Here is a 70,298-nt window from a genome sequence, read left to right as displayed (position 1 = left end):
AGCTCAGGCTGCCCTGAAACTCTCAGCAGTTCTCACTTGGCTTCTGGAGGACTGAGATGACAGACCTGACTCAGTCGCTTACTTCACTGCCTGTTCCTGGGGTGACTTTCATTGTCATTTGGTTTTGGTGTTTTGCTTTTACATACTCCTGTCTGTGCACATGCATGTATGTGTGGATGCATGTGGAGGCCAGAGATCAATGTCAAGAATGCCCCTCCATCACTTCTCATCTTATTTTAGAGACAGTCTCTCACCGAATGTGGAGCACAGGCAGACTGGCTGGCCACGAATCCCCAGGGACCCTCCCTATGGAAATGTCACCCTCATTTTTTTTTTTATGTCAGTGTTGAGGACTAAACTCAGGACCTCATACTTGTGCAGCAACGATTCCCCCAGGGGAGGCATCTGCTCAAGACTCCCTTCAACATTAAGTTTGGAGTTAGATAGTTACTTCCTCTTCCCCTTTCATAAGCACCTGAGTGTAAGCAACATAGTTACTCATCTGCAAACCATGATAACAGAATATGTTTCCCAAGATCGATCTATTAAGTAAAATTTCATCCATGTGAAGTTAGTTTAGGCTGTAGTGCCATAAAGGGGGCATAGAGGAGAAAAGCAAGCAAGGCGGACAATATTCCAAGCATATTCTAGACCCTCTTAACAAAGATTACTACAGTGCATCGCATCCCAGATGATGTCATAGCAATCTTCAAGAAGGTTCTGCAGCCCTTGATTCTGTAATTAGTGATGGGGATATACATAGTATCTATAATTCTTTTCTTCCAACACTCACTTTATTTCTTTATCTGGCTCTCAGTTGATCAGGGATTTTAACTTGGGAGTGATTCTAGCCTTCATTCTTAAAGAGTCTGCATCCACAGTGGTCCTACATTTTTGCCGTGAATTTTCCATTAATTTTTTTATATTGACTCTTCATTTAATAACCTATCTTCTTCGTCTAGTTCTTTCTTGCCACAAATGAGTGGCAGCAACCCAGACTTCATCTTGAGATTCAGGATCAAGGACAAAAACCAGCAGAGTGACCCGCTTTTTATCCCTCTGAGTTCAGTGACAGGAAGAGACCAAAATAACAATGGCAGTACCAGCTCCTAAGCCGTCATTTGCCTCCTGGTGAAAGCGTTTTCTCCTTAAGAACCAAGACCGCTAAAGCAGCATAGCTCACAATTGTGGGGCATAGAACGACAGAGAGTCTGCATTCAATAGTTATGGAGCTGCTCTTACTCCCATTGTTTCAGAAGCCATGGTCTCAGCTGACACAGGCAGGTTACAGGTACAAACATGTTACAGATCCTGTAAAGAAACAGTCTTCAATGTTATTCCGAAACAATGGCACAATGGTCTCCAGGAGGCCGTTGGACTTCTTGGTTAGGCTAGCGGGTCTGGGGTAAGAACTCATAGGTGACAATTAATTGGTTCCATAGGTATGGACCGATCAAATCATTTATTATCAAAAGTTTATTTTAATATGAGATGAATTATCTGATCAGAACCAATGTGTGTGGAACAACATTGCAGAAGAGAGAACATTCTTCAAGCCTGGGAGAGGTGGGGTGGGCTCTGCGTGTCCATATTCAGAATTCTTTGTACAGGTAAGTCGGAGTTCTCATCCTATTATGGAAGGGATCGAAGGCAGGAACTTTACCGTGAGTTGTGTAGCAGTTCCACCCACGCCTAGAGGGTGGTGTCAAGTCAGGAGCTCATTCTTCACAGTGCTTTTGACAGGTTAGGTCTTCATTAGTAGAAGTCTCCAGTTTAACACTGGAATTGGGGAAACCTGCGCTGTGGAGCCTGGTATTCTACCATCGTCGCTGACCACGGGCTCCATTGTATGTGGTGCGTCAGGCGACACTGGTACAGCTGAGGAAAAAGGCTGTGTGACACGTAGAGAACATTTCACTTGTTCACCTAATTATTTAGAGGCTTCCCTGCTATGACTGCAAACACTTAACTTTAGAGTTGGGCCTGGTGGTGAAGGCGTATGACCCTAGTGGGCAGTGAATGTGAAATCTTAGTCTTCATTTGAAGCACAGTGATCTCCAACTGTCTCATTGGTTTGTGGGTGTGCCATTGAAACAATCATGTTTGACAACTGTTGGAATTCTCACCTTTGTATGTCAACCTGAACAATAAAATTTAGCTCAAATGACAAGAAGCAGAAGGTCTAAATAGGAGCTGCTAGATGCTCCCTTGTGTAATAGGATAAATAAGCCAGACTTATTCTAGCCCCACAGGGAAATCTTAAAGATAAATACCATTACAAGGGACTCGAAACTAGCCAGGATACTGGTACCCTCACAGCTTAGCTCACCCTTTTCTTCTGAGAAAGCAGACCAATCTTGGAGAGTAATAGAATAATTCAAGTGGTGAGCCCAATTGGCTCTGATATCCAAGATGTAGCATCTGTAAGGGGACAAATTAACACAGTGTGCAACTAAAAATACTTTTTAAAAATACTCCTCCCCGCAACAGGATGAAGTTTGCTTGGACCTAGTGTGATCAGCAGGAACTTTCCTATTATGGCCTCGGGACTGTGCCAGCTCTCCTTGCTCTGTCATAAAGTACACAGAAGAGAACTTAATCACAGTGACTTTCCACATGTTATGTCTCTCTCTTAGCTGGATGACATCATGCTGATTACTTCTCAAAACATGACGTAGAAAGCATTAGACGCCTTAGCAAAAGAGGCAAATCCTACAAAAATGAGAAAACCACTACCTCAGGGATGCTTCTTAGATCCAGCTGTCCAGAACATGCTAGGATCTCTCCTCTAACACTGAATTAAAATGCTGAACCTTGAACTAACTTTAACTTGAAAAATGCACAGCTCTTTATGGGCTTTGGGATTTTAATCAGTCCATATCTACTATATTTGAGTGTGATAGCCCAGCCTGTTTAATGATAACTCAAAATGTTGTTGGTGACTGGGGAGATGAGAACAATGGCAGGCATTGTAGCGAGCTCCCATGTGTAATACAGGCTGTTCCTTCATTTGATCCCTAGAAACCAGCAGACCCGGTGATGCTGGGAATATACCGAAGACCACCATCAGTATGTGTAGCTCTGGCATGGAGCAGCAGAGAGCTAAGAGTGGACCCGTGGGGTTTAGTGAAAATGCATGCCTTCTTCAGAAAATATCTACCTACCGATAAACTTGGGATATGCTTGTGAGTGAAACCTTCCCAGAGGCAGTAAACAGCAGCTCTTGTAATGAAACAGGTATTATCTGGCCACCAGGCTGTGAGGTCGGGTGCTCACTGGAGGGATGTGTTAAAATGGAAAAGTGGACACGAGATTTGAGAATATCCAAACGGCACAAGTACGTTAAATGAGCAATGGTCCAGACTTTTGATAGCACGTTGTCTCCTCTGCTTCAGTCTATGATTAGCCTTGTGGATAACTCCTCATGAATAATTCTGTTGAGGAGGAAATCGCGGTTTATGGGTATTCCCAGATAACACACTGCTGCCTCTGAACATAGATACCTCCACCACCTTGAAGGCCGAGCTGTGCTTTTCACAAATAACATCTCATCAGGGGAGCCCTAAAGCTGAATATTTTCTCCAGCCGAAAGCACAGAACAAATTAGAGAGATGCTGTGGAGCTGCTAGAGAGGTTCAAAGTGTAAAAATGGGAGTAGGTTGTCCATTCCTGGTCTGGCACTGGATGGACTCTGAGAGAGTGTGAGAAGGAAATGACTCCAACAGCATGCGGGGAGTTAAGAAGAATGATCTGGGCTCGAGAGGAGACCCTATTCCACTGACTTCACTTATGCAAACTATGTGATAAGTTTCCATGTTCAATTTTGGACAATGTCAGCTCTATGGCTACAGGAAATGAGTGGCATTTTGGAACATCTGTTCTGTCTTTTATGGATCTCCGATAATGACTTGGCTTGGGTGTTGTGATCTCAAGTTTGTCCCTTTCCTTCTGGGAGCACTGAGGAGCAGCGCCAGAAGACAGTCTCTTCCTCATCCGTTATAGTCACCACCACTGTCGAGGAGTCGAGAGCAGCAGCCAAATGGTCCCCTGAGTCATTAGATCAACATAATAACAGTGGGACGATTCTATGTCACTTCCTGTTACAAGTTTAGTACCAAGTTCAAGTTTAGCAGCTCTGTAAAAGCAGCCACCAAATCTCATTGCGGAATCTCTTTTTTTCTGGGACCTCCCCTGCTCCCTTGGTACCAACTTTTGTATGAGTGAGGATCCAGTAAGGAGGGGAAAAGTGCCAGTCCCTCCCCCTCACAGAGAATTTAATATAAGCTACTATTAACTAGCCATAGGTGGTATTATCTTAGTAATTAAAAAATGAGACAAAAGAATAGCTTATCACAGAAGTAGCAGTTATAGAAAGGAAGAGTCAGAGAAAACTAAAATAAATAAATTATGAAAAAGGGTGCTGAGAGCTGACTCGTTGTATGTCTCCTTGATGTTTTCTAATATCCTGAACTTCGAGGATGGCCTTAAAGGACTCAGAAGTCTAAGGATGAGTGCTAGGTGGCTTAAACAAAACGGTCACAGAAACAGTGATGTGGTTTACATAGCACCACTACTGGCCTCCCCAAGCTGAGTGTGGAGAGCGGGGGGGAGCAGCTTTATAAGACTATAACCTATGTACCAGCATCTGGTAACTTCTTTGGAAGTCCATGATCTATAAGTAACTATTTTTTAATCATAAGAATTTTTGTTTTATTCAGTCTACTACTATTGCTATTGCTGCTGCTACTACTGTTACTATTATTATTGTGTGTATGGCATGTGTGGGCATGCATGATATGATGAATACACACGTGTAAGTTAGTCAACTTTGTGGACTTGGTCCTCTCCTTTCACCTTTACATGGGTTCCAGAGATTGAACTCAGGATGGTGAGCAGAAAGTGTTTCCCCAACTGAGCCACCTTGCAGGCCCAGGCTTAGGAACTTTAGCAAACTGTCCGTTTAATTCTTTAGTCCCCTTTTCGTGGGTTTTGGAGTCATATAGAGGTGGACTCATATTTCAGCTTCTTTCTTATGAGCTATGCATCAGAAAGCAAGACACTTTGCCTCTCTTAAAATTACTTATCCATGTATAAGCAGGGTACACATATCTATTTCATAGGATTGATATGAGGGTTACACAAAATAAATCTGGCATAAGCATCAATGCTAAGTGTCAGCATTTGGACAGTACACAGTGCTAAACAGAGTTGGGTGGGTTTCCAGCTTTCCCTTTTCTAAGTATTCTCAGGACTCTCTCTGTTCTACCTTTTGTCCCTTCTTTGCTCTCACTGTGTCTTGGTCTGTTTTTCTTCTCTCTTTTGTTCTTTTTTTCATCTTGTAATTCTTTCCCCTTCATTTAATATTAATTTCTTTCCTATCCCTTCGTTTTTCATCAACCTTCCCACGTCAGTAATCCCCCCATTAAAGCAACACTATCAGTTCTGCTTTGGAATTTGAAATGTGTGGCCTTTTGCCGTTATTTGACTGTTTATGACCAGTAGATGTTGTATGTGGGAAGCTGACATTTTTGAGAGTTGATTGCAGCCTACTGTACCATGTCACAGGAATGTTCTAACTGCAGGCATTGGTACAGACTCATCGATGTCAGGACCAGGGCTCTGCCAGTTTCACAGGACTTGGTTCGAAGCATCGGGTGTGTGTTTCAAATAAGAACGGTTAGCTGAGGTGACAAGGAAGGGAGTTTACTATCTCCCATGCTCCGTTTATCTGAGAAGGAATGCTGTTTCAGAAGCCTAACCACCTGCTCTGTAGGTTTCACCAGATCGTCCTGTGATGCTCTATTTCTGTAACGTATTTTCTTTAAATCCTAAGCTTGTCTTCCAGTGTTAGACCCAGACATCTGCGCAGCAAGGATGTAGGATGGTCAGGTTGACTATTGACTCTTTCTGTGTCTTTGACAGAAGGATGACCTGTTGTTGAACTATTTAGCATGTAGCCTTTTCAGACTGGTTTATTTCACTTGTTTTATAGCAAGCCAAAGAGTATTTCACTGGATAAATGTCCCAGGGTTTGTTTATCCTATTACCTACCGAAAGATATCTTGGTCACTTATAATCAACATGAGTGCAGGTTTTCAAAGTAGATATAAGTTTTCATCTCATTTGGGTATCTATACAGGAGCACAATTTGTAGGTTCTATAGTAACAGTGTGTTCAGTTTTGTAATAAGGTCCCAGAGTACCGAAGGGCTGTATTCTGCATCCTGCATCCCCATCAACAACAAGTGAGCTTTGCCATTGCTGCACATCCCCATCGGCATTTGGTTGTGTTGTTGCTTTGGATTTCATTATTCTAATAGGTGTATAGGTTCCTCTTTCTCATCCTTTTCTTTTCACTGGGAAAGACCTCCATAGCTCCCTATAAGGACTCTCTCCTTTGTAAAGCCTCTCTTGCTGCTGACGCCATCACACAGACCTTATTGGTCCCATGGTGAAGCAATCGCTTACATTTTCAGATCCTGCTATATGTTCATTAGAATGATATTTCAGATCATTCTATGTGTTCTTTTCAGTTAACACACCCAAGGTATTATTTCCTGTGCACCACTGGTCATTTCTGTAATCTCTTGAGACATTGCTTCCTTTTGGTCCCTTTGCTCTGTCAGCCCCTTTGTGACTTCTGTCTTTTTCTAAACTGATGCACACAGGAAACCCAGCCACTTCAGTGCTTTTCACAGAAAGTCTCAAAGATGACGTGAATTTGTGTCTTGATGAGGAGGGATCACGTGACAAGATCCATGAGTTCCCAATGACGTAATTCTGCCCCCTCTTTCTTTTTTCTCTTTTTTGTTTCTAGACAAAAATTTTCTCTCAATTTTGTGTGGTGTTATTTCCTATTATTCAAGTAGGATTTTGGTACTTCCTGGCCTGTGGAGAAATACTTTATTGTAAGCAAGTCTTTCAAGACATATTGACCACAAACACTACCCACCAAGAGTGCGTCTGTAAACTGGGTGAAGATTATAATTTATCTCATCACATTGTAGCTATTTAACCATATGTCTTTTCTTTCTGGATAGCCAGGTTGTCACAGATTAGAGCTGATTTTTCATGTCTTCCAATTTCCTGCCTTAAAGTGGCCATTAATGCATTTTAATGGCGAGAATAATACATGAAGCATGAATGACTTTAGTTTCTCAGAAGAAACAAAAGAATTCATCTAAGTACATTTTCTAAAATTATAAGCAAGTGAAATACTAGATGAACAAGTAGAAACAAAAACCATGGTTTCTTTGCCCAGGAAACAATTTTTATTAAGAAACATCACAAGACACAGTACTATAGATATAATGAAAAGAGCCAATAGGCAAGCTAATTATGATCCAAAAAATAAGGAAGGGAATCAATGGCCAAATGAGGAATGGTCCAGTCTATTCTTTCCTTCCTTCCTTCCTTCCTTCCTTCCTTCCTTCCTTCCTTCCTTCCTTCCTTCCTTTTTTTTTCCTTCCTGAAACAGGATTTCTCTGTGTAGCTTTGAAGTCTGTCCTGTAACTCACTTTGTAGACCAGGCTGGCTTCGAACTCACAGAGATCTGCCTGCCCCTGCTTCCCAAGTGCTGGGATTAAAGGTGTGCACCACCACAGCCAGGCTGGTCTAGCCTATTACTTAGAGGCTGGGGGTGCAGTAAAGAACTTCCGTTTTCTCTGATGATACTTGAAGAATGTCTCTCTGCTGTAGTCTGGTGTCTTTGATGCTGAAAAGCTTTAAGTAAACAGAAATGAAAAATTGGTCATCAAGCAGGGTGGACACAGTTCTGGTCTGTTCTTAAGAAAAGATTTCTTGAGAGTTTGATAGTTTTCAAATCCATAAGAATTTTAGACCCAGTGTATCTAGAACAATTTAGTGATCAGCTTGCAGGTTTTTAGCATTCTGGATCCACTATAAAGGGTCAGGATATTGATTGTAGAACAGATCTAGACAGGACTAAGATGTACTGGTATTCTATAGCCCCATAATAGACAATGAAGTAAAGGTTGAAGATCTTGTTACTGGTCCAGGGTTGGTCAAGGAGATGTACAATTCAGGAGCATTGAAAATCTGCAACCTGGCTCTTAACAGGTGGGCTAGCAGCAGTAGCAGCAGCAGGCTGGGCGGCAGCAGGACTGTCCACAGTAGGATGGGCGGCAGCAGGAGGCCTGGGCATGGTGCAGCTGGCAGCAGGATGGAGGTATGCTGCTCACCACGCAGCAGGGGGGCAGGCTGGTGCCTTCCACGCGGCAGTCTGGGCGGCACCATCTCACACGGTAGCTCACGCCTCCATAGCCACCCTCCTGGCCATAGCCAATGCCACCCCCGATGCCATAGCCAATGCCACCCCCGATGCCATAGCCATAGCCACCTTCACAGCAGCTTGGTTGGAAGCAGCTGGAGCCACAGGTACCACCAGTGGAGCATGTGGGAAAGCCGCAGAAGCTAGTAGTACAGCAGGCCATGGTGTTAGGAGTTGGTTGAGTGTTGAGTAGCTGGGATGAGTTTCTGAGTTTGGGAGCTGACCTGAACACGGGCCCTTTATATAGTCAAGCGAGCTAGTGCTTACAAAATTCTTAACATATTTTTCTTGTTTTTGTTTAAATTTGTTCCTCAGTGGTACTCTGATTGGCTTCCATTGAAATTCTTGAGACATATGATGGGAATGACTTTGTTTTATAAGGTTGCTGTGACTCGTTCTATCGGCCATATACTCTTTAGGGGAGTGTTTGTGGTTTCCATGTTCAAAGAGCCTTCTCACTTTAGGTTAAGGCAACGCCCTTATTCTGAATAGTTGCCATTCCTCTTGGGCATCTATGCACAACTCCGAAGCAGAGGACAATTTGTTCTTTCCAAGAATCATTTTTTCCCCTTCTGAATACATAGACCAAGTTACATTTAATTTAGAACATTGGGGTATTCGATCACATGTAATAGAAGCATCTCCTCCACTGACTCTATTCAGCACCATCTCAAATGAGCTTTGTAATGCTTGCCATTTCAGCTGACTGGTAATGTGTGAACATTTTATTTCAGGCCAGAATTTTTTCGTTGTGAGCCAAGCAACATGGTTTTACAGAAAGTATCTAGCCTGATTTTGATAGAGTCTTATTAAATATTTATTGAATCTGATTCAGTGGGGAGTAACTGAGAGGGAGGAGCATCAGGCATGATTCATGGACGCCTGAGCCACTCAAGAATGAGTAAATAGCACTTTCAAGTTGTAGCGCCGCCCACAGAGGAGACTCATTTGCTGTGGGGATACTGGGGAATGTCGAGTTATTTTTGTCTTAATTTGGCGGTTGAACAAAAGCTTGGGGAAAATATCTAGGAGTCATGACACCTTGAAAAAAATGCACAGCCACTCAATTTTCTGGAATGTACCATCCTGTTTGTGATCTATCCTTGCTGCCAATTTAATGAGAGAGGTAAGTTCTGGGTACTTGTATATAACCTCGAAAGATATTTCTCATCTCTTCTTAGATTTTTGTATTTTATGTGTTGTAGTCAACATCTTACCCAAGAGTTAAAATTAGATGATAAAATCTGTCTCCTTTTCTTGAGCTAATTTCCCCCCCAAAAGGCATATTTTGATGGGCTTGTAAATTTTCAGTTGTGATATTTATGTTTGAGATTTCTAACACATCTGTATGACATGAGGCTGGAACTCAGCAGTTATATCCCAAAGCTGTCTGCTCTGCTCTCACCTGGCACAGAGGCACCCCTCATACCCTTGGCAAGTGCAGGTGAATACTGCAGCTGAGGCTTACACAGCTGGAAACCAAGGGGAAAGAGAAGGCCAAGTAGTAGGAACTAAATCCGCGTTGTCCCAGAAATAGTATTGGTAGATATTTTTTTAATCTATTTAGTAGATAATCTGGTTTCTTTGTTTTGTACATGGATGAAGAAAAACATCTACTTGACTGAAAGGTACAAGGTCAGAGCTGATAGAAAAAGTTCATCCAGGGTAACTCTATTTGTCTGGATCTATTTTAATAAAATATCCACATATTGAAATAGCCATGATGATTATTTAGCGCACAGAACATTTTTATTAGCAGATGACTCAAACATAAGGTAATTTTCACAGAACGATTTTGTTTCAGATTTAGATGTCTACGGCTGACGATTACTATGGTCTGTAGGTGGGCAGCTTAAAATTAGAAGATGGACAGAAATCTGTCCACATGTGCACAAAACACTTTATTTGAGAGCAACAGAGATTATTTAAGTAGAAAGCATGGCTGAAGATATATGGGGACCAAGAATTAGGGAAGGAAGTCCATATGTCACTGGAATGAAGTCGCACCCCATCCTGGTGCACTGCCTAAGCAAAGCAGAGTCCTTTGAACACACCAACTGAGGCGTGCTTGCAGTATGCTAATTCCAGCACATCTGTGGGGTCCTGATGAATCGTTCCACTACTGATGAGCAGGTTAGCAACATGAAGATACTTAGCATCCACTACACAGAGCATTTTCTTAGAGATCCATGCAATTCTGCAGGGCTTTCCATTTCATTCTGAGATACCCAGCACCCTGGCTCTTAGCAGCTTGGCTCAGAGCAGCTTGGGGGGCAGCAGTAGCAGCAGCAGGCTGGGCGGCAACAGGACTGTCCACAGTAGGATGGGCGGCAGCAGGAGGCCTGGGCATGGTGCAGCTGGCAGCAGGTTGGGGGTGTGCTGCTCACCACGCAGCAGGGGGGCAGGCAGGTGCCCTCCACGCGGCAGTCTGGGCGGCACCATCTGATGCGGCAGCTCACTCCTCCACTGCCACCCTCCTGGCCACTGCCGGTTCCACAGCAGCTTGATTGGCAGCAGCTGGGCTGGCAGCAGCTGGATTGGGAGCAGCAGGGCTGGCAGCAGCTGGACTGGGAGCAGCAGGGCTGGCAGCAGCTGGATTGGGAGCAGCTGGGTTGACAGCAGTTGGACTGGGAGCAGCTGGGCTGGCAGCAGCTGGACTGGGAGCAGCTGGGTTGACAGCAGCTGGTCTGACAGCAGCTGGGCTGGCAGCAGCTGGAGCCACAGGTGCCACCGGTGGAGCATGTGGGAAAGCCGCAGAAGCTAGTAGCGCAGCAGGCCATGGTGTCAAGGTCAGGAGTCAAGTTGGTTGTTCTGTGAAGAGAAGTTTCTGAGTTTGGACTGTACCTTCCTCACCTGGCCTTTTATATATTCCTTAGAGCTGCATATTCATCTCACATTTAGCATCTTTCCTTGATGTTAGTTGCAAAGTCAGTCTTTGATTGGTCAAAATCTGAGTAATTGAGAAAATTATAAACAGTGTTTACATCGTCTGCTGTAGTCAATGATCAATTAAGTGGCACTGAGCTTCCTCTTTTCCCTCTGGTCTAAGGGAGGGTGTATTGACAAACACAATAGCCCTCTATAAAAGTCACATGACAGACTGTGGGCCAAACAGGGCCTAGGCTTGCTTTGTCTCAGCTGTCCTTTGATAACCTTAGGCACAGTTCATCCAAAGGGAACATTTGTTTCCTAAGCAGCCACTCAATAACAATCATGATTTCATAAACAGTTTCCTTAGACTCTGTAAGACTAATATTGGTGTCATCAAGACACGAGCCATTTAATTGATTAGCATCTAAACAAAGTCTACCTCTCTGGGATCAGTCTATACAGCACAGAAGATCCTTAAGGCTCCATGCTTCTTCCTTTTGATCACCAATGCACACATTACAAACTGAAGCCTTTGATGACTTTGCCTTTATGTTGTTTCTGTCTTTGTCATAGTATCTATCTATCTATCTATCTATCTATCTATCTATCTATCTATCTATCTATCTATCACCTACCGTGCATACTATGTATAGTATTAATCGCATGATATCGATGGATACTAGTTAACAAGATAATCACCAATGTACACACCACAAACTGAAGCCTGTAATGATTTTGCTTTTGCATTATTTTGTCTTTGTTACTTTAAATGTATTTATTTAATGTAGTATATGTGTTATCAATACATACCATTTAACAAGTCAAACAATAATGGAGTCATATAAAGAAAAATTGATGTCCCTTTTGCTCAGTGTGCACAGACATGCGCACACACACATATGTACATATCCTTTCCTAAACTAGTACACCAGAGATGACCAATATCAGCAGTTTGGTATTTATTCTTGGACACCACCATTCATACTTCTAGAAGTAATGACAAGTGTGTGTGTGTGTATCTTCAATTTCAATAAAATGTGATTTTATATATGTTTAAATTCAAATTTTAATTGTGACAAATATTTATTGCATGAAATTTATGCCAACATTTAAAGTATTTACACCAGTCATCTTAACCTTTGGGTCTTATTATCCCTACTGAAAAGCTTTTGACTACGCATAAGGATTTGTTTCTGGGTATTCCACTCTGGTTGTCCATTTTTGTGTTAATGTCACACTATTTTGATCACTTTAGCTTTTAAATACATTTTGAAATTAGGAAGCTTACAAAACTAGTCTTTTTCTTTTAAACAAAAATATTTTATTTTTCATTCTGTGTATATGTGTTGGTATGTACCTTACATGGGGGTGCAGATGCCTGTGGAGGACAGAGGAGACGGATCCCCTTGGAGTTGGAGTTTCAGGCAGTTGTGAGCTGCTCAGTGTGTGTGCTGGGGGAAGCTTCTACAAAAGCAGCATTGAGATTTGGATAGGGATTGCACTAAATCTGTAGCTCTGTCAGTGCTATCATTATTTTCACAGTATAAGTTTTACAGTTCATGAACATGGGATATCTTTCCACTTATTTACATCTTTTAAAATTTGTCTCAGCAATCTTTTGCTATTTTTGCTGTCCAAATATTTTCCCTCAGTTAAATTGATCCCTTTAGAGTTTGTTTTTCTCCTGAGGCCACTGTAACTGTAATGCTTTCTGTAACTTCTTTTTCCTATGACTTACTTTTAGTATATAGAAATCCAAGTCTCTCTCTCTCTCTCTCTCTCTCTCTCTCTCTCTCTCTCTCTCTGTGTGTGTGTGTGTGTGTTGTTTGTGTGTTTGTATTGGTAGCTTTGCTAAATTCATTGGTTGGCCTTAACACTTCTTTTCTGTGTGGCTGTTTAGGTGTGTGTACAAGATTCTGCTGTCTTTGGGCAGAGATAATTTTACTTTTCCAATTTGGTTGACATTTATTTCTTTTCTTTACTCTACCTAGTACTTCTGGTAGTATGATGAGCAGCATACCAAAAGTTAACATTCTTGTCTTATTCCCAAGCTAATGGGAAAATCCATCAGGCTTTGGCTACTGAGTATGAGGTTAACTGTATTCTTTTAATTGACGACTTTTACTATATTGAGGTAGTTTCATTCTTTTCCTAGCTTATTGAGTTCTTTAAGTTAAAAGTTCCATTTGTGTATGTATCAGTGTATGCACTGGTGTGTGTGTGTGTGTGTGTGTGTGTGTGTGTGTGTGTGTGTGTGTATGTGGAGGGTCAAAGATTTCTTGCAGGGATCAGTTCTCTTCCATCATATGAGTTTCTGGGATCAAACTCAGGTTGTCTGCCTTGGAAGTAGCTTTTGCCCACTGAGCCATCTCCTTAGCCCTACTGAGAGCTTTTAAAATGTTTAAAGGGTTTTGAAGTTCATCAAAACTTTTTTTTGGGGGTGGGGTAGGGACCGTTGAGATAACCATGTATGTGTCCCCCTTTTTATCTGTTAAATAATGATTGCACTGATGTTTTTATATGCTGGACAATTCCTGCATTGTGAGATAAATTCTCACTTAATAATGCTTTTTGACCATTTTATTGTCCCATTGAATTGTTTGATAATATTTGACTTATTACTCTTGTATGAATATAGATCGGGAATATTATTCTGCGGTTTTCTTATTTGACTTTGCCATCAGACTGATGGGGGCTTCATAGACTGAGTTTGGAAGCATTTTCCCTCCTCTTCTATTTTTAACCCTAATTGCCAGGACAATAAACATTTTTTGGAGATATTTCTTGCGAATTTCCAGTAATTTTTCTATGTATTTGGTAGAATTTATCTGTGAACATATCTGGTCCTTGGGCTTCTTTGTTGAGAAGTTTTTGATTACAGATTTGGTGTCCTTTTTAGTTATAGTTGCGGTCAATTTTTCAAGTTTCTTATGACTGCGTGTTGATAAGTTGTATGTTTGTAGAATTTTTCTACAGATATGCTTGTATCTGGATATCATTTATCTACATTATTCAATTTCTTTATATGTGAGAAGGCCAGAGGTTGATACTAGATGTCGTCTCAATTGCTCTCCATTTCCTTGTTCTGAGACAGGGTGAGTAAGCTTGGAGCTTGCTGGTATTCATGGCCACGCTCAATTTTTTTTTCTTACATGGGTGCTGAGGGGCAAACTCAGGTTCTCATCCTTAAGTGACAAACATTTGACCAACTGATCCCAGGTTTTTAGTAGATCCTATATATAAAGCTCATTTTAAGAAGGAAATAATACTTCAGAGTGTGACAATAGCAGAGCTTATTTACTTATTTTTATAATTTGTCTTAATTTTTTGTTGTTTTTGTTTCTGTTTTTTCAAGACAGGGTTTCTCTGTGTAACAGCTCTGGCTGTCATGGAACTCACTCTGTAGACCAGGCTGGCCTCAAACACATAGAGGTTTGCCTACCTCTGCCTCCTGAGTCCTGGGATTGAAGGCATGCGCCACCACCACCAGACTAATTTTAATTTTTAAAACAAAAACATATTATACAATTTCCCCCTTCCATTTGTACTCCCTAGTCCTTCCCGTGTCACCCATCACTCTTTACTCCATCTCAAATTAGTGTCTTCTTTTTCTTTAATGATTATTGTTATGTGTAGATGGACATAAACCTATAGATACAGTCTTCTGAATCTGCTCAGTGCTGCATGTACGCACATGGTTTCAGAGCTGACCATTTGGTGTTGGATAACCAACTAAGAGCCTCATCCTTGAAGAAGTCTAATTCTCCTGCTCTCAGCATTCCTGGTTGTCTGTAGTTCTTTGTCCAGGGGTGGGGGAGGGTCCATGATTGTTCCTCTTTCCATGTTAGCTTGTCTATTGGTCTTGTCCCTGTTCTGGTCTGGTGTAGACAGCCATGCTATCGAGGTACCATGACCGATGCTCCCTTATCATTTCTAGGAGACAATCTCACAGCAGATTTCCTGGTCCCCTCTCCACATCCTCACCCACAGTTCCAGAACCTTAGATGCAGAAGTTCTGCTGTAGATGTAGCTATTGGGATAGGACACAACATGACCAGAGGTTCTTTGCATTTTGATTGGTTATAGTTTTCCGTAACGGTCTCCTTTTGTTGCAAAGAGAGGGACGTGAGCTACATTTATCTGTGGGTATAAGGGCAGATATTTATCATGCAGTTAGGAATTATGCGAGTTTAATAAAGTGACTGTAATTTCTTCTCTAAGATTTGTGACCTCAATAGGGATAAAACAAACAAACAAACAATAAAAGAATGACTGACAGTATGTGTTGGCCTGGGGTTGCAGTTCAGCTGGTAGGGGGCTTGCTGAGCATGGATGAAGCCTTGGGTCCAGTCCCCAGGGCTAAAGAACCAGATGTGGTGCACATACCTTTAATCTTAGCACTTGAGAGTGGAGGCAGGAGAATCAGAAGTTCAAGGTTACATAGTAAGATTGAGGCTAGCCAGGGTGTGTGAGACCCTGTTTTCAAACAAACAAACCCAAATGCAAAACAGTATGTGATAATGATGGAAGGTTGAATTTGCACCTTTGCACAAGTGTTTGTGTTTCATTTTCTTCTGTAAGCATTGAGCAGTTTATGTGATGAACCTGAAAGGAGTTGATAGTTAGAATTAAGGGGGCAGAAGGACAGACTGTGCCTCCATTTCTGCCTTGTCCGTAAAAGGCACCTTTGAATTAGAGTAGGTTGCTAACGAGTCTGTCAGGGAAGTGAACTCTTGGCTTAACCTTTACCCTTTGTTCACTCCTCCTATTTTTCTGAGTTTGTTACTCTTTGAATGCATAAATTTTGAAGGCAACTTGAGGGACTCTGTTCTTCTCCTTCCACCAGTGTTAACTCAGATGGTCAGTCTTGGCCACGAGCTCCTTACCACGGAGCCATGTTGATGGTTCAATGATTTTCTATCTATCTATCTATCTATCTATCTATCTATCTATCTATCTATCTATCTATCTATCATCTGTCTGTCTGTCTGTCTGTCTTTCTATCTATGTATCTCTCTACCTACCTACCTATACACCCACTTATCTATCATCTATCTATCTATCTATCTATCTATCTATCTATCTATCTATCTATCTATCTATCTTTCTATCTATCTATCTACTTACCTACCTACCTACCTACCTACCTAAACACCCATCTCTCTGTCTGTCTCTCTGTCTTGAGTAAATATTGAGCAAAATCTTGGTTATCTTCACTTTCTATTTAGAAATTATATAAAAAACAGTTTTAAAATTTCCTTTTTTCTTGTGAGGGTTTTCTTGGGAGAGATTGGCTACCCTTGTCCATCCCTTTCTGTCCTGCAAGACTCTAATTAAATGGAAATGAGTGGCTTGTTAGCACGTGTTACCACTGTTTTAAGATTGCCTGAAACAGCTTCCTTCTGGTGGATGGGGAAGTAAGTCACATTTAGGCTCTGCAATTGTGGCTTCTATGTCATTTAGTTGCAAAAGCATTGGGTAAGATTGAGAGATACTGGGTATCTTAGTTAGTGATAGTTGTCAACCTGACAATGATGTGGAATTTCCCTCTGTATGCTGTGAATATATTTTATTACCATTGGTTAATAAAGAAGTTGCTTTGGCCTATAGCAGGACAGAATATAGCCAGGTCAGAAGGGGTATATAGAGAAAGTAGGCAGAGTCAAGGAGGCACCATGTAGCTGCTGAAGGAGAGACCGGAACCTTGCCGGTAAGCCACAGCATCATGGTGATACACAAATTAATAAAATAGGTTAATTTAAGATATAAGAGCTAGTTAGAAATATGCATGGGCCATTGGACAAACAGTATTGTAATTAATATAGTTTCTGTGTGATTATTTGGGTCTGAGCAGCTGGAAATGAAAAACAGTCTCCTACTACACGACAAGGCCTACAATATCCTGAAAGGGATTCTCAACAAAGTGAGTATCTTTCAGATTTGTCCGCAAGAAGCTGTCTTGCTTATCATTTGATGGAGGATGGCTAAGTTCACTGTGAGCAGCACCATCCCTAGGCAATGGCCCTGGTTTTATAAGAAAGCTAGCTAAACCTGACTCTGCAAGTGAGCTAGAGAGCAAGTCACTAAGCAACATCCCTCCATGATTCCCGACTCCAGGTTCTTGCCCTGACTTCCCTCAGTAACCTGCACGTGTAAGCCAAACAGCCCTCTTCTTCTCCATGTTGTGTTTGGTCAGGGCATTTAATAACAGCAACAGAATGAAACAAGACCATGGAAGTGTTACAGATTTGTATGGGGTTTAATCACCATTGGAGTTCACCCCATTTCCTCACAAAGAATAAGAAGAACAGTAAGAAGACTATAAAATGGGCTGACGAGATAGCTCAATGGGTAGAGGCACTTCCACCAAGCCTGATGACCCAAGTCCAATCCTTAGAACCATCGGGAGGAAGGAGAGACTGTTTCTGATCCCTACTTTCTTGCCATGGCACGTGCATGCCTCATTCCCAAGCAAATAAAGAAAGGTATAAAATCAAACTCAGAATTTTTTTATGTCGCTCTATAGAGTCGCTATTATTTGCACACTAAGTAAAAAGAAGCTGTTTTTTTGATATGACAACAGACATAATTTATTATCTTTGGTACATTAGTCTTTTTTTCCCATAAGAGCAATATACAGAACAGTGAAAGAAAAATGGAAAATATCTTAGCATCGAAGATTCTTCCATGGTTTTGGTAGCCCCAACCTTTTTACCATGGGGACAATTCTAAGGAAAATTGATTTTCAAATTTTGGGGTCAAATTTGGATTTTGTTATTTTCATAAGGGATATCAAAATCTTTGCAGTATTAGAAAAAATTTCTGTGTGGCTATTTGGTGACTCCTCCCCATCAAATATAAGCCAAATCAAAGTTCAAGAATGAGTTAGTGGCCCCAGACTTGAGGTTGAATCTTTGGGTAACAGCAACCTGGGTCTTAACAGGTGGGTTGGCAGCAGCTGGGCTCAGAGCAGCTGGGGGGGCAGCAGTAGCAGCAGCAGGCTGGGCGGCAGCAGGACTGTCCACAGTAGGATGGGCGGCAGCAGGAGGCCTGGGCATGGTGCAGCTGGCAGCAGGTTGGGGGTGTGCTGCTCACCACGCAGCAGGGGGGCAGGCAGGTGCCCTCCACGCGGCAGTCTGGGCGGCACCATCTAACGCGGCAGCTCACGCCTCCACTGCCACCCTCCTGGCCACTGCCGGTTCCACAGCAGCTTGGTTGGCAGCAGCTGGGTTGACAGCAGCTGGACTGGGAGCAGCTGGGCTGGCAGCAACTGGGCTGACAACAGCTGGGCTGGCAGCAGCTGGAGCCACAGGTGCCACCGGTGGAGCATGTGGGAAAGCCGCAGAAGCTAGTAGCGCAGCAGGCCATGGTGTCAGACGTTGCTCTGTGCTGAAGGTTTCTTTGCTTGGAGAAATTTTTTGAGTCTGGATAGTGACTACCACTCCGGTCCTTTTATAATCCTTGCCTGGCTGCTGTTTCCCTAATTTCCAAAGCCTCTTCCTTGTTTATGTTTATGTAATTTTCCTCTAAATGATAATTGTTTGTTCCTGAGTTACTTGTTCAGTCTTCTGAAAGCCTGTAAATGGTTATTTTATTTGGTATTCAATTAGGGTTCTTAACTACAGCGAAGCAGTAATTAGTGTTCATTGGAAGCATAAGCATGGATCACCCATATTCGCTATAATTTCCCTATTGCCGAAGGATAATCGACTAATACTGCTCCTACTTTAAGGAGAGTCAAAATTACTCAGTGTTGACCCTTGTAATTGGGTCTTGAATCTCACTCACATGGGAGGTTAATTCCTTTGTTTCCTTTTACTGGGAAGCAAAGTGGGTTCAATTGAACAGAAGAGATTCCTCCTCTGCACCTGGAAAATGTGATTGGATGGTTACCAGTAATGTTTATTTTGAGCATTTATCATGTACCTAGAGAACAGACCAGAGCTAATATCAGTTTATTTTCTTTTTGTGGTGTTTCTAAAGCTGGGTCCTACTACTGCTCTCAATACTAGGAAGTTTTGTGTGACTCCTCACAGTGGGAGTGGCCATGTCTCCGACTGTTTTGCTTGCCCTTGGGACCCTTTTCCTCTTCTGGGTTGCTTCTTTCAACCCTGATATGAAGGTTTGTGCCCAGTCTTATTATACCATTGTTATTCCCTGCTGTTTTCTCAAGGGAAACAAAGGGGGAGTGGATCTGGGGGAGGGGGAAGGTGGAGGAGGGACTGGGAAGGGTAGAGGGAGAAGAAATGAGGGTCAGGATGCATTGTATGAGAAAAGAATAAATAAAAAAAGAGAGAAAGGAATGAAAGAAGAAGGATAAAAAGAAAGAAAGGGAGGAAGGAAGGAAGAAAGAAAGGAAGGCTCCCCAAGGTCATAAAAAAACCAAGTGGTGAATCTAAAGTCCGAGTGTCTACCATATGACTGAGGATAAAACTTAGTTTTCTTTTTCTATGTGAGTGTACACATTTATGCATGTGAGTGAGTGCATGTATGTGCCATGGAGCTCCTGTGGAGCTCAGAAGACAGCCTCAGGTGTGGATCCTTTCCCTCCACTTTGTTTGAAACAGGGTCTTTTGTTTTCCACTGCATGGGCCAGGCTGGCTGACCTGCAGGCTTCTGGGGATTTTCTTGTCTCCAGTTCCTATCTCTTTATAGATGGCCTGAGATTACAGATCCCTCTGGCTTTATGAAATCCGGGGAGCCAGACTGAAGCCCTCATACTCAGGTGGCAAGCACCTTACCCCCCAGTCTTCTTCCCGGCTCCTTTGGTTGGCTAGTTCTTCACCTCAGGTGCTTGCAATGTGCAGGTGTCGCGATAACAATCTCAGGAGCTATTTAATTTATGTTGAAATTCAAATTCAGCAGGATGCCTGGTGCTAAAGATACTGATCTCAGGTATTCGAGGCGTTGAGGTACATTGTTGATAAAAGGCTCAGGAGATAATGGCATTGCGCATGGCATTATTGTTTCTGCCTTTTCTCCCTTGGCACTGTTTTCAATAGCTCCTTCGGTACAAGATTTAAGTCAACTTTCATGATTATGGACTTAGGTAATTACTAACAATGAAACACAATGCTCAAGAGCCATCAAGCTGGCTCAGCAGATAAAAGAGCATGCCAGCAAGCCTGATGACCTGAGTTTGATCCCTGGGACTCTTGCAGTGGGAGGAGGAGCCAGCTCCTCCTACCGTACCTCTCTGTACATGTGGATGCACACACAGTAAATTGAATAAAGCAGTGGAAAATGTCACTTGGAGTTTGAGAATTATGCTTCTCCGCCATGAAGTGAAGATGAATCCAAACCCTCCCTTACCAACCTCAAATGAATCAAGAATGGGATATAACCGGACATTTTCCTCTACCACTTGAGTTTGTTTCTTTCTTTCATGGACATCAAAACAGATAAAACTATTCATAATGTTTCTCTTTGTAGAATTTTCTATCCTTTTTAAATACCAAGAGCTTGTGTCTGTGGCTCAGTGGAAATACAGGTGTCTGGTCATCAATGCTATAAAAAATTATTCTGTTTATTCTCTTAAGTTTTCACTTCTTCATTTTGGAGGGCCCAGATCACCCCTGTATGACAAGAGCAAGGAACTTTTAGACTGTTATTTGTGAATATTTGAATATTTGACCCTTTGTTTTAGGGCCTGCCCCTTTCAGAGTGAAGAGGGGGAGGAGAGGATGGGGAAGTGGGGAAGTGGGAAGCGGGGAGCAAGAGGAGAGGAGGGAGGGGAAACTGCCGTTGGTACATAAAACAAATGAAAGAAATGTTATTTAAATAAAGAAAGAGTGGTTTCTGCGTAAGACTACATGATCCTGGTTCCGGGGCTTCTCCAACTTTCTTCGTCTTCATTACACTGCTGTTCTAAGCCAGTCTGATCTAAATCGCTCTTATTTCTGAAGGAAAAAGTATGACCAATCGATGCCCCAACCAAATGAATGTACCATCCCTGCCTAGGGCACCCATGCTTCTGTGCTTCATGTTCTATCCCAGGGACCTCAACCAGGCAACAAGTAAACCTCAAGGACTTCCTCTCACCCCCGACTTTCATGCCTTAATCAAGTAATAAGGTCTTTCTTGAGTTTTTTTTAAATACCAATCTACATCCTTTTGATGCTTCTGAGTTCAAGTCCTTCTAAGAAAAAGATGTCTCAACTCTTAACCTTTTTATCCAGTCTATCTATTCGGATTTGGGATGTTGACCATGTTGTAAGCCTATTAAGCACAGATATATAGGTTATGCCTGAATGTGGAACTGTGTTCATATAGAAGAAGGAGCCTGCCATTCTTCATACGAATGCAGGATAGGTCTGATAAACTGTGTTCCCTGGGAATATGTTGGCTTCAAGGCGGTGTTTTCTAATTGTGTTGAAGTAGTATTAGAGGAAGCTTCACTCCTTTACTTTTTATAAATTGAGGTTAAACTCATATACCATGAAAGAACCGTCTTAAAGTGTATACTAAAGTGACATTTAGTGCATTTTGTGTATGTGTGTGTGTTGTGTGGTCCATGCACACAGGAGTGTATGGGTGCACACTAGTAGGTATGTGTATATGGAGAAGGCCAGAGGAGGATATGAGAGATCTTCCTCTATTGCTCTTATTATTGTTGTTGTTGTTGGTGTTGGTGGTGATGTGTGTGTGTGTGTGTGTGTGCGCGCGCGCGTGTGCACACACCATGCAGTGCATGCAGCAGTAGGAGAAGAATTTTGTGGAGTCTGTTCTTTTCTTCCTCCTTAGTGTGGGCTCTGGGGATAATGGGTGGCTAAGATTTTGTGACACCGAGCCATCTTGATAGTTCCTCAACTTTATTGTCTGAGACAAGATCTCTCAGTGAAACCAAAGCTCTGTATGTTGATTAGGTTGGATGACCAAAGTGCTCCTGGGATCTGTCTGTCTCAGCTCCCCACTGGGGTTCCCAGTATGCATGGCCATGCCTGGCTTTTCATGTGGGCGCTGGGGATTTGAACTGAGGTCCTCTCCCTTTCACAGCAAACACTCTTACCCACTGTGCCATCTTCTCAACCTCATGATACATTTCAGACCTCTGATATCAAAACCTCTTAATCTCCTCAGCAGAACAGCCTATAATGCCTATAACCTTTCAATAATCACTTGCTCGCCACTGCTAATCGTGACCTGTAGTTCAGCACGTCACTTCTATGACAGAAGATTGCATCCCATGGAATGGAAGTTCCATTGCACATCTTGTGTCTCATGCTTGCTTTGCCACAGATCACCTTTTGGAGACCAGAAGAAGAATGGTGAGAAGACGTGGCCAACACTATGCTCTGTGTTCTGCTTCACAGCAGTTGTATGGGAACAAAACTACACGTTGGTAGACTGTATATTCTCTTTCATCATTTTCCAAGGTACATGTGGAAGATCCCTAGTTAGAAGACATTACCAACAGAGATAACAACAACAAACATCCTGGCTTTCTCAGCTTGGGCATGATGAATAGAGACAGTCTTATTGCAGGATACCATGGCCTCGTTAATGTTCTAATGCAACTTATAAAATCTTCACAATGATGGCTATCCTGATTTGATTTGCTGCTGCCATGATAAGACTACTATATCTGTAGTAGGAGGCATGTCGGGCACCAATTTGTTGTGAGGAGTTCCTGGCCACCCAGAACTGAAATAATCACTCAGAAACTATACTATTTAAATCACTGCTTGGCCAATCACTTAAGCTTATTGTTAGTTAGCTCTTTTACATCTAGGATTAACCCATTTCCATTATCTTATATTTTACCATGAGGCTTAAGGTCTACCGGCAAGGTTCCAACTGGCAGCTTGTGTCTTTCCCCTCTGGTGCCTATATGGCGTCTCACAATTCTGCCTTCTTTCTCCCAGCATTCAGTTTAGTTTTCCCAGCCTAGCTCTAATCTACCCCATCACAGGCCAAAACAGTTTCTTTATTTATTAACCAATAAAAGCAACATATATACATGTATATCCCATACGACTCTGACCAAAAGCGACTGAAGGAAGGGAAGTGTTCATTTCTGTTTGTACTTCTGAGTCACAGTCTATCACTGAGGGGAGTCAGGGCAGAAACTGAGGCAGAAGCCACACAGGAACAACCCAAGTTGCTTACTGGCTTGCTCATTAGCTATGCTTAGTTAGTTTTATTTTATTTTGGTTCTGGGTTGTCTTTTTTTTATTTAATTCTTTTTAGTTTTTGAAAATTTCATATATGAATATTGTAATATTGTATTAACATCATTTCGACCCATCCTCCTCTCTCCTCCAACTCCTCCTCTACCCCAATTCATAACCTCTTCTTTTAAAAGATAATTTATCTCTTATTGCGTTGAGTCTCTAGTGCTGCTGATACGTGCTTGTGTTTAGGGCTGACTGTTTGGGATTGAGTGACTTATCAGGGAAATGTCCCCAAAGAAAATTGATTCTTTCTCTTTCAGGAGTCATTGGTTGCCTAGAGCTCTTCATTTAGGGGTAGAATATTGAGAACATACTCCTATCTAGGATTAACAACCAGAATATACAATGAACTAAAAAAAGCAAAGAACCAAGAAAACAAATAACCTAATTTAAAAAATGGACTATAGATATGAACAGACAGTTCTCAAAAGTGAGTTTAAATTGGCTAAGAAATATCTTTAAAAGCATTGACATCTGTCGCAGTTAGAGAAATGCAAATTAAAACTACTTTAATATTTCTTTTCTCTCCATTCAGAATAGCTAAGATCAAGAAAATAACTGACCCGTGCAGGTGAAGATGAAGGGAAAAGGGAGCCTTCTTACATTTTTTGTGGGATTGCAACCTGGTTCAGATTTCTCTCTTACACAGCCCAGGACCACCTGCCTAGGGCTGATACTGCCCACAGTGGACCATATCCTCCTACATCAATTAGTGATCAAGAGAATTCCTTACAGGCAGACCCACAGGACAATCTGATCAAGGCATATCTTCATTTGAGATTTCCTCTTTCCCGGTGATTCTAGAGTGTGTGAGGTTGACAACACAAATGATCATGACAATAATAAAGTATATAATGTTAATAGAGCATTGAGTCCTTTTCCTTTTCAGCTGTCTGAGGACAATGCTAGCATGTCACCTGTTTGTTAGATTACCTACACATCTCTCCCTGAAAGGCGCCTAACTCAGTTTTCAGATGAGAAATAGTTGCTCAGGCAAGCGAAGTGACTTACTCAAGGAGTCATGGATCATGGCTTGCAAGCTATGACTAGAAACATCTAGTGCTATTATTTTGCTGTCTTGAGTTGATGGTCTTTCATTTTGCATTACACCTTAGCAACCCTTTGATGTTTGAAAGAATCACATGGAGACTCATTTTTGAGTAACTGGAAGGGTTTGCGAACACCTCAGATTCCTACATGATACAAACTTCCTCTTGGTAAAATTGACCTTTTGTAACACTGAGACCACTTTGTTCAGGTGAGCGTTCTAATTATTGTCTTTTTCAATGTTGCATTTCGGTTGCAGAAATAATGGGCCATTTCATGGGAAACAAAGAAAAAGGATTATTAAAAGAACAAGCATAGTTTTAAAAAAAAGTTCCAATACCCAGCATTATTAGCGAATTCCAAAGGAAAGAAAGTATCGACAATAACTTTTTGCCATTGAAGAGATCAGATACTTTTTATTAGATACAAGTCCCAATAAGCTACTGAAATATTTCTCGTAATACTTATAGTAACATATTATATGCCCCTCTTCACATTACAGGGCTTCTGCCAATGTTCAATCCAACAAAGATGTTGGCTCTTTCACCATAAATGAATTTACCTCCTGGGAAATTATGTAGCTGTGATAATAGCTGAGTTATCAATACTGAAATTCAGAAGGTTTCTAGGGCTCTAGTCAGTTCATTTTGAAGTGGTGTCTTCTCAAGATTCTTGTCAGAAGGTTTTCAACAGGTGGGCTCAGAGCAGCTGGGGGGACAGCAGTAGCAGCAGCAGGCTGGGCGGCAGCAGGACTGTCCACAGTAGGATGGGCGGCAGCAGGAGGCCTGGGCATGGTGTAGCTGGCAGCAGGTTGGGGGTGTGCTGCTCACCACACAGCAGGGGGGCAGGCAGGTGCCCTCCACGCGGCAGTCTGGGCGGCACCATCTAACGCGGCAGCTCACGCCACCACTGCCACCCTCCAGGCCACTGCCAGTTCCACAGCAGCTTGGTTGGCAGCAGCTGGGCTGGCAGCAGCTGGACTGGGAGCAGCTGGGCTGGCAGCAGCTGGACTGGGAGCAGCTGGGCTGGCAGCAGCTAGAGCCACAGGTGCCACCGGTGGAGCATGTGGGAAAGCCGCAGAAGCTAGTAGCGCAGCAGGCCATGGTGTCAGGTGCTGGTTTGAGAGCTGTGTAGTCGAGAAGAGTTTCTGAATTCTGACTGCTTAGTCTGCCTGCTGCCTTTTATACACCTTGGGTAATCACTCTGCGACAGGTAACATTTTTCTCTTGTTACTCTTAAAACCAGCTTTTCTGGGCCTTCTGGGTTTCTTTAAACATATCTTTAAATGGTTGCTTCCTTGTTGCTCAGCTGATGCTCATCATATATGTTCATCTGTGGTAGACATGCTAGATGCTTTGTGTCCAAACAGAGTCATGATTTACTCTTGAGTCTTGGCCTCGGTTTTGTGTTTGTGGTCACAGCACCTGACAAAGTGACTCTCACCTGTAATTATAATTATGGGGACATACTCACCAAATCTCAAATGTTCAGAAAAAGATCATTGACCCTGGGTTGTCCTTCAAGAAGTCTATCTTTATCGTTTTATTTTGATTTTATGGGTAAGATCACAGTTTCCTCACCATTTCCTAGAAAGCTACACATAGAAAGGTGAGTTACACATTAAGAGGAATTCACAGATCTCTCCAGATATTTTTTTTCATGATTCTGTGAGCCCTTCTAAACTGAAGACATTAATATTTGGGGAAACATTTATTTATCACTTAGGAGAGTATGTGCAAAAAAACCCTGCTGCACTCCAATTTAATTTAAAGAAGAAGCTAAAATTTGTAAACAGTAAGGGCAAAGCACCCACAAAACAGTCAAGTGAAATTTATGCTTCCTTATGACAGTCAAAAATTAATGCTATTTGTGATGTGGGAGTCCCCTATGTGTGTTATCATTACCATTAATGAATAAAGAAACTGCCTTGGCCTGTTGTGAGGGCAGAACTTAGGTAAGCAGGGAAGACATAACTGAATGCTGGGAGAAAAAAGGGCGGAGCCAGGGAGACACCATGGGGCCACCAGAGTCAGACATGCTGAATCTTTGCCAGTAAGCCACTGTTACGTGGCAATGTATAGATTAATAGAAATGGGTTAAATTACGATGTAAGAGTTAGCCAATAAGAAGCTAGAGCTAGTGAGCTAAGCAGTGTTTTAAATAATACATTTTCTGCGTGGTTATCGCAGGTGTAAGCTAGCCAGGGGGCGGGAAAAAACAAGCGGACCCTCCTGCTACACTATGTGGTTCATTTGGGCAGTGTTCCTCAAAGGCTTTCAATTTACGTCATTTTATGTTATTAAACCACATGCCCTGCAAAAAGAGTATTGAACCAGAGAACAACAGCTTAATTTACAAAGAGGAGCCAAGGAGACAAAGAGAATCAGGAAATACTATTTTTCTGGTTTGTAATGTTTGCATAGGTTATCAATATGTATTAGTAGGCACAGATGCAACAATTTAGGAGAACTCGTAGCAAATACACAGTTAAAGTTATTCCTCGTAGTCAACAAAAAAGCAATGTAATTTTCCTGCTAAGTGTTTCGGATTGCATGAGGGGACATGATGAAAGAGGAGTGGCCCAAAGTCATTTTTGTTTCTTGTGGTAGGCTTATTGAACCTATGCCTATGAGTACAGGCACAAAGTTGGCTTTTATGAGATGGGGATACTGTTCTGGACAGAGGTAAGATTACGTTGGAATATTACACATCCCAATTTCAGTAAAGATGTATGATCTCTGGTAATCATGGTGATAGTCATGAAGTTGAAAACGGTTACGTGTAATCACTGAATACTGGAAAGAAAAGCTAATAACTTATCTTTTGACCACTTAATATTTGAGGTGTAGAAGCCAATACTCTTTTCAATACAAGTATCACAAGCTCGTTTCGTTCCTGGAAGGTTATAAAGAAAGAGTGCAATTATCTGCTTCGTCTTTTGTTCTAGTGCATGAAGCTGTGTGGTATCAACAGGATTAGCTAATTAAAGAGAGGAGTTAAATAACAGAGCCTTTCAGTCTCAGAGTCCTAGACCAGAGCATTTGTGCTGCGGTAGGAATGACTTCATTTTCCTCAGCATCAATTGGTGAAAGAGCAGCATGTTCCGGGAACAAATAAATTCGTAGAGGTTAAATGAGCATTTGTACTCAGAGGGAAGAGCTGGTATGACAGTCCCCTCTCCCTTTCCTAGATCAGTTCTTTTCATTTCATAACACGCTGATTTCCAGGTCCAGAGAGTACCAACCAGTAAAGCTCTTTGTGTACCGCCTTTATTTTAAATACTTTTTTTTTTTTAGCAGGTCAGGAATACAAACATGAGGCGTTGGATAGAATGTACTACCGACAAGAATCCAAAACACAAAGAGAAGAAGCATAAAAATGGTAAAAATCCTTTCAAGCATTTTTAGACCGTAAAAGTTTAGCCCAGACTTGAAATCAGTCACATTTACTTTCTAGTTGTTTCTTGTCTCCCATTTTAAATTTAATGTGCCTTCTGGTTTTCTGTGTTCGTCATCTTCATTGTGTATTTCTCTCTCTTTCTCTGTTTGTGTGAACACATGTGTTCAGGATTTTGTGTATGCACATGAATATGAAAGCCAGAACTCAACCTCGTCTTTTTTTCCGAGACAGAGTCCCTCGTGGGGTCCTGGGGTTTGCTGATCAGACTGTACCTACCCCAGTACTGGGATTACAAGTCTGTACTACCATACTATCATGTTTCACCTTGCCATGGGTGATGAACTTTGAACTCTTATTCTCATTCTTGTATGGCAAACATTTTTACTGAGTGAGCCATCTCCTTTTTGCCTTCATGAAAAAAGTACCACAGATCAACTTCTGTCATGTCAATATGGACTAAAGGCTTTAAATGGCTTAAGTAAGCTCCTTAGCGCTTACTTACCAATGCCATAGGCTGCTAGGCAAAACATATTGAGTCTCTACCTAGTCCTTCTACTGTTGCTCTGATAGACCCAGTGCTCCAGCCAAAATGTACGGATGACCCTTGAGTTACTTCCCTCCGTACTTTTGTCTATACTGTTTCCACCAATGAGAAAGCTGCTCTCCTAGTCTGGGCAACAAAACCTTACCTCATATAAGATACTAACATTTTCCAAACTTTCTGATTCTTTCCGAAAATAGTAATGTCTTTGTGGATACTATGTGATAATATGTACACTTTTATTTCTCATATTCTATTTAATTGCATCAAGATAGATATGATTCATCTCCCCAGAGGCTTTTAATGTAAGAAAAAAAATTTAAGTAATTTAAGCTGGAGGGGTTGCTCAGTGGTTAGGAGCACTGACTGCTCTTCCGGAGGACCCGGCTTCAGCTCCCAGCACTGGCAGGGCAACACATCACCACCTCTAACTCCAGTTCCAGGGAATCCCATGCCCTCTTCTGACCTTCTGACAGGCACACACATGGTGAACAGGCAAACACACATGCAAAACACCCAAACACATGAAATAAAATTAGTTTAAAAAGAGGAAAAGGACATATTTTAGTTTTTCTTTTTCTTTATGATTATTACATGTATTCATGTGTTACTTGTGTGTGTATGCTTTAGAGATGACCACTTGGTATTGGATGAGCAGCAATCTGTGTATGGGGAAGATTTTGATTCTCTTTTAGTAGCAGCCATTAACTGCATACGACTTTCCATCGAGGGGTGTGAACTTGTGAGATTTCAAAGGGGGAAATCTTGAAACCTCAACTGAATGTTTCTCGCAGTCTGTGAAGTCTGTGACTTGCAGGTGGTAAGCAATAAAAATTTCTTTGAGCCAGATGGTGGCGCACGCCTTTAACCCCAGCATTCAGAAGACAGAGCAGGCAGATCTCTGTGAGTTCGATACCAGCCTGGTCTACAGAGTGAGTTCCAGGACAGGCTCCAAAGCTACACAGAGAAGCCCTGTCTCAAAAAACAAAAACAAAAACATTTTCTTTGAGATTTAATTTTAAAAAAACAAATTTGAAGAAAACAGACTCCTCTCCTGTGGTTGGTGGTCCATGCTCCAGTGAAAGACCCGCTACCTATGCAAATACATGTAGCACGGATTGGACTCAGTGGGTTAACAAAAAGGAGGCATGAAGTTGTTAGAGGGTAATGGTTGGGGGAGGGGAGGATGGTCTGGAAGGAGTTGAAGGGGGATTGTGGGAGATAGACCTAATCAGCATGAGTTGTAAATGTGTAGCAAGTCCTCAAAGAATATATTAAAATCATTTAAAAGGCACAAGTAAGTAAGAGCAAAGTAATGATTTGTGAAACCAAAGAAGAGAAATTTATTAAAATAATAAACATGTTCAAAGACTTTAGACCCAAGAAGGAAAGAAGGACAAAGATTGTTACAAAGAGTTGCACGAGTCTTAATAGAAGGCTCCAGGCCTCCATTCACGAGCTGGTCTATTTAGGGCATCGGTGCCTCAGGGCAGGAGGTTAGAGAGAGAAATAGGAGCATGACTATTTTCCACAGGGTGGCTGTTTGCCCCAGGTGCTCAGCTCACTGCTCACCAGCAGGTGTTGCAGGGGGAGGTCCTGCAGGTGGTGCGGCAGGGGGCAGGCTGGCAGCAGGGGGGCCTGCAGCAGGGAGCCTGCACAGAGATGGGCTGGCAGCAGGTGGAGGCCCAGCAGCAGGGTCTGCAGACCACAGCTGTGCAAGAGGTGGGGCAGCAGGTGATGGGGCGGCAGCAGCCCTGCTGCAGGCTGCAGGGGTCACAGCAGATGGGGCGGGGGCAGGGCTCACAGATGGGCCTGGTGAAGTGGGGCACGCAGGTCACAGGGCGGCACACTGTGGTCTGGCAGGATACTGGGCGGCAGCAGCAGGGGTCGCGGCAGCAGCAGGGCTGGCAGCAGCCTCCACAGCTCTGGGAGGAGAAGGAGCCACAGCAGGAGCCGGTCATGGTGGGTGTCTGGTCTGGAGTAGGGCTGAGGAGTGGAGAGCAGTTGGGTGTTCTCAGGTGTGATGTGCCCTCTGGGTTGGGTCCCTTTATATACCTGGCCAGTGCTGATGACCCCTCTTGTTTATCTTTCGACTGATTAAGTCAACGTCTGTTTGACTAATGGTTGAGTCATGATCTCATTAAATGATTCCTATTAAATCCTTAAATATGAACATCTTATACACACTGTTCATTGCAAAAACTTGAAAATCACAGCCATGAGATGACAGAGTGCGATTTGACAGAAAATGAATTCTCGGGTTTATGGAGATGAGCGTGAGGTTGTGGTCACCCGCCGTGTATTCGTCCATTCCGGAGGCAGGTTCCCATCATCACCTCAGACTTTTAACATTCCACTGGGCTGAAACATTCCTAGCTCTGCCTTCTAGTTTTGATTATACAATATTGTTAACTGCAGTCACCCTTTGTGTAATGGAACACCAGGACTTTCTTATCCGACCTGTGGACCTGTCTTCCCTGGCTCCTCCCACCGTCTCTTGGCCTCATTTCAATTATCAGCCTTAAGATAAATCTGGAGCAAATGGCCATGGCAGAACTCAGTTTTCAACATAATTGAGTATAGTGAGGTACGCAGATCCTTGACTGGATTCTATGCCGGAAGCACCTAATGAAACAGGCACTAGACGTGTTGTTCTAGGGGATTCATTAGGAATACATTTATTTACCACTAAGTATAAGATTCTATAAATCCTCTTGTCAGAGCAGCAGCTCATACACAGAATAATTAAAAAGGTAATTTTTAGATGCGTTTGATTTTATTTTCTATGCATGAGTGTTTTGCCTATGTGTACATATGTACCATGTACATGCCTCGTGCTCTCAGAGGTCAGAAGAGGGCGTTGGGTGCCCTGGAACTGGAGTTACAGACAGCTGTGAGTCACCACATGGGTGCTGGGAATCGAACCTGGGTCTTCTGCTCATAGTAAGTGCTCTTAAATATTGAGTTATCTCTGTAGTCTTCCAAAGTTCATTTTTTTGTAAATGTTATTATTGTATTGTATTAATATATTGTAAATGTATTAAAAGAAAGCCTCTAAAGTCACTGTGCATCTTTCTTCTCTTTAGTTCAGGACGTGTCCAGCTCTGATGCTTCTGGTCACAGGGAACTAATTTTTATCGATAAATCAGATTTTGTTCGAGGCAGGACCCATTATGTAGCCCAGGCTAGTCTCGAACTCATGATCTTCTTGCCTCCAGCTGCCCAAATGCTGGGATTACAGATATACACCATCATGCCTAACTGGAAATGTGGCTTTTGTATGTATGTGTTAGTGTATATATGAGTATATGTGTTCACACGTGTGTATGAATGTGTAGGTGTACATATGGAAGCCACATGTCCAGTCAATGGGCCCATGTTTCCCGCTTTGTGCTTCCCCTTACTTTTGGAGACACGATCTCTTACCTGAACCTGAAGCTCACTAATTCAGACAAATTGCCTGACCAGCAAACTTCACAGGTCCACCTGTCCCTACCTCCTCATAAAACTGGGGTTACAGGTACATAGTTTTTATATCGGTGCCGGAGGTCCAAACTCATGTTGATGCTTGTGTGACAAGCATTTTACTTACCGAGCCATCTCCCCAGCCCAAATGCTGTGGGAGATTCCCCATGACTGTCATCAAGCGAAATGATGGAAGCTTCCTTACTCTAGACTACAAGGGTATTCAATATAGCTGTTGTGGGGCACACAGGAAGGGTGCCCTACATTTGCAATTCTGTGTCTCTGCTCAAGACACACTGGGCATGCTTCTTCAGGAAGGGCCTTCTTACTTCCCTGCTTTGCAAACCCTCCTATAACTTCACAGGCAGCATGTAGATTATTTTAGAATGTCTGCCCGCCTCCACCCTGCCACACACACTAATGTGCCTCGGGCTCCAGGATCTAAAGTCACCTTAGTGGTAATTAAAACATAATTTTGCTACTTTTAAAGGAACTGTAGTGCCGTTGGTAGCATGCTTGCCTAGAGCTTACCAAACCCAGGGCTACATATACGAGGCATAGTGGTACACAGCTATATCCCAGTACATGGAGAGTGGAGACTATAGGATCTGGAGAACAGAGTAATCTTCAGCTACACAGCACGTTCAAAGTCAGCATGGGCTATGTGAGACACTACCTCAAAATAAGAAAAAAAAACCCAACCAAACAAAAGAAGCGATGTGGATTCACTGAGTGTGATACCACAACCTGGGAGATAGAGGGAGAGATGTAGACACGGCTCATGGATAACAATGCTTCACATGTTTCAGGTTCTTTCTTTTGCTCATAGACATGATATGTCTTCTTCTTCCTCTTCTTTTTCTTCTCCTCCTCCTTCTTCCTCTTCTTTCCTCCTCTTCCTCCTTCTCAAATCAGTAACCTAAATAAACAGTTAAATATTTGGTGCATATTGATAATCAGATTTCATGTTGCTGTGGAATCTCACGGTTAAACTTTTTCCTTTTGCAATGGGAATCTCCTCCAAAGACACAAAGTACCAACTTAGCAAGACGAATCTGCTACATATGCTCCTCATCAGTTGTCCCATAGGAACTTTTTCTGACTCTTATATAAAGACCCACAGGGATAGAGTCTGAGAATAGCTCAGTAAACTCTTCAGATGTTTGTCTACTGTAGCATACTTATCCTGGCTCCCTAGTCCATCCTCATTATCAGAGAGGACATATGCGCTCCTGTTCCCATTATCCATCACTCAGGGCTGTGAGGACTCAACTGCTTGCTCTGGTACTGGCATCGGAACGGTTGCAGTTTTCTGAACCCACTTATCCTGTAACACTCAACACTCACATGAGGCTCTGCCACTCACTGGCTTTGCGTCCTTGGGTCATATAATTGACAATCTGAATTGTCATGAGGATTAAATGAGCTCATTCTTGTCCAAGGACTAAGCAAAGCCACACTTAGTGTCTTATTTTTGTTAGACGAATGTTGGAGGGTGCTGCTTGTTGGTTCCCAGCCGCCCGACTGCTCAGCCCTGAAATAATCACACAGAAACTGTATTAATTAAATCACCGCTTGGCCCATTAACTCTAGCTTCTTATTGGCTAACTCATATTAATTTAACTTATTCCTATTAATCTGTTTATTGCCACGTGGTTGTGGCTTACTGGTAAAGTTCCCAGCATCTATCTCCAGCGGCTCCATGTCTTCTTTCTGACTCTACCCTTCTTCCTCCCAGCATTCAGCTTAGTTTTTCCTGCCTACCCAACTTCTGCCCTGCTACAGGTCCAAAGCAGTTTCTTTATTCATTAATGGTAATCACAGCATACAGAGGGAAATTCCACACCCAATGAATAAATGTATTTTAGCTGGCTTTGCTGGCTTGTAATCTAAGTACTCAGGGTGCTGAAGCATGAGTGTTTTAGTCTGAGGAGAGTCTGAACTGTGAAGTGAGATGCTATCTAAAAAAAAAAAGGTATTTTCAAAGATTATATTATTGGGAAGGGAGATTATTTAATGGGTAAAGTGCTTCATTTAGTCAAAATCAGAACCTTGGATAAATTCCCAGAATTCATATTTTTAAAAGGAAGGTGTGGTGGTATATGGTCATAATCCTGTTCCAGGGAGGAAGGGACAGACAGACCCCCTGGGTTACCTGGCCAGCCAGGTTACCTAAACCAGTGCTGGATCATACCAAAGAAGTGACACCCTTCCCCCCCAAAGAAGTGACATTCAAGGTTGCTTTCTGGCCTGCGCATGCGTGGACACACAGGTGCCTCACATGTTCATGCCCCTCATAAACATGCACACACACACAGGTTATATGACTTGATAAATAATAGACTTTAAAATTTGAACTTAGAACGAAGTTAGCATGTTTGATATGGGCCAGTTCTCTGCTCAGCCACCACAGTGTGCACATCAAACACGACGAATATTTCGAGATGGATTTTCTTAATATCATCAAACAACATGGAAGCACCTGTAAGGAAGATGCAGCACTCTTTCTAGGTCATTGGTCAGGGGACCCAGACTGCTGCTGAGTGGACAGGGCACGTGTGTGGGAGAGCTGTGCACGGTATGTGTTACTGTAACTCCCAGCCCAGCAACGGACTGGGGTCCTAAGACAAAGTCTTTAAAATATGTTTAGAAAGAATTTAGAAAGTTTCCTACTGGTGGTGGGCAAATCTTAGGACTTCATTTAACACTACCGTTCAGCGTCAGCATTGTGAACACATTTTGTGTGGGAAATATTTTCTTTTGTTCTCAAATTCCTGATTATTCACACAGATGGATAAGAACAATAGTGAATACGTATAGCATGAATAACTAACAATGTACCAAACTCTTAATTTGGAGCATATTAATGCAGATAGTTTATACAGTTGAGATGATCTCCAAGTGTTAAAAGATAAATTCAATGTTTTATAATCTGGTTACATTTTTAAAATATCAGAGAACCCCACCATATCAAGTGCTACCCCTGCTTTCTTTAACAATTCAAATCACTGCTTTAGATTCAATTAAACTTTGATAAAAAGGTAAGTTTTGAAATCAGGACATATTGGAAAGGGGACTGAAGTGTTTTCTCTAAAACAGTAACATTTTCTTAAAAAAACTTAACTTTTTTAGTTTGCACACAGGAAATGGGGCCCATTGTGGAATTTTCATATATATCAATTTATTTTATTTATTATATACTTTGCTCTAACTACAGTCTTTCCTCTCCCATTCAAATAGTTCCCTCTCTTGATGTCATAACATATAAATTCTATTCTCTATTCTCCTTTATCCCCATAATGGCTTTTAGATACTGTATTTCATAGTAAAAACACATGCTTACTTAAAAATTATATAATTAAGAAAATCTAAAGAAGAAACTGAATACTATCATCGACTATGAGTAGATTTTGTATAATATTACAACTTTGGCACAAACGGATATAGTTTATTTAAGAAAATTTTTTCTCACAAAGCGGCTTCATATAGTAAAGCTTTCTTTATAATATGAATCTGTTATGCACAGTCACGTAGTATTTCATAGTAGGTTTATCATCTTTATTTATTTAAATCATGTGTTACTGCTCTCTCCCAAGCTCCCCCCACGACAACACACACACACACACACACACACACACACACACACACACACACACACACACTTGCCTTTGTCCCTTCGAGCAGCAGCGGAAGAATGACAGGGTCTCAGGGTTTCATACAGCCCAGGCAGACCTCAAACTCTGTAGCCAACATTGACTTCGAACCCCTGATTGTCTTGTTTCCATTTCCATAGTGCTGGGACTGCAGCTGTGTACCACCATGCCTGGTTTCTCCCCCGCCACACACTGGTCAGGATTTTGATATATAGCCCAGATTATCCTCAAAGTTGTGGTGATCTTTCTGCCTTGACATCCCAAGCTCTGGGATCTTGAGCCTGGACAACCCTGCCCAGGTGGTTTTGTTAATTCTTTATATTTATGCTACTTGTGGTATGCAGTTTGACAGTTAATTTATTTGTGTATCACCCCCTATGCACAGTATATGCACTTTCAAGCACGGTCCCTTGTCTTATTCTGGATATACTCTTCGGTGTAGTGAACTCAAGGCCTCGATTATAGCAGATGTACAATAAAGACATGCCAATTGACAGTGATTGATCTGCTTGAAAAATATCAATACCATGCAATTTCTGAGCACAAAGGTAAGCAGCCTTGAAAGGTTGCTGAAGACTTAATATCCATAGGAGCTGGCACTGACACTAACATTCTAAAGGTCACATAGAAGCACATTAGAAGGAGATTGCTTACTGAAAGCAGCAGTCACACTGGCAACAACAAAAGAGACGTAGTGACTTATGCAGAGAGAATAGGCTTCTATCATGCCTAGGATAAGTGTTGACTTCAAGGTTGAAGTTTGGGAATTGTCTGTCCTCTGGGGATAATTTGTTGACATCTATAATATACTTACATTTTATCCCTATAAATAGCCAACTTATTCCGCATCCATTAGCCTTATTTTGTCTAATGATTCACCAGATGCAGCCTGGGGTTTCTCTCATCTCTGCTTTGCAGACTTTCATGACATCCCAAAATCTGTCCACTCAGGAAACAAGAGACAAGTCACCAGCCTGGGCATGCAGGTGTCCCCTGGACACAGCTGCCTAACAGGCCGATGAGGGTGGAATTTGGATTATGTGATGAACAGGTGGGGACTAACTGCCACCATTCTGATCTAACCCAAGTGACACTTTAAAATGTTCCAAGAGAACAACTCAGACCTTAGTCTTTTCTCAGAACAATTTAAGATTATTCTCTGTCTTATATTGAAAACAAGTCTCTGGTGATTGAGACCACAGACCAAAGGAAATGATCACAACACCCATAATTTCTGAGCTGAGAATGTTGAGTTTATTAGAAAACAGACAGTATGATGTAAGTAGTAGATCACAGTTCAAAGAGGGTGCAGTGTTCCTTATCAGAAGAGGGTCCCAAAAGGTATCATCCTTGTATGGGTTGAATCAACTTGAAGAACATACTTGTCAAGAAAAAGCAATGTTTTTTTTTAAAATGATGTCCTCAGTGGCAGCAGCATGAATCTGGCCATCTCCTGGGGTCTTTAATGCTAAGGTTAATTGGGCTCAGCAGCAGGTGTTGCAGGGGGAGGTCCTGCAGGTGGTGCGGCAGGGGGCAGGCTGGCAGCAGGGGGGCCTGCAGCAGGGAGCCTGCACAGAGATGGGCTGGCAGCAGGTGGAGGCCCAGCAGCAGGGTCTGCAGACCACAGCTGTGCAAGAGGTGGGGCAGCAGGTGATGGGGCGGCAGCAGCCCTGCTGCAGGCTGCAGGGGTCACAGCAGATGGGGCGGGGGCAGGGCTCACAGATGGGCCTGGTGAAGTGGGGCACGCAGGTCACAGGGCGGCACACTGTGGTCTGGCAGGACACTGGGCGGCAGCAGCAGGGGTCGCGGCAGCAGCAGGGCTGGCAGCAGCCTCCACAGCTCTGGGAGGAGAAGGAGCCACAGCAGGAGCCGGTCATGGTGGGTGTCTGGGCTGGAGTAGGACTGAGGAGTGGAGAGCAGTTGGGTGTTCTCAGGTGTGATGTGCCCTCTGGGTTGGGTCCCTTTATATACCTGGCCATGCTGATGATCCTAAGGACACAAGGCCATTTCCTTGTTTTGGTTTATTTCTTCTGCAATGTCATTGGTGCGTTAGTTAGTTCTCTTGACATGTTTTAGGTGCTCAAGTCCTTGTAAAAGATGATTCGTATCACTGATTTAATGGCAACTCATTATATTTTGCTATTTATGGTTCAAATATGAACTTAATGGCCCTAGCTTCAAAGTCGCCAATTATCTTCATAGTTTGATGATGCTTTTGCCAGTTGGTGTTTTGGTGGCAACAGAGCAGCCATGCCCTTGGGGTTAGTTGCAAACAGTGGCAGTGAAATCAGCAAATCGCTGTGTAGTTCCTTCTCTACTGCTCACGACGAAACAAGGCAAGAATGCTGTACGAATACGTCAAAATACATTAATAAGAAAGGAATTTTTCATCTCCTTCAGGAGTTTCAGGAACACGTCTTAATAGGCCTGCGTCTTCAGCGGCTTTTGCCTTAGTTACACATTCCCTGATTTCAGGGTCTTCACCTTTCTATGTCAAGGGGAAGTCTATTGCTTTCTGTCTTTACTTAGTACCACTGAATTCCAACTGTTTCAACCATCATGCTTAATTAAATAAATGGATCAATTTATTTTAATAAATTCATACAAGGTAGAGATTATTTTCAATTTTTTTCAATTTCCCTGTACCAGACTAAGTAAGTTGCTTTCTTAATGCCATGTATTTGTAGATGTGGCAGCCAATACTCAGACCCCAAATATGTGTCACAGTATTGCTTATGAGTCCAATGAACTGCAGAATGAATGATGAGGCCTACATGACCAGAAAATTATCGAATATTTACTTTGTTTAGAAATTTTAATGATATATTACTTTCACAACTGTTATATGTGACATTTTAGAGCCATCTACATGCATTCTGTCTCTTACCAAATATCTCCAAGAAGTGGAAGAATTGAGTCCCACATAATTTAGGAATTCTAAAAATTCCTCAAATATGCCTCCAAAGAACTTGAGCATAATTAAATAGTCATGGGACACTCTGAACAAAGCCACCCCAAATGCGAGGAAGTCAAAGAACCTGAACCCATCCAGGGAGGCTTCCATCCCTCAGTGTAACAGTGCTAGATAGTTCCAAGACAAATGGGCTTTGGTCCTATCTTGTCTGTGTCTAGTATTGCCAATACCTCCCTGTGTATTAGGCTTCATCAAGTTCATTTCCACCAACAGAATCACCTGTGATGTTCAATTCCTTCAAACTATCAGACGTTATAGAAGAACGGCATCACTCTTTTGTAGCCCTTGTGTCTGGCCTTTCTCGACAATGACTTCTGTTCTAGATCTGTGGCCGAAGGCCCCCATTCACGCCTTTTCTTTCATCATGCTGGTTGCCTAGCTCCATATAAGGTTACCTAGCTCTATAGAAGCCACTTTAGCTGACCAGGGCTGAGAATCATTGTGGAAACTAACAAGCATCAGCAACAATAAAGTGCTTGGAAGAAAACAAAATGTTATCTCTCTGAGAAAATGCAGTAAGATCAAAGAATGTTTCTAGAAGTCTGAGATGGAAAATGGTGAGGGAAGAAAAGCAGAGGTAGTTAGAGATTCTTTTCTTTTTAAGTGAGGAGCAAAGAGACACACAGAGAAATTTGACTCACAGAGGGAGAGATACAGCTCAGTGGTAGATCACTTTCTTAGTGTTCCTAAGCTCCATCCCTAGCATTGCAAAGCAAAGAAATGGGATTTGTTAACCGAAGGTCTGATGAGAAACAACGGTCACTGTACACATACTAAAGATGTACTGCTATCAGATGGTCCCTAAAGGTTCCTAGCCACAGAACACTCTGTACACATGGCTTCCTGTTGAGACAGTGTGCGATGAACCTGTTTGGCGTTATAGAAAGTACACATCTAAAAAATGAAGTGAGTGGGGCTAGAGAGATGATGTTTTCTCTCCTCGCCTCCTTGGTGCTTATTTATTCTCAATACCATCTATTCTATTCTATGTGCCAAATATTATGCTGATGAATCAAAACCCAATTTTGAACAAAACCAGTCCAGTTCCTCCCCTTCACATTCAAAAGACTCATTTAGATTAGATTCTAGAGACTCAAACAGTTTATGGCACAATGTTTAGCCCTTGTTTTATAATTCATTTGTGCCCGTCCTTTCTCTATAATGACTTATGTGGTAGAGAGCTTTATTCAAGAAAAAAAAGGAATAAATAAAATAAAACCAAAATGAACAAACGAATGAGCAAAACACAGAAGTCTTCCTTATTGTCCTGACAGATATCTAACAGCAGGAAGCCGTCCCACAAGGATTAATGTGAGCATCATGTCACTCACAGTGGCACTATTTCAGTGACTGTATGTGGGGTTCTAATCAAGGCTGTAGTTTTGGCCTTCTCATCAGCATCCGCATTGGAAACCTAAGTGCCATAGTGGTCCTGACTCGGGAGATGACGGAGTGGCTGATCTGGTAAACACAGAGGAATTCCGTGGTGAGGGTGCTCCTGGGTTCTAGTTAATATGATCATTGCATAGCTTTCTATGATGGGAAGCAAATGGGGCTGCAGCTTGAGTTTTCTTCCTTTTCTTATGTGTATATGCGAAAATATTAACGGACCACTCATAAGTCAAATTCACAAAGCTCTGAATCAGTGTTTCTGTCCCTTCACCACAAAATTCTGTGTCTTTAAATACAAAAGCCCATCAGCCAAATTATCTGAAACATTTGAATTCTTTTTACAATCACAGATGATGCACCGCAGAAGCTCTGGCGGGGAGAGTTCAAAGTGCGTCCTTTAGAAACATTTGCCCTAGATTCTTCTCATTCTGAACACTGCAATTTATTCCGCAAATGAGGTTGTGAATATCAAGAAAGAATACAAAAAGCATATGTGCTTCACCAGGAATAAAGTTTTATTTTTTTAATCATGCAAAATCATAGGCTAAAACTATCATGCTGAAAATATATTCAATCTGAACCCTGAAATAGAAAATTACAGGAACTCAATGGGATCAAGCTTTGTTAAAGAGCTTCATCTTTGTTTAGAGATGTTTTTGAGGCCAAGAATTAAGCTGATGGGAGCTAGGATGGGTCTAGAGGCATGCAGATGACCAGCTGCATGTATGTGGGAAATTTGATAGTTGTGGAAGAACAAGATGGTTGTAAAGGTGGCGTCTCTTGTCCGCTCCAGCAGGAGTAGGGAGAGTTCTGTTCATCTGAAAAGTTGTGTATTAGATGGCTCAGCAGCAGGTGTTGCAGGGGGAGGTCCTGCAGGTGGTGCGGCAGGGGGCAGGCTGGCAGCAGGGGGGCCTGCAGCAGGGAGCCTGCACAGAGATGGGCTGGCAGCAGGTGGAAGCCCAGCAGCAGGGTCTGCAGACCACAGCTGTGCAAGAGGTGGGGCAGCAGGTGATGGGGCGGCAGCAGCCCTGCTGCAGGCTGCAGGGGTCACAGCAGATGGGGCGGGGGCAGGGCTCACAGATGGGCCTGGTGAAGTGGGGCACGCAGGTCACAGGGCGGCACACTGTGGTCTGGCAGGACACTGGGCGGCAGCAGCAGGGGTCGCGGCAGCAGCAGGGCTGGCAGCAGCCTCCACAGCTCTGGGAGGAGAAGGAGCCACAGCAGGAGCCGGTCATGGTGGGTGTCTGGGCTGGAGTAAGGCTGAGGAGTGGAGAGCAGTTGGGTGTTCTCAGGTGTGATGTGCCCTCTGGGTTGGGTCCCTTTATATACCTGGCCAGTGCTGATGATCCTAAGGACACAGGGCTATTTCCTGAACTTGTGGTTACCCAATGAAAAGAGAAGCCTGGATTCAGTTGCCAGGCAACAATTCCAGTATATGCAAGGATGCTTTTCTTTCCACCCCTCTACTTTTTCCCTTGGAATGAATACCTGATAGTTTGTATCACAGAACAATTGCTCACCTGCCAGTCAATCCTCCCAGGCTAGGCCATGTGACAGACAGAAAATTTGAAGGGCACACTCAGATGTCACTTTCCCCATGTTCACAGTCTCTGACGAGGTCTGAAGCTACGATGCACATGAGTCACAAGCCGGGTGTCTGATTGGCATTCAGACAAAGTAACAATTCCTGAAGAGCCAAGATGGCTCATAAAAGTATCTGTGTGTCTCTTCTGTTATGGAAAATATGGCCCAAGGCGTCTGAAAAATAGCCAATTGCCTTGCTTGTGGAGGGGTAATCACCAAAGCATCAGAGTGGCTTTTAAGAAAGGAACCTGAGTTGTCCTATAACTCACAACCTCTCATTTGGCACTTACTATGTGAATAGGGCGATTCGGGGGATGGAGAGGGAAAACTAAGCCCCGAAATTTCTTATCACATTTTGTAGTCACAATTTGTGGGGAGACAAGATTAAACTGAAAGCAATTAAAGATGAAGAACTTTTCAAAGGTCAGTAAGGTTAAACCAAGTGATCTTATTCATGCCTGTCTTGAATCTATGATTGCTGTATTTCTTGCTTTCTAAGTATGACATAAACACTGCATGTTATGTTCTTTGAAATCTGCTGTAGGGCTGGTGAGATGGCTCCCTGGGCAAACGCTCCTGCTGCCAAGCCTGACAGCCCGAGTTCAATTCCCCCCAGGGCCCACATAGTGGAAAGAGAAAACAGATTCCTACAAGTTGTCCTCTGACCTCCACATACACACCAAAACACTCCTGCACCCACAGACATGCGTGTGTGTGCACTCACATACAAAATTGAAAAATAAATCTATTGAAAAATGTGTGAAGGAGTCATCTTTATGTAGTCAGTACAATAGCTTGTTGACTGAGAATTTTGACTGCTTATAAAATATGAGATCGGATTTTTCCACGATAGGAGACTTAGTGAGCTGGTGAGTGGATAAAGAGCTCCGTGCTTCATCACCATAACGAGGGGAAATAGAAGATCAAGGAAGGGTAGGGATGCAGGTGAACATCAGCACTGGACGACCCTGGACAAGGATTTCTGAGGACTTTGGGATTGGATTTGCCTCGAATATGTGTGATTGTTAGCTTTGAATGTCAACTAGTCACGCTGTAGAGTCAACTGGGATGGGGGTGGCAGTGGCGAGTTGTCTAGACTAGGTCAGCCTGTGGCGGCACCTCTGAGCTGTTTTCTCTGTTGGGTTGACTGAGATGGGAAGAGCGACCTGGAAGGTAGATAGCACCATTTTATAGACAGGACCCTGGAGAGAATGAACAGTACAGAATGAGCCGAGCCCCATTCTGCATGCGCTAACTCGTTACTCTCTGCTCTTGACTACAGATGCAATATGACCAGCTGCTTCAACTTCCTGCCATCAGGACTTCCCCACGACAATGTGCCATGACCTGGAATTGGGTGCCAGAATAAAGCCTTCCCTCCTCAAATTGCCATAGTCAGGAATATTGTCACAGGAAGAGGTAGGTAATAGAAGATCCCAAATTTCGGGTAGGAGATACAAAGTCGCGACACTGTCCTGTGTATTCATCATGCCGTTTCCTGCAGCAGACGGGTCTTCTGTCTGGTTGACAGCCCATGCTGATGTTGGTGCTTTGTAAACAGTCCTGCTCCACTTATCCAGATACCGTTTCCTGCAGTGTTAGCAGAATGCCACCACCCATCGGATCTCAGCTCTGGTGCTCTTGCCTCTCTTTGCTGCTCTGCTGGGTGGGTGTTCTTGCTGATGCGCATTCAGAGACAGGCTCCTTGAAAGGGGAGTTTCCCTGACTTCATGACATGAACTTTTAAAGTCATCTTATTCCCATTCCAAGCATTCTGCAATAGCATAATCACCAGTGGGAACATGTGCATTTTAAGCATAATGATAATTAATGTGAGATTTTTGTGGTTGGGTTGGAAGAGAACGTGGTGACGGTGACTGTTAGTGCAGTAGGCCATGTCCTCATCCTGATAGTTTTATGATTATGCTTTGCTAGGAACTAGTTTGAGGGTTTCTAGATGTCACAAGAGGCCTAACATTCTGAAAAATAAATGTTTCTCATAGGGAATTCTTGGGAGAAATCTTAAAAATACACTCATAGGAGCCAGAGATGAAGATGAGGTGGGTTGAGGGAAAAGGGAAGTTTTATCTCAGGGCAGATGATATTTTCATAGCCCAAGTTTCCTCATTTGTGAAATGCAGTCTCCAGTATCTGGAGTTTATCATGGACCGTTTTATTAAAACATCCACGCAAACACAGAAGGCAGAGAGATACATATGAGTAACCAAAAAGAGAAATCTGTTAAATTGGAAAATAAAGAAAAGCAATCATCAGAGGACAGGTGGAGAATTTGAATTTATTTTCCTAATTAATATATATATGTATATATATATATTTATATATCACATAGAATTATATGTAAATAATATATATATATATATATATATTCATTTAATCTCTCTTGTTTCTTACCTAAAGTCAGGAAGTTTAAACCAATATTTTGGAATCTTTCCCTGCTTTTAGGTTTTAAAGCCCCTTGAATGGATAAGCATGAGAGAAAGACTTTCAGATACAAATACTACCCACTGCTCCTTTCTTTGTTACTAAACTCTCCTCACAAGTCCTAGAGTCTAGAGCTCATTTCTATTGGTTTTAAAACCGAGATTGTAGAAATAATAGATTCTTAGCCTGAACTAGCTATTCCCTATGACCAGATCGGTGACTATCCCAATGGTCATCAGAGCCTTCATCCAGTAACTGATGGAAACAGATGCAGACCCACAACCAGACATTAGGTTGAGCTCAGTGAATCCTGCTCAAGAGAGGGAGGAAGGATTTTAGGAGTCAAGGACCATCACAAAAATCTCTACGTAAACAACTAACCTGGCTCATAGGAACTCACAGAGTCTGAACCAACAACCAGGGAGCCTGCACGGGACCAACCTAGGCCCTCTACATATCTGTGACAGTTGTATAGTTTGGTCTACTTGTGGGACCCCTAACAGTGGGAGTAGGGGCTGTCTCTAACTCTTTGACTGGCTCTTGGCAACCTGTCCCTCATATTAGGTCACCTTGGCCTTACCCAGTCTTAATACAATGGGAGGTGCTTAGTCTTGCCACAACTGAATATGCCATGCTTTGTTGATACTCTTGGGAGGCCTGCCACTTTCTGAACAGAAACAGAGAGGGGGGGGGAGGGCAGAAAGAGGTGGGGAAGAGATGATAGAAGGGGAGGAAGGGGAATCTATGGCTGTAATGTAAAATAATTTATTGAATAAATAAATAAAACTGTAATAAGTTTTAAAGATTTCTTTTTACTCTGAGACCATAGTAATATGACACCAAGGTATACTGACACTAATTAGAAAATCCATTTCTCCAGTGGCTGTGAAGTATCTCAGAAAGAAATATTGAAACATGTGAGTAAAATCTTCCCCCGAATTCCCTCTGACCCCCAATGCCTTGATTTGACCCAGTGAGCATGTTTTCATTTGTTTGTTTGTTTGTTTGTTATTTTAAGACATAGTATAACTGGTACTGATAATGGCATTGAACATTGATCTATGTTGAGAATTGCTAATTTTCTCATTTCCCAGTGTCCTCCCTAGGTAGGTGGCAGCTGCAAAAGCCAGGGGAAGCTAGCCAGTAAGCAGTATTCTTCCACCATCTCTGCTTCAGTTCATGCCCAGAGGGCCTGCTACAGCTCCTCTTGGTGGTGACTGTAACCTGTAAAATGAAACAAACCCTTTCTTCTCCAAGTTGCTTTTGGTCATGGTGTTTATCACAGCAGCTTGAAGCAAATTATAACAGAAACTAAGTTAGAGAAGCTAAGTTATGTATGATGGTTTTCTTTTGCTTTAAGTGAATACCTCCTTATTTTCAGTTCCTGTAAAGACAATGCCTTTGCAGCTTAACTTCATTTAACAAGTGGAAGCTGAGCACCAACCAGCCTTGTACTAAATAAACACTGAGCCCCATCGATACACCTAAGCCAATAAATGGCCGTCTCTTCCTCAAGAGCAGAGACTAGATCATCTCAGTGCTTTATGGGCAGTGAGCTAGTTCAGATGCTCCAGGAATACGCTGGGGTACCTACTGTCGCCTGATTTCACACAAGTGGGTGTGCACATGTGCATGCGTGTTTCTCGTGGTGTGAGGTTTCAGACATGTCTGCTGGAGAGACTGAGACAATCATTAGAAATGGAAACAGAGCTAAGCACTTGAAAGAAGGAGATGAACAAATATTTGAAAGAAATGACAGAACTTTGGTTTCCTTGTGCAGTCTAGACTCCTGTTCATCTGTACACCTTAATGACATGTATTAATGAATGAATCAGGAGTGTGGCATTTGCCAGGAAAATCATTTTATTGAAAGAGTGAGCAGCACATGACAAAGGCATTGGTGAGGATTTGAACTGCCTGAATCATATGGGCTTAAGATGGGCTTGTCCAGCCCATTCTGGGGATCTCTGAAGGGCATTTACCCTCCATGATGATACCTGCTGATACAGAAATCTGCAAATTTCACTTAGAACAGAAATAACAATGTCCTTATTTCACACTGGATCCAAGTTGCAGGGTGTTAAATTGTTATCACCTTTGGGGGAAAAACATATTTTCTTTCAATTTGATTAAAAGCCCAAATAGGTGTGTAGGTGATGGCATATCCTTGGTGGGGATGTCAGGAGCTCAGCAGCAGGTGTTGCAGGGGGAGGTCCTGCAGGTGGTGCGGCAGGGGGCAGGCTGGCAGCAGGGGGGCCTGCAGCAGGGAGCCTGCACAGAGATGGGCTGGCAGCAGGTGGAAGCCCAGCAGCAGGGTCTGCAGACCACAGCTGTGCAAGAGGTGGGGCAGCAGGTGATGGGGCGGCAGCAGCCCTGCTGCAGGCTGCAGGGGTCACAGCAGATGGGGCGGGGGCAGGGCTCACAGATGGGCCTGGTGAAGTGGGGCACGCAGGTCACAGGGCGGCACACTGTGGTCTGGCAGGACACTGGGCGGCAGCAGCAGGGGTCGCGGCAGCAGCAGGGCTGGCAGCAGCCTCCACAGCTCTGGGAGGAGAAGGAGCCACAGCAGGAGCCGGTCATGGTGGGTGTCTGGGCTGGAGTAGGGCTGAGGAGTGGAGAGCAGTTGGGTGTTCTCAGGTGTGATGTGCCCTCTGGGTTGGGTCCCTTTATATACCTGGCCAGTGCTGATGACCCCCAGGCACATGAACATTCTTGTAAATCCTCTGGCCAATTAAGAGTTAGTGTTGACTAATGGTATTTTTGTCCCCCTCCATACATATCATGCACATACATCACAGGTATTCCTTTGTTTTCTTTTGTGGTTTATTGTTACTGCATCTACACTCTGGATTCAATTATGATGATTTGGAATATTTCTAAGTCATCAAAGAGGAAAGAATTTGTTTTCTAAACCAGATAGGATCTAACCACTCTCTCCTTGGCTCTGACATCATCATTTTGCCTTCAAAGACTCCCTGGGTTACCACCCAAGCTGTGACTTACCTTATTAGTACACACATGACAGCAGTAGATTAATAGTGCCACTGTAAACAGACCAATGCTTCCCAGAGAACTCCCAGCATGCTTCTCTGGCAGATGTGTGGTTTTACATGTGATGAAGGACCACATGGGCATTTCCAGCCTGTCACACTGGTTTGGTCACTCTCTCTTGAGGAGGATCAGGGTTTTCCAGTCCTGGCTGTTGTTTTCTTATTAACCTGACATGCCCTGCTTGTCCTTAGAACCTGAACTCAACTTCCACCTTGATCATAAAACCTGCTTCAAAGATTCCTTGCGATTGTTATCTTTGGAATTTATTTAGAATTAGTCATTGCCTGTGTAGAATCCAGGAAAGGATCGTGGACCATCTATAGGCCGTCCCTTTCCTCATTTTTGGTTGTAGGGTTGGCTGAGGTCACACAATGAAGTTGCAGTGTGAGTTCTGAGCCCTGAGTCCTCTTTTGTTTATTGATGTAAATAGTTTCTGTTCTGAGGTTCATGCTTATTGTTCCATAAGCCATGACTTTATCCAAGTAAGTAGGAAGTTTCACTGTATGTTATGTAGGGTTGATAACTTATCCCAACGGTGGGATGGGGAATCTTTTTGATCACAGAAATAGATAACTTCTGGGCAAGGACCAAGACTGGAAGGTTCTCTCTGCAGGTCATCAAAGGACAACTTTTTTTGTCGGTAGTCTTGTTCTTGATTTTAGCCTGATTTAGTAAATGGTGGGAAATGAGGACAAACAGCTTTCAAAACCTTCCTCAAGAGCCAGCAAGATGGGTCAGCAGATAAATGTGCCAACCTCGAAGCCTGAGGAGCAACGTTCCAGACTCCCAGGGCCCACAGATGTGAGTCCTGATTCACCTTGACTAAAGGTCAGAGAGTTTGAGCTTATTCTTGCTCTAAGTTGTTAACAACAGGTGTGGCTACAAATAAGACATCCTCACCTAGGGTGTGGTTAGTTAGTATTTTGAGTATAGAGGTGGATCCACTCCACCTTGACCAAAGGTCAGAGAATTCAGATCTATTCCTGCTCCTTCAAGGAGATTGGCAGGAGGTTCCAGGGAGTGACTGCCTGCAGGATACCTGATGTATTCCTTATATCATGTCAGCGAAATCTGTTGCCTCCTGCCTCCCCTTTTGAAGCGAAGTATATAAACATGTGGGAAATAAATGCTGGCAATTTCAGTATTCATTGAATTTCCCTCCTGGTGCTGTTTTGGGTTTCCATTTTTTATATTTCTCTCATATCTCTGTTCTTTTTGCTTAATAATTCTAATCTTCATACTCCTACCCTGTAACATGTGAACACCATCAAGGCTATCACCCCAACATGTGGCTTACAACACCAGACCTAGGGCCCACATGGAAAGAGTGACCCAACTCTGACAGTTATCTTCTGACTTTCATACGTGCCCTGGAACACACACACACACACACACACACACACACACACACACACACACACACGAGGGGCAAGCATGCACATTGCAAGTGTTAAAAAATAAAAACAATCTGACTCAAATGCTCTTTAAATGTCATTTATCCTGAAATTACTCTTAGGTTTTAATGGTGAGGAATTTTGTTGACGTCATGAGGAAATTAGCTCTATTGCAAAGGAGAGATATTACAGAAACGTCACTCTGAGTTTTCTCAAATTCATTATGTCTGCTTTTCCTTGTGCAATGATTTCCTCTCAGTTCCTTGGCACTACTTAATGAACTGGTAGAAGGAAACTAGTCCCCAGTTTGTTTACAAATAACCTTAATATTTATGAACAGCTTCTGGACATTTTGCTAAGTCTTTCTTAGTCATTTGAATTGATGATTCACATCATAGGACTGTAGGGAATTCCATTTCCTTTTGTAACAGGTTTTTACTAAAAAGCATCTACTCTAAGAACAACTTACAACAGTCACCTTCTTGAACGTACTCCATTTGCTGGTATTATGTTTCAGCTGCTGTTTTCCTGCCTACCACATGAGAGCTTTTAAGTTACCGTTTATTGAATGCTCGATCTGTTCCATGGATTGAAACAGTTATTTTAATAACTGATTGCCGACCATGTTAATCAATGGAGGTGGCTGTTATTACCTCCACCCTAAAGAGGAGTAACCTGAAGCTTAGAGAAGGTAACTCATTTGTTCAAGGTCACACAGCTGTTTACTACTTGAGTGTGGATATGAAGCCAGATATATCTCAGTGGTTAATGTTTAAACAAAGATGCTTCCAAATGAATGGAACCACCCTACAACTTAACATTAGTGAGTTGGCTTTACACTGGACTTATAAGCTTAGTCTTATCTATTAACCTTTAAATTTGTGATTTCAAAATTTATTAAAACTCAAAATACAACCAGCCCTGGCATGTATTCTCGGCTATTACTTAATTTTTATTGCCTGTGGAAAACCATCTTCCTGTCTTTGTATACTGACAAGCATGCTAAATTAGTTTATTATTCTAAGGATTGAGCTAGTTACATTCAACAGTGCTGTATAACAAGCAGCCATGAACTCTCAACTGTAATAATAAATGATTATTTCCTAGTTTGGATGATTTAAAACTGGGAATGACTTCTGGTCACAGGTTAGTGGGGAGTTTCGGAACTAGGGGGGAATATTTCAGAAATGAAATTGTGTATTTTCTAGATACATAATTTTATAGTGATTGCACCAGGGTATAGATGACACAGTTTTACATTTCAGAAGTATTTGTTGTTTGACAGGCAGTGTGTCACATGAATTTAATCCCAGCTCTCGAGAGGCAGAGACTGGCAGATCTCTGTGAGTTACAGGTCAGCCTGGTCTACAGAGTGTGTTCCAGGACAGGACAGCTGGGGCTACACAGAGAAACCCTGTCTCAGGAAAAAAAAAAAAAACCAAACCAAACCAAACCAACCAAATGTACAAAAACCAAAAACAAAACCCATCACCATCACCAAAAACTAACCAAACAAAAAAGTCTTTGTTGATTATTTGAAGTTAAAATTTAACGAGTTGTTTTGTATTTTAGGTGCCAGCCATACCTAGCAGAGAGAAACCCACAGACACACCTGTCAAGTCTTTGGATGGGAGACGAAATAGGGAAGAGTTAATGCCAATGACGGGTAATCTGATGAAGCTGAGAATCAGCTGCTTCAGTGCTCTCTGCCTGATGCCTAGGCAATGCCTTTTAGGAAGTGGGATTATGGCCTTTGTGTAAGTAATGTCTTCTCTCTTGTTCCCTCTTGTTCCAGACAGTCAAGAATTATCAGTTACTAAGAGAAGTTCACACTGTCTATATCCTGTGAGTCAAAAGACAAAAGAAAACACAAAATTTTAGGAAGAGCTCAGTTTATGAAAGTTAGTGGAAAAAAAACAAACCCTGTGTTTAGGTGAAGATCCAAGAGCTAATGTGGGTTTCAAATCCAACTTCAAATGGTTGTAATGTCAGGCTCAGGTCAGGGAGCTCCTAGCAAACTGGAAACCTTCTGGAGAAAGACTACTGGCCAGCCATTTCCTCACTCAACGTGTCATGATTTAACAGTCTGGAGGTTTTGATCCCTAGAGGAGTTTCATACTTCTTGACTGTAGAACTTCCCTTATTGGGTTACTTTTTATTAACAACGAATTGCTGATCTCAGTTATGTCTAAATTGTAGGGGTTCCCTCTGGTTAGTGTGTTTGGTGTAACAGTGATGGACATAAAGTCACCCCTTTATCTACAGGTTACATAGGTGGCAGTGAAAATGGTAGAGCCCAAGGCTATGGCTTGGACACTCCGTAGTGAAACCCCCCCCCCTTTTTGAGAGAGAGAAAGGGGGCCACCACTAACCCATAGTAGCAGCTGAGCTCTGGCGGGAGTCATCTGTCATCTCTGTCACCTGAGTCATCTCAGACAAACAGATCATCTCCATTTTCTGTCCTTGCCAGCATGCCAGCTCTGCCAAATCCCTTACCCGCCAGACTCCTTTTAGTTTCTCTTAGAAAATTTCAAGTTTTCATTTGTGGATCAAGGAAGCAGAGACGATAGTGAAATTTTTATGCTTATTCATGATTATTTTTTCATCATACCACATCCTGAGTGTGTGGGACCATCAAGACTCTAACTTACAAGAAGTTTCCACCTCCCATGACCAGCAGGTCTCAGGTGCTCAGATCCCTAGGCTGTCTGCAGCATTTGCTTTTCCCGTCTCTTTTCTCTTAAATACGAAAAGTGTCTGATACCTGTGATCTTTCCTCAACAAACAACCTTGGCCACAACTTTCTGACTTTAACTCATATAAGTGAGGATCCAACTCATCCCCACGAAGAGTTGCTATTACTTAATCAAATAAGCAAGACAGTAAGGAAAGGACTCATGGGGCTGGCCTCAGTTTAGCCTAGATTTAGTCTGCCTGAGTACCAGCTGGCCAGTGGGGTCTCATCTGTGGTGGTTTAACAATTTGAGCAACAGAACATGGTAGAAGTGGTGTTCTATGAGGTATGGGACTTGAGTCTCAGATGTTGACATTTTATCTTCTCTCTCTGGAACAGTTGCAGCACGCTACAAAGAAGCTCGGGAAAGTCCATGAGGAGAAGAAAGGACAAACACCCAGCTGACAAATGATTTGCCTGTGTGTCCCTCAAGGGCCCACATGTGAAAAAGAAAAAAGAAAGAAAAAAGCCTTTAAAAGGCTCATGAGTTAGGACTTGGTCCCCAGGTACCATGCTACTAAAGGGTAATTGGACCGTGAGGAGGGTAACTGCATCACAGCTGTCTTAGCCAAAGTTTCTACTGCTGTGCAGAGACAGCATGGCCACAGAAACTCTTATAAAGAAAACCATTTGATTGGGGCTGGCCTCCATACAGCTCAGAGGTTTAGTCCATTATGTCACCATGGAAGGAAGCAGGACAACAGGTAGGCAGACACGGTGCTGGGAAAGAAGCCGAGGGTTCGATATCTGGATCATCAGGCAGCAGGAAGAGAATGACACTGGGCCTGGCTTGAGTTTTTGAAACTTCATAGCCCCTCATCAGTGACACTTTCTTCAGCAAGATCATACTTTCTAATAGTGCCACTCCCTCTGAACCTATGAGAACCATTTTTCAAACCACCACACTGGGTTAACGCACTGATGAGCTTCATGGCTCAAGGAGCTATGAGAACTGGGCCTGGTTGGATCGCTGTACACCACCACACATGGCTGTGACCTAGTTTTAAAACTCCTCAAAAAGAGGAAATGAGTTTAGGAATTCCAGTCTTGAAGGGAACGTGTCTGTTAGAATGTTGAGAGTGAAAATGCCTGAGATACAAAGACCCCAAGAGACTGCACTCTGAAACATGGCTCACTATCTAGATGAGCCATGTGTCCATAACAATGCAACAAAATATGGATTTCTTCACAGCAGGACTCAATGAGTAATGCAACTCTTTTTGTGATTATAATTCTGAAATGCTGCTAAAAGAAGTAAGTCGAGGACATTACTTTTATATTACTTAATCAATTACTTGAGACAGGGCCTTGCTGTGTAGTGCTGGGTGGCCTAACACTCATTATGTAGCCCAGCTGGCTTAAATGTATTATGATTCTTCTGTCTCAGCTTTCCTGAGTACTGGAATTACAGATATTTACCACCATACCTAGATGATTAAACTCTTAAAAAAATTTTTCTTGATTTCATTTCCTTTTTTTCCCCTTAGAAATTTGCTTTTACATTCTTCTACAAAATGGAACTGATGGGATTAAATGTATAATGTATTAAGGGTATAAATATTTTAATCAAAAACAAGGATGTAAGTTAAAATTTTCCTAATTTTGAATATTAGGACCCACACATATAGACACATTGTCTTAGTGAGAACTTTTTATTACTGTGACGAAACACCATGATAGCAGTAATTCTTATGAACAAAAGCATTTAATTGGGTTGGCTGGCTTACAGTTTCAGAGGTCCAAGTCCATAACCATCATGACAGTGAGCATGGTGGTGTGCAGGTAGTTGTGGCGTTGGAGTAAGAGCTGAGAGTCCTACATCTTGCAGGCAAAGGGAACTTAACTGAGCGTGAGGGCCCACAGATGTGAGCCTGTTCCACCTTTATTATAGGTCAGAGAGTTTGAGCTTCATTTTGCCCTTTCAAAGTTGTTGACAACAGGTGTGGCTACAAACAAGAGATCCCAACCTAGGGTGTGGTTAATTAGTATTTTGACTATAGATGTGAATCCGCTCCACCTGAACCAAAGGTCGAAGAATTCAAGTCTATTCCTTATATCAAGTTAATGAAGTCTGTTGCCTCCCCCTCCCCTTTTGGAGTGAAGTATATAAACGTGTGGAAAATAAATGTTGGCGGTTTGGTATTCATTGAATTTCCCTCCCAGCGCTATTCTGTTCCCGTCTCTTATTTCTCTCATATCTCTCTTCCTTTTGCTTAATAATTCTAATCTTCATGCTTTTACCCTGAAACATATGAATTTCGTTGAGACTAGTCCCCGACAACTGAGACTTTGGGTGGCATCTTGAGCATAGGAAACCTCAGAATCTGTCGCTGCTGTGACAGACTTCCTCCAACAAGGCCATAATCACTCCAAAAAGCCACACCTCCTCATAGTGCCACTCCCTATGAGATTATGGGAGCCAATTACATTCAAACTGCCACACACATGAATGCAAATACACACATACCATTTTCATGCCTGCATCTCACATAGCACTTTATAAGAATAATTTAAATATGATTTAAATTTCCAGTGTCTTTATGTGAAATATGAATCATCAATTATTCTGTGAAGATTTGTTTACATTTTAATTATATGTTTCTCTGTGCGGGTACATACATGTGAGTATTAGTGCCTGTGGAGACCAGAGGCACCAGATCCTCTGGAGCTAGAGTTAAAAGTAGTTGCAAACTATGTGTCTGTGTGTGTGTGTGTGTGTGCATGTGCGTGCGCGTGTGCGTGTGCTAGGAACCAAACTCAGATCCTCTGGAAGAGCAGTAGATATTCTTAACCATGCAGCTATTTCTCCAGTCCCTTCAGTTAATTTTTAAAGATTTATTTTTATTTGAAATTGTATGTATGTTTGTGTGTCTATGTGTATGTGTGAAGGGGGTGTATGTGCACAAGAGTGCAGTTTCCTAAAGAGACCAAAGAAGGGCAGACAGTCCCTGGAGCTGGAGATGCAGGTGACTGTACACCACTCAACGTGGGTATTGGGAACCAAACTCAGGTCCTTTGCAAGAGCAGAAATTGCTTTTAATATTCCAGACCTAAGTCCTCAATCGATTACAATGATTATGGAAGACACAGAGGACAGTACAAATGAATTCTTATATGTATGAAAGTTTATTAGAAAGATGTGAGATCAAAGGACATAAAAATTCATTTTAGGGGAAAAATGCAGAATATATCCAAACCCTCAGGTCTGGGGTTTAAAGTCAATGCTAAGATAAGAGCTGTAACAAAAGTCTAATTTACTAGGAATAATAATTTAGAGCTATAAAGTTAATCAATTTGGAGAATTATGATAAACTCTTAGCCCATGAAGCAGAAACCAATTTCTATACTGTTCTAATATTGGAAGGAAATGATAGCAAAAGAGAAAATGTAAAGTGAGCCAGAATGTGCTGTCCTATGCTGGGGAGGACCATGGGCTCTGGAATTGTGCAGTCCATCCTATTAATTGATGTTAAACAGATTCCATGTGTCCTAAAGACTCACATGTAAGAGTGGTCTAGAGCCTGCGGAGGGAGACGAGTCTAGAGCAGGGAGGGACCTCAGCAGCAGCAAGGGGTGGCACAGCACATGGGGCGGGGACAGGTGGAGATGACACAGGTGGGGCGGTAGCAAGTACTCTGGCAGCAGACCTGACCACAGACTGGACGCACACAGCAGCAGGGGCGGCAGCAGGGGCGGCAGCAGGGCTGGCAGCAAGGACTGCAGCAGCTGGAACTACCACAGGAGGGCTGGCAGCAGCTGGAGATGCAGCAGCTGGGGCGGCAGCAGCTGGGACGGCAGCAGCTGGGCCTGCAGCAGCTGGACACACAGCAGCTGGGGCGGCAGCAGCTGGGGCGGCAGCAGCTAGACACACAGCAGCTGGGGCGGCAGCAGCTAGACACACAGCAGCTGGGGCGGCAGCAGCTAGGGCGGCAGCAGCTGGGGCGGCAGCAGCTGGGTCTGCAACAGCTGGACACACAGCAGCTGGGGCGGCAGCAGCCTTGGCCACAGCCCTCCTCAGAGCAGACAGAACCACAACAGGAGTTGACCATGGTGTCAGAGGTGGAAGGTGGGTTTTCAAGAGGGTGAAGGTATTGGGTTTGGAAGTCTCCTTGCCCCACACCCCCTTTTATACCTGGCTGAACACCTCATATGACTACATCATCATTTCCTTGTTAGTACTTACCTTCTTGGGAAACTTAATCATTTAATTGCATAATTGTAATATTTCTAGTTAAATACTCCAAAAGCAAGAAAACAACACATCTTATTTTCCTGGTGGGCTCCCATGTTTGGAACTAAAATGCTCATTACATTTTTTTTTCCATAGTGGGTCACCTTTGACCTTTTTGCAAGTAACTTGTCACATGACTCTCTGGCATTTTGTTTTCTAAATGTGACACTTCCTCCTATCTGTACACTGTTCCTTGCAAATCAGGAAAATGTTTTTCTACAAATTCCAGGATGTCTTTTGCTATCAAGGAGTGTTCTATGTAGATGAGATTTGGAGGGGTGGTTAGAAGGGAAGACCCTTTAGGGGGAGACTGTCCCATGTCTCATGGGGACGATGGCGATAGTGTGTGTCCATTGGAGGATTAGGGAGATGTTCAGACCTGAGAAAGTTCTAAACTATCAAGTCTTATTTCAGCCTCTTAAGTTAAAGGGCTTGGCAATGGCTCAGCCACTTAGAAATAAGAGAAATTCAGAATTTTTTTCTTTTTGGTTTTTGGGTCTTTTTTGTTTTTGTATGTCTTCCTGGAGAATGATTAAGAGTGGGGAAATTTTATTCACCTTTTAATTATGTTACCGCACAGTGGGTTTTGTCACTCACAGAGGCAGCAAGAAAAGTTTGCAGAGTAGGCACTATGATTTTGTTATTTGTTATTTATTGTATGTGTGTGGGTACACACCCTCCATGTGGGTCCCAGGGATGGAACTCAGGTCATCTGGAGCGGCAGCACATGCCTTTATTTGCTGAGTCACCTTGCTGGTCTGATTATCTTTTTCATATATATAAAAAATATTTTGAGTTTCTAACTTTGGTGATATATATGCAAGAGTTTTTTTTGCTGGATATTCTAAGCATAGAGCAGGGAGACCCTCATGCCTTCCTGTAAGTGGCTGGATAAGACTCAGGCAGAGGAAGCCATTTAACATAAAATAAGGAATTTCAATGACCTTAATGGAATATCTAAAATCAAAACATGCAGTGCATGGATGTGTTCCATGTGCCCTCAGTGGGGGATAGTTTGTAAAATGTTACTATTGTATCAGACCTTGTGTGAGTCAAGCTGTATTTTTTGTTTTTGTTTTTAATGCAGTTCTGTGAAGTGCTGTGCACTCTTCTTTGGATGGAACAGCTTCACAAAGCACAGAGAGGCTAAAACTAAAAGGTACATCCAAGAGGAAGCACAAAGTAAGCTGACCATGCCTCTGAGTACCAAAGGAAGTCTTTGCTGGGCTTGTCTCGTCTTCTGGGAATGCTTCTCATCGGATCTGCAAACCCTTCCTCATCCACCAAGCCTCACTGGAGATGTTTCCTCCTGCATGGTGTCTGTCCTCATAAACGACCCTCTTCACCTGTCACGACTCCCTGAATCATGCTTCTAGCTTAGCTCAAAGAGGTTTGTGTGGAGTGGATGGGAGAGTAGGAGCAGGCCATTGAATACATTAGAAGAAAGACCCTAAAATAGAAAACAGTCCTCTTTGGGAAAAACTGCACCTATTTGTCTAACCTGTTATTTGGTCAAATGTTCATACTGCTTATGAGGCAGCATTTGCAGCGGTGTGTCACCGGATAAAAGGCTAGGCATAGAAAGCTGCTAAAAACTCGGTTAGCAAAGGCAGACTTGTTTGCAGATATTCGTTAGTACTATGTGTAATCCACAAGTCTATAGCTGTGGAGGGGGTAGGAAGAAGGCGATAAACGGTGACACCTATTCTCTTTGCCCCTAGACCTCCCAGTTTTTGTCTTACTGTTGGAAACATTAAAAATTAGCCAAAACCATCACTGAACATCCCTTGACTTTGCTCGAGTTTTACATCCTACAGGAGCCCAGACAAAGACTCCATCCCAGAAGGTACAAGAGAGGAATTGGGGAAAGTGGACAGGAGAGGAGAAAAACAATGCCGAACTTTTGTGTTAATGATGGGGTTATACTATAGGCTACGGGGGCAGGCCACGGGAAGTGTCTAAGCCTAGATGCATTAGGCTGCCATGCCTGTCTCCCCAGAATATCTAAGAGAACCAGCTGGGCATTAGTATTAACCATCAAGTCAGTATAATATGAATTTATGAAAACTGATTGATATCTTAGACATAAACAATAATCCTTCATAAACTGTATTTATCATTCTCACAAGAAGTACCAAAATATATAAATAAACATGCCAAGCCATACACTCAGCCTGGATGGCACTAAGTAAGACATTTCTTGAATTATATCAAATAGTTTAAAAATTAATAATAGCACCAATAATGTACCACCAAAGCTAGGTGTGTGAGTGAGTGCTGTTTATTCACTATGGGTATGAATGTGTTTAAGGAAACTATGAAGCACACCAATGGCTCTCCAATGAGATTAGCAATGACTCATGAAGGGGACTTTATTTTTGGTCACAACCTTTTGTGTTGTTTTAAATTTTAAAGACTGTGTGAGAAAGAGAGGTGGGGTTCCTATATAAACTCTGTAATTTTCTTCATGGAGGATGTACAATGCATTTCTGCCATTAAGCTTATATTCCTGTTTCTATCACTGAAAGATTGATTCATTTTAATAAATGGTTCCAGCTCTCAAGTCATGTATCATGAATGGGTTTTGGAACCAGGTGGGAATCTCCAGAAAGCACGTGCTGAGACAGAGAGTAGCATGCTGGCAGCATGGAGACACGCTGTGGGGATCAACAGTCAGGGAAGGGAAGGGGATTAGGTACTGGGAAAAACCAAACTGGAAGGCTGCCTCATGTGCAGGCTTAGTCTTCTGAGCAGTTCAGAAAATGGAATGGTATGTTTACAACCTCTAAACGGAGGAGTGGAATGTGGTTCTTTATCATGCCACCCTGGGAAAGGAGGGCAGGTTCAGGGAAGAGTCACCATCTCCAGCAACAGCAAGGGGCTTCCCCCAGCACTCATTTACATCACCTGCCTGTCTCAGAAGTGGTCCCCTATCCCGCTGATGAGTGACCCTTTGACAATCTGCCTTCATGAAGTACACATGTGGAGAAAGGTTTATCTCACCTAGCTCTGGAGTAGAACACACAATGACTTCACCAAGCCATGCATTGACTGTTCGTATCCCCCCAAAGAGACTGAAAGGTGGTGTGAATTGTGTCCAGTCTTCTCTAGTGATTTCTCCTGTTATAAAATCAGGGATGCTCCTTCATTTTAATTCCCCCTTCCCTCTAACAACGACAAAGTGATTAATTTACCTGAGACAAAGAAGACGATTTGGAGAAAACTAGGCAGTAGTTAATGCCATTCCGTTTCTGTTGGAGGTTTGACTAACATGCCCTGTTTACTTTTAAGTATAGTGAAAATACAACTCACACTTAGGCAGTCGTGTTGGCTAGACTTACAGGTAGACTCTGATGTTTCTGGGAGACATTCTCTCACAGCAAACTCCCAGGCCTCTGGCGCTAACCATCTTTCCATCCTTTCTTCCGCAACGTTCCCTGAGCCTTAGGTGAGGGAGTGTTTTATAGATCTGTCTATATATCAGGACTGGGCTCCCCAACTCTGCATACTGATTGGTTATGGTTTTCTGCAGTGGACTCAACAGGTTAGATCTAGGAATATATGCGTACAGTAACAACTGATGAAAAGAGAGGTAGCGGGTTTGAAGGAGAGTAGGGAGGGGTGTCTGGAAGGGTCTGGAATGGGAAATGCTGTGATTAAAATACAATCTCAGAAATAAACTAAATGAAGGAAAAATTACATTAACCTCAGAAGAATATGTAAAGTTTTTTCTCTTTTTGTATTTTTAAAATATTCTCTCCCTCCTTCTCTCTCTCCTTCCCTCCCTCCCTCCCTCCCTCCCTCCCTCCCTCCCTCCCTCCCTCCCTCCCTCCCCCCCCATGCATTTGCAGTTGCCACAGCCTGCATGCCCTCAGAGAACAACATGTGGGAGTCAGTTCTCTCCTTCCGCAATGTGAGCGCCAGATTTGGAACCCTGATCGTCAGGTTTGTTAATGAAGTGCCTTTATCTGCTGAACCATTTCTCAAGCCCCCTGTTTTATTTACATATTTTTAATAAATAAAGCAAAAATCACATTTAATTTTCAGTACCCATGGGATGGATGTTTATTTTTGTTACAGAGAAATAGCCAAGTATGACAATTTTTGCAAAGACTGTAAAAGACACTTTATTGGGCTTTAATGGCAGAAGGGTTAAAATGTGTGCTCCTACAAGTGCCAAGGATAATTTAAATTCCTCTAGCCTGATGGATAGATAAAAAGACAAGAGGAGACGTGTTGGGAGAGACCTGTTAGGTTATTGGGAGATTTTTGATAAATTCATTCTAAGAGGAAGAACTTTGGACAGAAGTCAGAATGAACACACAAAACAGCTACAAATAAGACTGATTTCTGGGACTCAGGAAACCAAGTACCTTGGACACTAGGTATTTCCTAGAAGGAAGGACTTCATTTGTAGAGAATGTGGAGATAAACGGTGCTTTCAGAGAGAAGATTTAGCAGCAAGGGGTGGCACAGCACATGGGGCGGGGGCAGGTGGAGATGACACAGGTGGGGCGGTAGCAAGTGCTCTGGCAGCAGACCTGACCGCAGACTGGACGCAGGCAGCAGCAGGGGCGGCAGCAGGGGCTGCAGCAGGGGCTGCAGCAGGGACTATAGCATGGCTGGCAGCATGGCTGGCAGCAGGGGCTGCAGCAGGGCTGGCAGCAGGGACTACAGCATGGCTGGCAGCATGGCTGGCAGCAGGGGCTGCAGCATGGCTGGCAGCAGGGGCGGCAGCAGGGCTGGCAGCAGCTAGAACCGCCACAGGAGGGTTGGCAGCAGCTGGAGATGCAGCAGCAGGGTCTGCAGCAGCTGGGGCGGCAGCAGGTGGTCCTGCAGCAGGTGGTTTGGCAGCAGCTGGGCTGGCAGCAGCCTTGGCCACAGCCCTCCTCAGAGCCACAACAGGAGCTGACCATGGTGTTGGGAAGTGGAGGTTCTGGGTGTGTTTACAAGGTGGTGAGAGTTCCTAGTTTGGTCTCTCCCCTTGCTATCTCTTGCTTTTATACCCTGCTGAGGGCTATTAATCACAGGGCTCTTGTTTATACTACAGAAGATAAGAGTTTTAGCCAATTAGTTGTGTTTATCTATAAATAGAAAAAACTGCTTCCTTTTCCTGTTGTATTCTATGCTAATTTGACAAAGCTAAGAGAACTGGATTTCTTTTTTCTTCCTTTGATACATCCCCTAAGTTAGACACAGTCCTTGACTTTGTCCCCTTGGGTTTAGAGGTAATTCTTTATTTCTAGCTTTATGAGTAGCATGTTCAGAACATACATTATGGTGACTATACCTCTGGCAGCAATGGGTTTGAAGCAGGTCTTATAGGATACTGGTGGAAAACCAGGATGGAATATTGGTATTTCAGGGGTATAAGGGAGATAGCTTGCAATCAGCACAGAGGGTGTATTTCCTACCAGTTAGGCAGGTGCGAGCAAACTTAGTGAAGGTCATATCAATCTCTTCTTATTTAATCTCCCCAAGGTGAAATAGCATTGCAATGGCAATTATTTTAGAATAGCAAAAGCAGGTTGACATGATGGGTCCCAAAACTGTTAAATTACTAGTGTCATGCTTTTCAGACTTGAGTGTTTTAAGGGCACATTTTGTTCAACTTTTTGATAAGTCAACAAACCCAATGAGTATGTGTGATAAAATCATATTAATACATTGTCTGCAAGTATAAAACTCCCAAAGAATAGATAAAAAATAATTTTAAAAGGTATGTCTTTTCCATATTCTGAGTTATTTTTTCTTTAACAGTGTATATTCAAGAAGTTTTGATTCGAGATAAAATAGAAGCAAAGGCATAAACTTTCTTCTACCTCCTACAAATCACGAAAGAAACAGGATAGATACATGGTAAAGAGCTTGTCAGTTATTCCCAAGGTTGTTGGACTACCCAATAAAATAACAATGAAGTTTTTAAATCTGTGCATTCCCAATGGACAGCGTGATAACCCTGCTAGTTAAAATTACCCTTTTGGCGGAGTGGATGGGGGTGGGTTGAGGGGGTGGTGGTGGGGAAAGAGGCAAGCAGGAGGAGGGATGGTAAAGGGAATTGTGATTGGTATATAAAATAAATTAAAAATGTTTTAAAAATTAGTTGAATACCTACTATGAGCCAGGAATTTTTGGAGCTCCCTGTAATTGTTATCTTATTTACATTTCTCAAGGACTCTGTGAGGTGGGTGCAATTCTTATCCCTTACACGTGAGGTGACTGAGATTTGGAATGGACTAAAGAGACATAGCCAGTCTCTCGTAGAACATGAAGAATGATAATCCAGTGTCATTTTTGTGACTAGGCTGTTGTTTTCATCTTTATCAAATTAGCAAACTCTTACTCATCCTTCAGTGTTCAGCCCAGCTCACTTCTGACCTCCTTCTTGACATCTACCACATTCAACTGAACCTTTCTTTCCCCATCACCTCAGTCCCAGGGTGTCACATCATGTCAGAACTGTTTTTTTCTGTCTCCCTTTGCCAAGGTAGAGCCTAAAAGGTTTTAGTTTTAAGAAAATGTCCCGCGTGCATTTAGTAGTACGGTGCCTAGTCATAAATGAGAGGTCAGTTGAGTGAATGTACAATTTATCAAAAACAAAGGCACTTGTCAATGACAGAGAAAAATCTATTTGGGTGGAGAAGAAAAGAAGAAGCATTCAGATGATGGACACAGGCTTGGATGGGCCTTTGTTTGGACTTGTGATGGACTCAATAACCTGCCAATCATGTGTGGAGATTGCAGAGGGAGATAATTCTTAATGAGTAGGATGGAGAGAATTTAAGGATTTTCTTGAACTTAGATATACTGAATGCCGTGTCTCCATTCAGTGGGAAGAAAGAGCAGCACCCAGGCCTTGCAAATATTTAGAATGCAGGAAGCAGGAAGCAGACTGAGATGGTGGTTGGATTAAAGGGCTATAATGTGAATGCCTGGCTAGGTTTGTAGGAATAAATGTAGGAAGAAGGAAAAACAGTGGTTTGGTAGATACTCCGGTGAAGTAAGCTAGAGTTAGTTACAAAGGCAGGGATACCCAAAGCCTCATAATGCGAGAAGTTTCATATGCTTCTGTCTCATATATATGAACAAACACACTTTCGAAGTCAAAACCTTCCTGATAGTTTTAGCATTAAAAATGCACACTAGTAATCAGGATACATGTTATACAACTATAAAATTATCAAAGAACAAATTCAACAAGAATTTTAAAAAATACTGTATACTAAGCCATCATATATAACAAAAGTGTATGTGTGTGTGTGTGTGTGTGTGTGTGTGTGTGTGCAGAGAGAGAGAGAGAGAGAGAGAGAGAGAGAGAGAGAGAATATGCAAAGATCCTCCAAGATAGACTAGAAGAAATCCATGCCTTGTATTATAGTCCCAGGTGAGAAACCGTCTAGAAAAGTCAGAGTCCCTAGAAAAAAAAAACTTACTGTTGTTTATGTAAATCCAGATAAAGGCAAACTGTTTTCTATGTGTGCATGTTTGGGTTTTTCTGAGGGGGGGAAATAATATTTAAATTTATTTATTTTATTATTTTATTACTTAAAAAAATACCAATCCAAATTTCCACTCCCTCTTCTCCTCCCACTCCCCCACTCCCTCCACAGACCCTCGCACCCCACCCCCTCCAGTCCTAAGAGAGAGCAATGCACCCAGCCCTGTGGAAAGTCCAAGGCCCTCCACACTACATCTAGGTTGATCAAAGTATACGGGATTTGTCTCTACTGCATATACTGACTTCTTGGGATCCTATTCTCTTTGGATGTATGTTTGTAACTGTAGACAAATGCTACTCTCAGTCTTAAGCAGAGAAACTTCTCTTGGCAGCCAGTAGCTACAAAGACAGAGATGTACCGGGGCCCAAACTGCCGAGAATAAGTGACAACTGAACGCTCAGCTCTAAGTTCTCATACCACATCCTCCAAGGCTCAGGGAATGTCTCCAAAGAGTGCAGTGGAAGATAGGAAGGAAGGCTGTGGTCTGCCACCCTCTAAGCAAGGAACAGTCACTGCCAGTACCGACTCAGCATCTGTTCTTACCCGCTCTGATCCTGCACAAGACTGGCCCTGTCAGCTATCAGTCACGGATTAGGGCAGGGCTATAATCATTCCTGGTGAACTTTTGGCTACCGATAGATTCTGGGCAAGGTGTAGTCCTTGCTTTTCTTTCCTTCACTCACCGGTGAGTAGACCAGGCTCCAGTGAGCACCCAACTCAGTATTGCACGGATGGGTTCAGTTTATTTAGCTTAGTGAACCACAAAGCAAAAGGACATATGAGGGAGCAGTATTTGTAGTGACAGCGTTGTGGGGGGCGGGGCAGGAAAGCAGACCAGGCTCTCCTAGTAGCCTGACAGAAATCTAAGCCTTAGTTTACTAAAATGGGGCAAAGCTAAAAAGACAGTCCTCAGAAAAACCACAGCCTTCTGCTGGTTCAAAGGGGCACCCCAGGACCCCTTCTGCTGGCTCAGTAGGTCCCCAAAGGCCCTTGCTGGCTGAGCAAGTGTCCCCACCCCCAGCCTTAAAGGTAGCTTTTCCTACCCTGCTGCTGGAAGGTTTCTAACCACTAGGGCCTCCCACCAATCAGCACCCAGACAAATCTTTCCTCCACCAATCAACCCAGATTAATTCCTCTTCCCTGGAATTCCCTTAACTTTTTCAAAGGAGCTTGTGACCTTCTTTGGGGGTCGCCAAGTGCCACCCCAACGTTGGAATTAATAAAACGCTCTTGTTGTTCACTTGGCTGTTGGTCTTTGGGGGCTTCTGTCATACCTTCACAGTGTGAAGGAGGGGAACTGAAGGGGTATGAAAGAAATAAAAAAAAAAGGATGAGGGTGAGCATAATCAGAATGTATTATACCAACATATAAAATTGTCAAAGAACATATTTAATTAATGAAAATGTAAAAATATTAAAGGATAAATTAATTCAAGAATGACATAACTTCAGACACTCGATGTCTGTGATAAGTGGTGGATAATCGCGCTCCATTTCCACTTCCAGGACAGCTTGAAATGTCTTAAAAAGGCACAGGAGAGGTGAGCAGACTTGGTATTTGGTAAAGGTAACTAGTAATTCACTAATAGTTGAAAGATGAACATTAATAATTGTTTCTGATATTTTGTTTTATCTGTTTTGTTGCTTTTGGTCTTACTGTTTGTTTTTACTCTCTTTTTAATTTTTTTAAGAGAGAACACAAAGTTTGCTGGGAAGGGAGGCAAGGAGGATCTGGGGGAAGCAAGAGGATGGGAAAACATTATCGAAATATTTTGTATGAAAAAATGTTAAAAAATAGAGAAAAAGAGAAAGTAACAACATTAATATAATAATAATAACTTTGTTGATATTTGAGGTGGAAGAATTACCTCTGATTAAATAGGATTGATTATTTAAATGTAAAAATTAAGGAGATTAGAGAAAAGATCAGCTGTTTAAGGGGAAAAAGATGTTTCATACAAAGCTGCAGGACAATGGGAAGAAAAGCGTGGAAACATCGAGGCCTTGAAAATATTTGGAGGTAGGGGCATAAGTCATATGCTCTTTCATGTATAATAAAAGAAATAAAATAGAGATGATACTTTTTATCCATTAGTTTGTCAAAAACTCAAATTTTGACAATATGGAAATAAAGATGCTCATAATTTTCTTGTTATTTCCAATAAATAGCAGCATTATTCTTGGGCAAGCTATTCCAAATCTATAAAGTATATATAATCTGGAAGAAATATGTGAAAATGCTTTTATAAGATTATTTATATCAGTTCTACTCATAAGGGGAAATAAAGTAACAAAACAGAACTGGACACAGCCTGGCCATTCTTCTATAGGATGCAGAGGAAGAAATGACAGTCACTTTCTATAACGCAGCACTGTGCAGCCCCGAAAGTGAAGAGGGTGCCTCTCTGAGGGCTACTATGAAACAGTATATTGTTAGGCATCAGAAAAGTAAGTATAGCAAACATGCACCACATTGTGTGTCTAAACATCCCATGATGCAAATACATGTGGGCTGGAGAGCTATCTCAGATGTTAAGAGCACTGGTTGCTTTTCCAGAGGTCCTGGGTTTGTTCCTTAGCACCACATGATGGCTCACAACTATTGGTAACTCCAACTCCAGTGGGTCTGATGGTCTCCATTGGCACCAGGCACACGTGTGGTGCATGAACATACATACAGACAAAACACCTACACACATAAAATGAAATTTTAAAAATATGTCACACACATGCACATTTGCTTAAAATTTCAAATGAGAAAGTAGAGGAAGAGGAAGTGAAGACGTAAGAATAAAATATCCCCACCAAAAACCAAGATAGAGTAGCAGGAGTGGGCTTAATTCTTATCTGAGACAATTGAAAAGCCAAACAGAAAGGAATCACAGAGTTGTAGATATTGGCTGTCAGGTAGGGCAGGAGACTGGGCTATTGGTGTGTGACAAAGAGAGGAGGTCGGGAAGAGAAGGAAAGGATCTTGTGTTCTCTTTCAAGACTAGCCATCCCATTATCTTTAAACGTCTTTCAACAATAGCAGCAACAACAACAAAAAGACTATTTCCGCTCCACAGGGCTCAGGGACATTCGGGGACCTAAGGTCTTCAGTTGCACCACCCAGATGCAACCACTCCACATCACGATGTTAGGGAATCTGCCTTGGTGTGGCAGAACCGTCAAGACTGAGAGAAGAAGCATCCTGGGGCTTGGTTTCTTTAAGTCATAGATTCATCGTGAGCTTCGTCTTCCTCTGTTTGCAGACGAGAACTTACAGATTGACACAGCCCCTCATCGCTCACGTCCGTCCTCTGACTGCACGCTTAGCTTAGCACTTTCAGCTTTCATTTTTCTATTTTTAGAAAATCAATTGCCCTCCGTTAGAGACACCAACTGTGCTAGCTTTGCAGTTACTATGAGATGTTTGCATGTGCATAATATCAGAAGATGCAGACCCATAGAATATGGGTCTTTCTAAAATGAATTTTTGATTTTTATCCACGGGCTTTTCAATATTGTCTAAAAACAAAGTAGACTGTTGATAAAAAAAGACAAATATAGTTTAAAATTTTTTTATTTTCACCAATAAAGCCTTTCCATTCACCCTACAGGTATGGCCAAAACACAAGTTCTTCAGGATTAAGAAGAAATCTTAGAGACTTATCAAATCCCACTGGATTTTCTATATGGGGTAGTAGTGGTTTATTTTGACACAGTGATCTAGCACAGAAAAACCAGAGGAGTAAGAATGACCAAAGTGTATCTTCATTGAGCAATTAAGAGACTATAAAGATCATCAACATAGAAATATTGAAGTCAGCCTGTGAACCTTTGAGCTTTGTGACCTGAATCTAGGAATTAAGAGAAATCTAGGAAGGATTGGTCAGGTCAGTTCAACAACTGGTGAGGTACAAGCAAGTCCACACATAGATGGGAAGGGGAGGGCCACATGAGGGATTTGGATTGAAGTTAGAATAGCTGTTGTTGGGTCCAATAAAACACAGAAATAGGATTCAACAAAATAATATTGAACCCATTCTGTGCATCCTTGTGGCCAGTGACGGGGACAGAGGTGAAATAGAAGCTGGATCCATGGATGGAGGCTCAGCAGCAGCAAGGGGTGGCACAGCACATGGGGCGGGGGCAGGTGGAGATGACACAGGTGGGGCGGTAGCAAGTGCTCTGGCAGCAGACCTGACCACAGACTGGACGCAGGCAGCAGCAGGGGCGGCAGCAGGGGCGGCAGCAGGGCTGGCAGCAAGGACTGCAGCAGCTGGAACCACCACAGGAGGGCTGGCAGCAGCTGGAGATGCAGCAGCTGGGGCGGCAGCAGCTGGGCTGGCAGCAAGAGGGTCTGCAGCAGCTGGGACGACAGCAGGTGGGTCTGCAGCAGCTGGACACACAGCAGCTGGGACGGCAGCAGCTGGGCCTGCAGCAGCTGGACACACAGCAGCTGGGGCGGCAGCAGCTGGACACACAGCAGCTGGGGCGGCAGCAGCTGGGCTGGCAGCAGCCTTGGCCACAGCCCTCCTCAGAGCAGACAGAGCCACAGCAGGAGTTGACCATGGTGTTAGAGGTGGAGGTTCTGGGTGAGTTTCTGAGAAAGTGAGTTTTGAGAATTTGAAGGTCTCCTGGTTGATGTGCCCTTTTATACTTTGCTCAGCAACTGGTGTCACCATGAGCAAAGCCCCTTTCCTTGTTTTTCTTACTAGGGCATTAATCAGTGTTATTAAGGCATAATTATGTTTGCAAGGTTAAATATTCCAGCATGTAGAAAAGGCATCAGTTTCTTTTTCTGCATTGTTGTGATTCATTGAACTGGGGCATGTGAGATGGCATTTGTGCTTCTGTTTTGGCCTGTGCACCTTCTAAACTGGGGCTAGCACATGGTGTATGTGTCACTCTGGGCCTGCCTGATAATATTTCTGGAATGGCTCACAAGATGTTGCCTCTCTTTATGTGGATATGCATAAGCCATTGCCTGGTAGAGCACTGGTAAAGAGAGAGCCAGGGGAAAGATTCGTGACTGTGTTCATAGCTCATTGTAAAGCTTGTATTTGAATGGTTAGCTCTATATGAGTGCTTCTCAATGTCAAAGACCCATTTAAGGGGTCAAACTGATCCCCTAGGACTCCTCTCTACGTATGGTATATGAAATGTGAATGGGTTTTATTCATCGTCTGATAACTCAGCATACCTAGTAGATTCTGATTTCTATAAAAAAGAGTCCCATGTGAAGCAACCTTCCCCGACACTCTTTCAATAATTATGGGTTTGTGATACTGCTTGGATAATGAGGGCATAGAAGGCTTTGCTGTTTGTCCTATAAACTCTAAAGTATGCTATGTTAAAAGGGAAATTATGAAACAAATTGAAAGTTTTGAAGACCAGGATTCAAATCAAGAATTAAACATCTCATATACTTTTCAATAAAAACCAAGATCACAGAAATCATCGCTGTTAGTGTTGGCCATACTCCAGATCACCTAATCATGCTTTGTGATTATTCTAGTGAGTTTACTTTTCAAAGAACTCACAAGGCACATCGTCACTACAGCTCCTGCAGAAGTGAGTTCAAGTTGTTAGAGACTTTGGTAGTCCCCAAGGCAGAAATATTAACTTCTACACCTTTTATTGTCCTGTTTCTTCTTCTTAGAATGAGAAAAAAAGTGGGAAGTAGACTTGAAAGCATTGGCACAGGGAACCACTTCCTAAATAGAACCCCAACAGCACAGACAATGAGAGAAACAATTAATGAATGGGTCCCCCTGAAACTGAAAATCTTCTGTAAAGCAAAGGACATGGTCAACAAGACAAAGCAAAAGTCTACAGAATGGGAAAAGATCTTCACTAACCCCACATCAGACACAGGTCTGATCTCCAAAATACACAAAGAACTCAAGAAATTGTTCACCAAAAGAACACATAATCCAATAAAAAAAAATGGAGTACAGACCTAAACTCTCAACAGAGGAATCTAAAATGGCTGAAAGATACTTAAGAAAATATTCAACATCCTTAGTCATCAGAGAAATGCAAATCAAAACAACTCTGAGATTCCATCTTATACCTGTAAGAATGGCCAAGATCAAAAACACTGATGACAACTTATGCTGGAGAGGTTGTGGGAAAAAGGGAACACTTCTGCATTGCTGGTGGGAATGCAAGCTGGTACTGCCCCTTTGGATGTCAGTGTGGTGATTTTTCAGAAAATTAGGAAACAACCTTCCTCAAGACCCAGTAATACTACTTTTGGGTATATATCCAAAGGATGCTCAATCATGCCACAAGGACATGTGCTCAACTATGTTCATAGCAACTTTGTTTGTCATAGCTAGAACCTGAAAACAACCTAAATGCTCCTCGACCAAAGAATGGATATGGAAAATGTGATACATTTACACAATGGAGTACTACACAGCAGAAAAAAGTAACGACATCTTGAATTTTGTAGGAAAATGGATGGAGCTAGAAAACATAATTTTGAGTGAGATAATTCAGACACAAAAAGACAATTATCACTCATAGGTGGTTTTTAAACATAAAGCAAAGAAAGCCAGCCTACAAACCACAATCCCAGAGAATTTAGACAACAATGAGGACACTAAGAGAGACTGACACAGATATAATCTACATGGGAAGTAGAAAAAGATAAGATCTCCTGAGTAAATTGGGAGCATGGGGACCTTGGGGGAGGATTGAAGGGGAGGGGAGAAGCAGGAAGGGGAGCAGAGAAAATGTAGAGCTCAATAAAAATAAATAAAAAAGAATGTACCTTCTTCTGCTTCTTCCCAAAAAGTTCTTTTACTTCAAGTCAATGGGCCACCCCAACATCCTTCTTTTGAGTATTTTCTTTGGCATTATTTTATTAGTTTATGGAAATTTCATCTGCTTCTTTTACTTTCTTTTTTACTGGTAGGATTCCCGCTCAAACCCGAACGACTATAATCTGAATGTGTTCAGTTGTCTCCTCCCAGACTATAAACTCCAAAAGTGAGCATTTACAGCTACATATTACCATATCATTCTCATGTTTGGTGATGGATGATCTTCGTGGCCAACTTGAGGGGCTTTAGCATCTCCATGGAAACTCATATCTGGATGTGTCAAAGAGAGTGTTTCCAGAAAACTTAGCCAAAGCAAGGAAGACCCACCCTGAACGTTAGACTGTGGTCCCGGTCCTGTACAGAGTGAAGGAATAAAGGGAACAGAGAGCCGACAGTCATCTTTCTCTGCTTCCTGACCGCAGATTCGATGTGACCAGCTACTCCACACCCTCCCTGCAGGTCTGTCCCATCATAATGGATCATATCCCCTCAAGTGTAAGCAAAGCAAGCCCTTCTTCCTTATGTTTCCTTTCCCAGGTATCTGATCATGAAAATAATGAATATACTTGGATTTGACTACACATTCCACACTTGCTTCTCACACTCCTAAAAATTACTTTAAAAATTCAATTGCTTTATAACTATGTAAATTATTTTTGGGTTCCAAAATAACTTTTACAAAGTGAGACATGTCCAAGGAAGTCTTGCTTTTGTCTTTCTTCACTGTATGCATTCTCTCTC

The 70,298-nt window shown here is 42.6% G+C and overlaps 8 protein-coding genes and 1 pseudogene across 9 annotated transcripts; all 9 read right to left on the bottom strand.

Annotated features, from left to right (window-relative positions):
- Positions 1–7,253: 7,253 nt before the first annotated feature.
- LOC125410855 (keratin, high-sulfur matrix protein, B2C pseudogene) lies at positions 7,254–8,476 on the bottom strand (annotated as a pseudogene).
- A 1,546-nt stretch (positions 8,477–10,022) lies between these two features.
- LOC125410854 (keratin-associated protein 9-3-like) lies at positions 10,023–11,086 on the bottom strand. Its single transcript, XM_048450602.3, has one exon. The coding sequence runs from the start codon at positions 11,067–11,069 to the stop codon at positions 10,533–10,535; it is 537 nt and encodes a 178-aa protein (XP_048306559.3). The 5' UTR covers positions 11,070–11,086; the 3' UTR covers positions 10,023–10,532.
- Positions 11,087–17,768: 6,682 nt separating this feature from the next.
- Positions 17,769–18,547, bottom strand: LOC146893287 (keratin-associated protein 1-1-like). The gene has a single exon (XM_085694464.2). The coding sequence runs from the start codon at positions 18,526–18,528 to the stop codon at positions 18,097–18,099; it is 432 nt and encodes a 143-aa protein (XP_085550590.2). The 5' UTR covers positions 18,529–18,547; the 3' UTR covers positions 17,769–18,096.
- A 6,228-nt stretch (positions 18,548–24,775) lies between these two features.
- On the bottom strand, positions 24,776–25,498 carry LOC146893288 (keratin-associated protein 9-3-like). Its single transcript, XM_085695780.2, has one exon. It carries the CDS (start codon positions 25,481–25,483, stop codon positions 25,067–25,069), a length of 417 nt encoding a protein of 138 aa, XP_085551906.2. The 5' UTR covers positions 25,484–25,498; the 3' UTR covers positions 24,776–25,066.
- Positions 25,499–29,648: 4,150 nt separating this feature from the next.
- LOC125410853 (keratin-associated protein 2-1-like) lies at positions 29,649–30,318 on the bottom strand. Its single transcript, XM_048450601.3, has one exon. It carries the CDS (start codon positions 30,279–30,281, stop codon positions 29,889–29,891), a length of 393 nt encoding a protein of 130 aa, XP_048306558.3. The 5' UTR covers positions 30,282–30,318; the 3' UTR covers positions 29,649–29,888.
- Positions 30,319–36,685: 6,367 nt separating this feature from the next.
- On the bottom strand, positions 36,686–37,350 carry LOC148120798 (keratin-associated protein 2-1-like). The gene has a single exon (XM_087910006.1). It carries the CDS (start codon positions 37,313–37,315, stop codon positions 36,923–36,925), a length of 393 nt encoding a protein of 130 aa, XP_087766132.1. The 5' UTR covers positions 37,316–37,350; the 3' UTR covers positions 36,686–36,922.
- Positions 37,351–40,301: 2,951 nt separating this feature from the next.
- LOC148120797 (keratin-associated protein 2-1-like) lies at positions 40,302–41,076 on the bottom strand. The gene has a single exon (XM_087910007.1). It carries the CDS (start codon positions 41,037–41,039, stop codon positions 40,647–40,649), a length of 393 nt encoding a protein of 130 aa, XP_087766133.1. The 5' UTR covers positions 41,040–41,076; the 3' UTR covers positions 40,302–40,646.
- A 4,612-nt stretch (positions 41,077–45,688) lies between these two features.
- On the bottom strand, positions 45,689–46,449 carry LOC148120796 (keratin-associated protein 2-1-like). The gene has a single exon (XM_087910005.1). It carries the CDS (start codon positions 46,408–46,410, stop codon positions 46,018–46,020), a length of 393 nt encoding a protein of 130 aa, XP_087766131.1. The 5' UTR covers positions 46,411–46,449; the 3' UTR covers positions 45,689–46,017.
- A 12,860-nt stretch (positions 46,450–59,309) lies between these two features.
- Positions 59,310–67,311, bottom strand: LOC148120795 (uncharacterized). Of its 2 annotated transcripts, none has more exons than XM_087910009.1 (2): positions 66,978–67,311; positions 59,310–60,113 (listed from the first exon to the last, which is right to left on the bottom strand). In XM_087910009.1, exons 1-2 carry the CDS (start codon positions 67,294–67,296, stop codon positions 59,695–59,697), a joined length of 738 nt encoding a protein of 245 aa, XP_087766135.1. In that variant the 5' UTR covers positions 67,297–67,311; the 3' UTR covers positions 59,310–59,694. The 2 variants fall into 2 exon arrangements, with proteins under 2 accessions (XP_087766135.1, XP_087766134.1); XM_087910008.1 differs by having other exon boundaries at positions 67,017–67,311.
- Between the last annotated feature and the right edge of the window lie 2,987 nt (positions 67,312–70,298).

This window comes from Myodes glareolus, chromosome 9, assembly GCF_982192425.1.
Source record: "Myodes glareolus chromosome 9, mMyoGla1.1, whole genome shotgun sequence".
Lineage (NCBI taxonomy): Eukaryota > Metazoa > Chordata > Mammalia > Rodentia > Cricetidae > Myodes > Myodes glareolus.
This window is presented reverse-complemented; position numbering and strand designations above follow the sequence as displayed.

Excerpts from the sequence above, each read along its gene's own strand:
- LOC146893288 (XM_085695780.2), bottom strand. The coding sequence starts at position 25,483 with ATGGCCTGCTGCGCTACTAGCTTCTGCGGCTTTCCCACATGCTCCACC.
- LOC148120796 (XM_087910005.1), bottom strand. The coding sequence starts at position 46,410 with ATGACCGGCTCCTGCTGTGGCTCCTTCTCCTCCCAGAGCTGTGGAGGC.
- LOC125410854 (XM_048450602.3), bottom strand. The coding sequence starts at position 11,069 with ATGGCCTGCTGCGCTACTAGCTTCTGCGGCTTTCCCACATGCTCCACC.
- LOC146893287 (XM_085694464.2), bottom strand. The coding sequence starts at position 18,528 with ATGGCCTGCTGCGCTACTAGCTTCTGCGGCTTTCCCACATGCTCCACC.
- LOC148120798 (XM_087910006.1), bottom strand. The coding sequence starts at position 37,315 with ATGACCGGCTCCTGCTGTGGCTCCTTCTCCTCCCAGAGCTGTGGAGGC.
- LOC125410853 (XM_048450601.3), bottom strand. The coding sequence starts at position 30,281 with ATGACCGGCTCCTGCTGTGGCTCCTTCTCCTCCCAGAGCTGTGGAGGC.
- LOC148120797 (XM_087910007.1), bottom strand. The coding sequence starts at position 41,039 with ATGACCGGCTCCTGCTGTGGCTCCTTCTCCTCCCAGAGCTGTGGAGGC.
- LOC148120795 (XM_087910009.1), bottom strand. The coding sequence starts at position 67,296 with ATGGTCAACTCCTGCTGTGGCTCTGTCTGCTCTGAGGAGGGCTGTGGC. Across the intron at positions 60,114-66,977 it reads CAGTCCTTGCTGCCAGCCCT|GCTGCTGCCAGCCCAGCTGC; the intron begins GCTGCCGCCCCT and ends GCTGTGGCCAAG.